At 37.2% G+C, this 72,089-nt stretch overlaps 3 protein-coding genes across 4 annotated transcripts in view; 1 reads left to right on the top strand and 2 right to left on the bottom strand.

Annotated features, from left to right (window-relative positions):
* LOC149813527 (metacaspase-1-like) overlaps window positions 1-4,608 on the top strand; it is a 28,876-nt gene extending 24,268 nt beyond the window's left edge. Inside the window, exons 4-5 of one of the 2 annotated variants that reach the window (XM_089992047.1) lie at window positions 354-560; window positions 4,111-4,608. In XM_089992047.1, coding sequence (XP_089848173.1) covers window positions 354-560; window positions 4,111-4,350 — 447 coding nt within the window. In that variant the 3' untranslated portion in view covers window positions 4,351-4,608. Of the gene's footprint in view, window positions 1-353; window positions 561-668; window positions 835-4,110 lie in introns of those variants that run through there. The other variant, XM_089992048.1, reaches the window with a different exon arrangement.
* A 13,187-nt stretch (window positions 4,609-17,795) lies between these two features.
* LOC149813526 (eukaryotic translation initiation factor 4G-like) lies at window positions 17,796-49,896 on the bottom strand. Its single transcript, XM_089992046.1, has 10 exons — window positions 49,751-49,896; window positions 49,325-49,559; window positions 47,897-48,030; window positions 47,600-47,740; window positions 32,033-32,100; window positions 31,833-31,889; window positions 30,201-31,748; window positions 26,773-30,089; window positions 18,998-19,192; window positions 17,796-18,388 (listed from the first exon to the last, which is right to left on the bottom strand). Exons 2-10 carry the CDS (start codon window positions 49,516-49,518, stop codon window positions 18,058-18,060), a joined length of 5,985 nt encoding a protein of 1,994 aa, XP_089848172.1. The 5' UTR covers window positions 49,519-49,559; window positions 49,751-49,896; the 3' UTR covers window positions 17,796-18,057.
* A 20,505-nt stretch (window positions 49,897-70,401) lies between these two features.
* LOC149813525 (SNF2 domain-containing protein CLASSY 3-like) lies at window positions 70,402-71,943 on the bottom strand. Its single transcript, XM_089991138.1, has one exon. It carries the CDS (start codon window positions 71,941-71,943, stop codon window positions 70,402-70,404), a length of 1,542 nt encoding a protein of 513 aa, XP_089847264.1.
* Window positions 71,944-72,089: the final 146 nt, after the last annotated feature.

Genomic DNA, 72,089 nt, shown 5'->3' with positions numbered 1-72,089 from the left:
AATTTGGTGCATAGTGCACCTCTATCCTTAGATGCTAACAAGGGGAAACAGGTCACAGATCTGGGATCAACTTTGTTGTGCTAATGAAGGATCTGTCCCTTGTTAGATGGCAGCTAAGCATGTTTTTGGAAATGAAAGGGAGGGGCGCAAATTGTCACTACAGTTTTGGTTTCTTATGTTTTGTCTTGCCAGTTACTGTTGCTTTTCCTGGATCTGTCATTTTTTTTTAGTGTATTCACCCCATTTATTCATCTGCTTTTTAACCAAATATGGTTGATCTGTCTTATGATGCATCCCTACTTACACGTCTGGCAAATCTTATACTTATCAAGGCATATCTTATATGGTACCAGGCTCTTTCCAGAATTACTTCTACAGGCGCCATGACGTTCTGTTTCATTCAAGCAATTGAGCATGGAGCTGGAACAACATATGGTAACCTACTGAATGCAATGCGAACTACAATACGCAACACAAACACAGGAACTAGTGGTGATTCTGTTTCAACCCTTCTAACAATGCTTGTAACTGGTGGAAGCGGAGCCGGTGGGCTGAAGCAGGTGATAAGCTAGCATAATATATATGATTGATTTTCAGTTTTTCTTACTAAGTTGTAGTTTTTGTTTTCTAAGCAGTCTAAGCTTGTATCCTCTCTTTTTCTGATTCAGGAGCCGCAGCTGACTTCCAATGAAACATTTGATGTGTACTCAAAGCCATTTTATCTGTGATTTAGATATTTAGTTTGCCTAGAGGATCCAATTTCGTGACATCCATGCCTTTTGTAGATTCGGTTTGAGTGCAAACTGTTTTCTTTTCTTGATCATGTCTTCAACTGAGTGCCTTGGCCAGTCTGTTTTAGTATTGCCCATTCTTATGTATATGTTTATTATGATTGTTGCTGTGGCAGGTTGTACTTTGGTATGTTGATGTTGTACAAGGAGATGGCCACCAGGGTTGATGAACCTTATATATATATATATATATATATATATATATATATATATATATATATATATATATATATATATATATATATATATAATTCCTTTATCATACTTGGCCTTCTGTCCAAGAATACGTTCTCTGTAAATTTGATATTTATACTGTTTAATTCCAGAGTTGTTTTTGACCATCATGTTCAGATGGGCATCACCCATTTTCATTTTGTTTTTTTATAATCCAATGAAAAAAAACCCATCACTGACCGTACATTGGCTGGCCTGCACTTGGTAAAACCCTCGAGGCCCACTGGGGAGTACACCCATCTTTGACTTGCGGCAAGGGACTCCACCTGTGGGTTTCGAACTTGTGGTGTCCCCGTCAACTTGGTGACATTCACAAGTCGCCCCTACCAGATGAGCGGAGCCCTTGTGGGCTTTAATTTGGTTATTAGACACGATTAAATCATGATAAAGGAGCTATGAGATTTTAGGTCTAAGTTTTGCATTGGTGGACCAACATTGCAATCTGGGAGAACGAAGCCCTTGTAAGCTATGTAATGTTCTATTCAGGGGTCTGTTTCTCTGCAAACTTCTTTGTCACATTAGTGTTATCAGATCGTTTTATAACTTGAAAATGTGTGGTTAGTGTTGGTAATTGGTGCTTAATGCAGGAATGAAAATCTGGTCCAGCCCTTTTTTAGGAATTGGGTTCTCAGGTTGTTTAGAAAGTCCGATGAACAATCAATGTTCAGTCACAACTTGATGGAAGTTTCTGGATGCTCTTTAACCAGATCATGGCCTTCTTGGTAACTCCACATGCAGTTGAGGTATCATGGATGTTTAAGTGCAAAAGCATTTTCATGCTGCCTGGTAATGGGATGGAAACTTTGTCAAGAGCATAGTGTTTATATATATATATATATATATATATATATATATATATATATATATATATATATATATATATTCTGTTAAGTAGGGATGGCAGTGGACCTGGGTGGGGATGGGGTACGTGATGAATTTTAACCTCCACCCCCATCTCCATCCCCGGTCCAAACGGGGGTGAGGCGGGGCGGGGCCCCATTTTCCCTTGGTCTATAGTCATCCCCTGAAGGATTGGGGACAGGGCGGAGACGGGGACGGGGTGGGGCGGGGATGAGGCGAGGTGGGGAAAAGCGTAAGTCCATCCCCGCACGAGGATAGATTTTAACCTTCATCCCCACCTCCATCCCCGTTTCATGCCCTTCATCCTCAGTCCAAACGGGGTGGGGCGGGGCAGGCCCTTGTTGTCCCCCGGTCCACTGCCATCCCTACTGTTAAGTGCAATGCTCTTCAAGGGTATTTTAGTCTTTGTAATAGACTGTTTATTAGAAATAGTTTTTTATTATTATTTTTGCCTTTTTTGTATTTTTATTTTTGCCTTTTTTGTATATTTTTATTTTGAGCATGGGCTCTATGGTCAAAAGACCATCCTCTCTATTGAGAGCTCCCCAAGGCCCATTACTTGTATAAATAAAGGTTTTTGCCCCTCTCTTGTAACCTATGTTTTTCTTAAACATTTTTATTCAACAAAGACAAAATTTTTACATTCTTGTGTTTTGTTTAGACTCTTTGAAGTCTTTGTTTGCACTTTGTGTTTGTGTAGTGCTTTAGTGCTTCTTGTATTGTCCTTTCTTAGACTTGTGTATGTGCTTGCACTTTGTTTTGTAATTCTACTTACTTCGTTACATGGTATCATAGCCATAGTGCTCTTGATATTGTGAAAAGTGGTCATCAAGTGTTCATGTTCGTGGGAAAGCATTCAAAAGTGTTTGTGTGATAATGGTGTTTGCAATGACTCAAGTGAATGTGTTCTTCCACACTTCTCTTTCTCTCTTTTTTCTTTCATTCAAAATGAAACATGATAACAAAATTGAATTTTCTTTCAAGCTTAATGGCTCCAACTACATTATGTGGGCATCTGCTGTGGAGAATAACATCAAAGAAAAGAAGCTTTGGGCATATCCTGAGCCTCAACTCAAGCTCACCAAACTAAAAGGAGGTCAAGAGAAGGCTCTAAAAGGAGATGTTTGAAATAAGGCTATTGAAGATCATCAATTTAAGGTAGAAGATTGAGAGTAATTATGTAAAAATTCTTATATAGTTTATGAAGAATATTGAGCTTAAAATATGTGACAATATTATAAAATTTCATATAGCTAATGAGGCATGATTCTTTATGATGGGTATGTATACTAAAAAAAATCTTATAAGACAATACTTTTTGCAAGAAAAGATTATGACTACTAAGCAAAGAGACTTGAGTATTCGAGAGTTTTTAGTGCTCTATCCTCTCTATGAGATGAATTGATACTTTTGGAGCTTAAGTAGGTTGTTATTGAAGATGTGAAACTTAGGCATCAACAAATAAAAAGAAAATAATTTTTTCAATTCTTATATAGATTTCATCCCGAATATATTCTCCATACATTTATAATTCTTCTCTTAGAAGATGCAGGTGTCGAAATATGCCAAGAAGAAACTCATCTTAGTATGATTGAAGGAGGAGATGAAGTGTTAGCGGTGTCTAAACTCGACAACCATGTTAAGTCTTACAAGACTTCACACTTTGGGAGCCATAATAACTATAGTGAAAGTAGAAAAGTAGAAAAGTCATTTATCACCCAGAGATACATAAAACCCAATTGTCGCAAGCTCAATGATACCTCTAAGTACAAGGTGGCTTTTATTGAAGAATCCACATCAAAGAGGAAAGAATCAATTAAAAGAATAGGAGATTCTAAAGACTCATTCACTCTTTCTCAACTATCAAAAGCACTTCAACAATTACTCAAATCTTCATCAACTTCAGTTGTCGCGATAGCTTCATTATCTCCTCCAAATATGTGTTATTGGATTATCGATTCAGAAGCTTTCTTTCATATGAAACCACATGAGAGTGTTCTATCTATTATATGCACTAATTCAAAATTATCTTATGTTGCTATCGCCAATTGAATATCTTTATAAATAAAAAATATTGAAGCCTTAGACTCTAAAAATTCTAAAAAATTATGTGTTTCAAAAGTTAGGGTGGTTCCAAAATTGAATTAAATTTTTTTTTTCAGTTTCTTAAATTTTTTACCATGAATGTGAAATCTCTTTCTCATCTAAGGGTTGCTTTGTGCAGGATCTCCGATCCAGGAAGCAAATTGGGCAAGGCCATAGGAGGGGATCTGCTCTACTTCATGGACTCTTTAAATCTTCTTTCAAAATTATTTTTGTAATTATATTCAAAATAAAGATATTGAAACTTGGCATAAAAAGACTTGGACATCCAAGTTATTCAAAGATGTTCTCTTCTCCTTTGAAAAAAATGTTTGTAATGAAAAAGATCTCATTTGCAAATATTTTATCCTTGAAAAGATGAAATATATTCTATTTTCTAATAGAACCTTTGTTTATAAGTAACATTTTGAATTAGTGTATTCAAATGTATGAGGACCTTCTTCGATCGTATCAAAAGGGGGTTACTCATATCATGTTACATTTATTGATGATTTCACTAGATATATGTGGGTTTACTTCCTTGATTTCAAATCCTATGTATTTTTCTGAAAGAATTTCATATGTTTGTCAAAAATCAATTTCAAAGCAATATTTTCATTCTTAGATCTGAGTGGGGTGGTGAATATGTGTTTAATAAATTTTAAAATTATTTAAAACAAAATAAAATTTATCATAAAAATCTTGCCCAAGAACTCTTCAACAAAATAGGCTAGCCGAAAAAAATATAAATATGTTATGGAAACTGCTAGGACCTTATTTCTAAAGATATTTGAAAGAATTTTTGGGCTGAGGTCATTCTAACATCAACCTATTTGATAAATATAATGCCCTCATCATCTTTACAAAATATGTCTCTATGTGAAAAACTATTTGAAAGAACACCTGATTTTAAGCATTTATGAGTTTTTTATTGTTAGTGTTTTGTTCTCTTACATAAAAAGGTAAGATATCCAAAAGCTATCGAATGTGTCTTCATTGGTTATGGAAAAAACAAAAAAGGTTATAAATGCTTTGATTTTAAGAATGACAAACTTTATGTTTTAAGGATGTGACCTTCTTAAAAAATAAAAATGGACTTTAGAAAATTAAGGAGAAAGGGGAAATAAATTATACTTTTTTTGTTTGATCTCTTACCAAGAGAAGTTAATTCTTGTGATATTTCTTTGAATGATAATGTAGAAAACTTGGTGAGGATAATGAGTATTCTAATGATGAGAATGTTGATTCACCATTTAAGTAATAATGACATTAAAAACCTATACAAATATATGTCTGGCATTAGGGGTGTCAACAGGTCAGGTTTGGTTTGAACCCAGGTGGAACCAAACTTCGACCATATTTTTGGATATGGTATCGGGTCCAGACCCGGGTCTAATCAAATATACTATAAGAGAAACCATACCCAAATCCAATAAGAACTACATAAACCAGGCTCAGACTATACCCAGTAAAAAAATAGTTTTTATCATTTTTACATTAAAAAATTATGTCTTAACCGAAACTCGGGTCGAGGCCGGGTCTGGTATAAAATTTCATAAACTATACCCGAATCCATGTATTAATCGGATCTTCGGGTCTGGATCTGGGTTTTTTTATTTGTCACCATACCTGAACCTTATAGGGTTTGGTCTGAATCGGGTCCGAGTTAACCCGACCCATTGACACCCCTACTTGGCGTGAGTGAAAAAATTATCCAAGTGCTTAGAAAAATACACATATAACTCTACTGTAGAAGAAACCTCACTTAGAAGATCCACTTGTGTCTCTATCCCACAAAGTAGGTTTGTATCTTATGATACTTTGACACCAAACTGTAAGGTATGTTTAATAGCTTTACATTTCTATTATGAACCATCATATTATAATGAAGCAAAAAATCTTTCACGTTAGGTTGAAATCATTAATGTAGAATTAAATGGTATTAAGAAAGCCAATACTTGAGAAATAGTTACATTACTTTTAGGAAAGAAAACCATAAGTTATAGATGAGTTTTTAATATCAAAACTAAGAGTGATAGAACCTTAAAAAATTATAAAATTAGGTTAGTAGCTAAAGGATATTCTCAAGAATATGAAATTGACTACGAGAAAACCTTTGCACCAATAGTTTGGATGACTAGTGTTAGAACACTTATAGTCACTGCATCTATCTAAAAATAGCCCATATATCAAATAAATATTAAAAATGTGTTTCTCAATAGAGAATTAAATGAGGAGATTTATATGAATTCTCTGCTCAAATTTGATATTGATAAAGGTAAAACTCTTAGATTTAAGAAGGCCTTGTATGGTCTTGAATAGGCCTAAGGTCTGGTATGATAGATTTAGTGATGTTATGACTCATCTGGGTTTTCACTCTTATTATATTGATACTACTCTTTTTGTTTCTAAGGTTGTTATACTTTTACTGTATGTAGATGATATGATAATAATTTGAAGTGATAAACAAGGAGTTTGTGATATTAAAAATATTTAAAAAAAAATTGATATATCTTATTTGGGTTGTTTAATATATTTTTTAGGTATTGAAGTTGCTTATTCTCTCAAAGGGTATTTTTTTTTCAAATGAAACTTGTTGCTAATATTTATGTTAAGTCTAGTGTTTCAAATAATAAGCAAGTGGAGACCCCTGAAATAATCAATGCAAAATTAAGGCTCAAAGATAAGACCCTTCTCGAAGATCCCACACCTTATCGGCAACTAATTAGGTCACTCACTTATCTATCACCAGACCGGATATAGCTCACGCAGTTCACTCTATTAGTCAGTTTTAGCATGCTTCAACCACTATGCATATGAGTGCTATGTTAAAGATTATCAGATATATAAAAACTCTATAACTAATAAACTTTTCTTATTATCATCTTCTTCCTTAGATTTACTTGCTTATACTGATGTTTATTGGAGATAAAATCTCAATGATAGCCTCAACTATGGGTTTTTTTTGTTTTCCTAGGAGATTCTTTAATTTTGTGGAGATGTAAAGCAACAAAAAGTATTTGTTCTCAACTAAAACTTAATATTGTGTGATGACTGCGACAACAATGAAGCTTTTGTGGCGGAGAAGTCTTCTCATAAACATTTGTGTAATCATCTCAAAACCTTCAAAAATGTATTGTGATAATAAGAGTGCAATTTACATTACAAGCAATCACGCATTTTATTAGTGAACCAAATACATTAAGATGAATTGTCATTATGTAAGTGATGAATATACGAGGAAAACTATTCAGTTGTTGCATGTTACATCATAGTGCCAACTTGCAGATTTCTTCACCAACGTTCTTCATGCCCCTTGGTTTACCTTTCTCCTTAACAAACTTTCGGTTACTTCATCGCAAGTTTGAGAGAGTTGTTACTATATATATATATATATATATATATATATATATATATATATATATATATATGTAGAGTCTTGTAATCAGTAATTCTATTCAGGGATATTTTAGTTTTTTTACATCTTATAATAGGGATTGTTAGTTATGAACAATTTTTTCCTTTATTATTATTATTATATATATATATATATATATATATATTATTTTGCACATGGGCTCTATGATCAAAAGACCATATTATGACTGTTGAGAGCTCTCAAGCTCCCTAAGGCCCGTTGTATAAATAGGGGTTGTTGCCCTCTCTTGTAAACTATGTTTTTCTTAAGAATTTCTATTCAACAAAGATAATATTTTTACATTCTTGCGTTCTTGTTTTAGACTCTTTGAAGTTTTTGTTTGCACTTTGTGCTTGTGTAGTGCCTTAGTCCTCTTGTATTGTTCTTTCTTGGACTTGTGTTTGTGCTTATACACTTTTTTTTTGTAATTATGCTTACTTAGTTACACAGTTGCCACAAACATGCACCTTACTAGATACTGTTATTGGTACATGAGGTCTTAAAAAGTTGTGAAAATATCAGGTCCAATATGATTTGCAAAAATATTCGTGCATTAAGCACCTGATCACCCTCCATCTTTGGGGGCATGCCTGTCAGTTGTGGGGCCCAAGGCCTGATGGAGGGCTATCAGATGCTTCATGCATAAATTTTGTGCCATGTGATTGCACTAGATCTAGAGTTTAAAAAGTTTCATGTACATTTTTATTTGAAATGCATATTGATACGATTCAGAGAATTATTGAAAATATTGATATGAGTTTCACATAAACATTGATACGGTTTTTAAAGAGAATTGATAGGAGATTCTGAAAAGTTGACACGAAGTATATATTTTTATAATGATACCTATAAACTAAAATAATTAAATACACATGTAATCAATCATTATTCTGTAATAATTTTTTATAAATTATAATAATTAAAATCTTAATAAAATAACCACTTTGTAAAATAAAACTGTTGTTCGTATGTAAAAATGTTAACAGAAATTAGGTTAATACTTCGTTTATAATGTAATAGGAAATGTGTTTCTACAAAGGATGATACACACTTTTCAAGTAATTGGGAGGAGTTTCTTGGACATTTGATACTTCAATTTATGGTTTTAGAGATGAGTTTAGTACCAACATCTATTACTGGTACGCCTGATACGCGATACATTAGGATTTAGTACCAATGCAACTATGGTCAAGAGTAATTTAATGGGTGTAAAAATGAATTGATCATATAACTTTCCTGTCGTGCTTAGAGAAGGTCGCACATGATGGTTCTCTCTCTCTCTCTCTCTCTCTCTCTCTCTCTCTCTCTCTCCTTTTTTATTTCACCATCGACTTTGTGCAATGTGACTGGTTTCTTTTTAGCATTATAAGTGGATACGCCTCACGACCCAAAACAGCAAATTTCATGTTTGCAATGTCATGTAAAGCTGTCAACTGGTCGGGTATCCGGCCCATCAAGGTGTACCCAAACCCACCCAAATAGCCAAATAGCTAGTTGTTGGATTCAGGTTTTGTCAGATTAAGAAAATGAAGTGCCAAAACCTGATCTGTGCAATTTAAAGAGCTTATATTTATTAAAAATACATATAAAGTACTTGGGTCAAGCCAGATTGGGACGGGTATCTAACAAAAACAATAACCCATTCTGGTAGGCTCAGGTTGACCTGAATGATATTCGGTTCAGCATTTTTTATGCCCATGTCTCCGAATTCGTGTTTGGGTCAGGTTGGATACCCGATACAAACCCGGCCCATTGACACCCCTAATGTCATGGTTAAAGTTCATGTCAGCCGGGAAATGGTTTTGCTATATGACTGACCAACTGCCACCACCAGTTTGAACCAGGCACCTTAATCGCCTTAAAGGATTTTTGGTTTACCAACCATGTACCTTATAAGAGTTCCATTATGCTAAACTAGTGATGTTTGTAAACATTGCTGCCTAAGGCACATAGGAAGCAGTCTTTGAAGTCAGTTTTTCCCGCATGATAAGAGTGCTCCGTTGACGGGCAGTCTAGGTTCAAATCTCATGGGTGTCACCCTCTTGCCTAAGTCGAAGCTTGGTGACTCCCTGAAGTTGAGGGATAAGCTCTCGAAGTTTTACGCAGACATGGACAGAGACAGTAAGTACGACAGGCAGACCCCTACCTGTTCATTGAACAAAATTAATAAAATAACCTGTATACAAAATCACCCTTCAATTAGTGGGTGCCGATATGGGGAGTGATCTTTCCATCATTCCACCTCCCACCCCTTCCTCCCTGCTCCCTAAACAAATTTAGCTAGATTCCCAACCAAAAATTAGATTTACAGTACTTGTAGCTAACCTGGGACGCCTCCCTTCCAAAATTCTTGTTATACTGCTAGCCAGATCCGCTCGGCCGGTCTCTATGATAACCATGCCTGCAATACCCACTTTTCTAATAGTGTCTATAGATGCACACCCGTCTGTCTTCCAGCTTACCTTCCCGGGCGAAGCAGCCTGCTCTCACAATGCCTCCACCATGATTGCCTACCGTGTAACCAACCTGCCACCCCTCAGGGGTGTTAGAGAAGATGATAGACTCGAATTTATTAGAGAATCCAATATTCAAAAGGAAGAAACAAAATCAGCATTCAACAATATTCAAAATAAAACAGAATTGGATATACATGGACTAAAGAAGGATAAGGCTAGCTTAGCGTTGATGAAATTCCCTGCAATCTTGCTTCATCATATCACACTTCAAGTCAAATTGACGAGAAAAATGGAAGACCACTCTGAGATCTCCAAAGATAATTCTTATCTTTCTAAAAATAGAAAATATCCTGTTGTAAACAAAATATCTCATATTATTAAAGAGACTCATCTCTCGTGAAAATGGTTAAGAGAGTGTTGAGATTTGTTCCTTGGATGTAGGCAAGCTCACAGTCGAACCACGTTAATTTCTTGAGCATTTTTACTTTCTCTTGTTGATATCAAAGTTCAATATGGTATAAGAGCCTGCATAAGTCGAGTTGTTGCTAATTTTCTTCAATCCATCTCTTTCATTGTTGGAAGGAGTCCCCTGCTCTCATGGCTTCAAAAAATCCAGTTGCTCTGCATAAAAGTGTTTCACCACAGAGTTTATTGTCTTTCCCATCCAATTTACAATACTTTCTGAATGTTAAACTCACGGTTGAGAATTATTTACTTTGAGAGTCACAATTTACTCTCATTTTAATGGCATATGATCTGATAGATGGATCAAAGCCATGTCCTAAGAAATTTAAGAAATCCTCAGACAGAAAAATTGAGGAACTCAACCTAGAATATACTTCTTGGATGAGGCAAGATCAGATGTTGTTGCGGTGGATCATTAGTTCTCTTTCTGAATCTGTGCATACACAGATTGTCGATCTGAAATCCTTCTTTGAGGTGTGGAATTGTCTCAAACAAATTTATGTTGCTAAGTCTAGATCCTGCATATTGCAGTTAAAAGAACAACTACAATCATTAAAGAAAGGTTCGAGCACTATAAGTGAGTTTTTTAAGAGGGCAAAGTCCCTCGCACATCAACTTGCCATGGCTTCAAAACCAATGGCAGATGATGATTTTGTGCTCTACATTCTTCGTGGTCTTCCAAGTTCCTATGTTGTGTTTTGAGCTTCTGTTACAACCAGAACCGATCCTGTCAATCTCAATGAATTACTTAGTTTATTACTGATACAGGAGGCTCAGATGCAGGCTATTGAGACCGATGATCAACATGATAACAATAATTTATCTGCAAATTTTGTGAACAATAACAATCAGCATAAGCAAAACTATAATCAAGGACGTTATTTCAAAGGGAACCATGGAAAATATAATGGAAATCAAGGTGGGCGACAAAATCATAACAAAGGGAGAATCGTATGTCAATATTGCAATAAACCTGGACACTCAGCTCGTACCTGCTATCAAATTACTCATCCCAATCACAGGTATGAATCTGGTGAAGCTCAGTCTCAAGCATATCTCACTGCAACAAAGTCTGAATCTGGTGAAGCTCAGTCTCAAATATCACGTTGCAGCCCAAGAAGCTGATGATGGGAGCTGGTACACAGATTCAGGTGCGATGCATCATGTGACCAATGACTTGAACAATTTATCAATTTATTCTCCCTATCAAGGCAATGACAATATCAAAACTACTGGAGAAACAGGTTTGCAAATATCTCACATAGAAAACTCTCAATTTCAGATTTCTAACTCAAGAGTTTTTTTAAAGATATTTTACATGCTCCACGGGTTACCAAAAACTTGTCAGTCAATAAATTTGCCAAAGATAATCATGTTTATTTTGAATTTCATCTTGACTTTGTTTGTATAAAGAATCAAATAACATGAGTTGAGATTGTGTGTGGGAAGATAAATAAAGGTCTTTATCAACTTCAGATAGAAAGATCGAACAAGGAGGTTTGCATTGGAGAAAGGGCATCAGTCGAGCAATGGCACCAACGGTTTGCACACCCAACCTTCAAGACCGTGCAACAGATTATTAATAAATTTGGGTTACCATAAGCTCAAAAATTAGATTTGAATAAAGTTTATGTTGCTTGTTCGCAGGGTAAAAGTCATACATTAATGTTTGATTCATCTGATCATGTTATTTCTCAGCCATTAATTTTCATATGTATGGGAACCGGCCTCGGTCATTAGCTTTGATAGATATAGATATTATGTTATATTTGTGGATGCTTTTTCTCGATATACATGGATTTATATGATTACTCATAAGTCTGACGTTGCTGACATTTTTTGTATGTTTAAGAGTTCAGTTGAAAATATTTTTGAAAAGAAAATCAAATATCTTCAAAGGGATGTGGGAGGTGAATATAAGGCTTTAGAGTCATTTTTACATGCCCAGGGAATTAGTCATTGAGTCTCGTGTCCTCATACACACGAGCAGAACGGGTCTGTCGAACGCAAACACTGCCATATCGTTGATTCAAGATTATGTTTGATGGCCCAATCAGGGGTTCCAACAAAATATTGGAGCTTTGCATTCAATATTATTGTCTACCTTATGAATTGCCTACCTACCACTGCAAACAAGGGAAAATCTTCTTTTGAAATCTTGTTTAAGCAGCGTCCAAATTATGAGTTTCTTAAGATTTTTTGTTGTGCATGTTTTTCTTGTCTCCGCCCTTATAGAGCTCATAAACTTGACTTCAAGATGTCATGCCACATCTTTTTAGGGTATAACTCTAAACATGAGGGGTAAATATACCTTAACAAGGATACATCAAAAATCATTATTTTTAAGAATGTTGTTTTTGATGAATCTTATTTCTCTTTCCAATCCAAAACCAAATCTTCATCTGTCTCAACTTCTGACAAAACTGGTACCCCTATCTTACCTGTGGTCATTCCTTGGCACCCTAATCACCACCTTGACTCACTTACATCAAAACCGGCAAACACATCCATGTCTGAAGATCCTCCAATGACCACTCCACCTAGTACTATCACCACCACTGACAATCAGACCATCCAAACACCCTCTGATATTCAAAATCAGCCTATTCAAGCTCCTCCATTTAGAACCCACTCCATGACTACTCGATCCCAAGATGAGACCCAAATTTCTAAAGTCTACACCGCTACTGCCTACCCAATTCCTATGGTTTATCTATCAAATCTTCTAGTTGACCAAGAACCTCTTAATTTCAAACAGGCCAGTCAAAGTTTTCAGTGGCGGCAGGCTATGGATAATGAAATGCAAGCTCTTTTTCAAAATGAAACATGGGATCTCGAGCCACCACAGACAGGGCAACATATCATTGGTTATAAGTAGGTATTTAAACTTAAGCGCATGTCAGATGGGGAAATAGAATGCTATAAATCTCATTTGGTGGCAAAGGGTTACAATAAAAAAAAGGAATTGATTATTTTAATACCTTTAGTCCTATGGTTAAACTCACTACTACACTGACAATCTTATCTATTGTTGTTAGCAAAAAATAGGAAGTGAGACAACTAGATGTCAACAATGCTTTTCTGCACGAAAATCTTCATGAAACTGTTTATATGGCTCAGCTCCAGGGATATGAAAGTAAAGAACATTCTCATTATGTTTGTTGCCTTTGTAAGGATCTTTATGGGTTGAAACAGGCACCTCATGCTTGGTATCAAAGACTTAGTTCCTCCCTTCAGAAACTGGGTTTTCATAATTCTATCACTTGGACTTCGTTATTCATTATGCATCATGGATCGGTGATTATGTACATTTTGGTCTATGTAGACGATATCCATGTTACTGACAATTCTCCTTTCCATGTTCAGCAGGTTATACAGAGATTGCACTCTGAGTTTGCCCTCAACGATCTTGGGCAACTACATTATTTCATGGGCATATCAGTTACTTCTCATTCCAATGGCATTATTTTGTCTCAACACAAGTATTTTATGAGCATTCTTCAACGGGCAATTATGCTTGGCGCAAACCTATATCCACCCCAATGTCCTGATCTACCTCCCTACGCACTGATATGGGAAATGCATTTCAGGATCCTACTTTATATAGACAAATTGTTGGATCTTTGCAATATGCTATCATCACCCGACCAGATCTGTCTTTCGCAGTACACAAGTATAGTCGATTTATGCAGAAGCCGACTGTCGAGCATTGGCAAGCTATCAAATGGGTGCTACGATACCTCAAGAATACCCTTCATTATGACCTCCTTGTTCAACGTTCTACTGACTTACAACTTTATGCATACAATGATGTTGATTGGGCCGACAACCTGAATGACAGAAAATCAACAAGTAGCTACGCAAATTCTCAGCCTCAATCTGCTCTCTTGGAGCTCAAAGAAACAAAGCATTGTCGCCCGCTCTAGTTTTGAGGCCAAATATCGAGCCATTGCAAATGCCTCTGTCGAGCTACTTTGGTTGCAATATTTACTTCAAGAAATCCATATTCCTTTCAAGTCTCCTTCCACCTTATGGTGTGATGATAACAGTGATATATACATGGCTGCTTACCCTATTTTTCATCAGCAGAGCAAGCATGTGGAAATCAATATCCATTTTGTTCGGGATCGAATTGGAAAGGGCCAACTCCAAGTTCATCATATTCCTTCCTCTAATCAACTTATTGATGTTCTCACTAAGCTCCTTCCAGTAGAGCGATTTGAGGTTCTTCAGACCCAACTCTGGATCTTTCTCGGATCCTTGCATTTGAGGGGGGATGTCAGAGAAGATGATAGACCGGAATCTATTAGAGGATCCAATATTCAAAAGGAAGAAACAAAATTAGCATTCAATGATATTCAAAAGAAAACAGAATTGACTACAAAATTAGTTACACCTGAACTAAAGAAGGATAAGGCCAACATAGCATTGATGGAATTTCCTACAATCTCGCCTCATTCTAATAAGAAAACAGATCACACTTCAAGTCAAATTGATGAGAAAAATGGAAGACCACTCGAGATCTCCAAAGATACTTATCTTTCTGAAAACAGAAAATATCAAGCTGTAAACAAAATATCTCATTGTAACAATAAGTATTATTAAAGAGACCCATCTCTCGTGAAAATGGTTAAAAGAGTGTTGGGATTTTCTCCGTGGATGTAGGCAGACTTACTGTCGAATCACGTTAATTTTCTGAGCATTTTTACTTCCTCTTGCTGATATCAAAGTTCAATAAGGGGTAGGGTCTCATGCATGTGTTTCCATTTCACTGCCACCGTTGTTTCAGAATTCTTGAGGATAGCCATTACCTACTCCCGATAACTGCAGCTGGGATTTGGATGTGGATTCAAATATACTTTCATTCCTTTTCCTCCGTAGCATCCATGTAATTACATGAAAAGTAATATCCCAGCTTAACCGAACCATATAATCATCGTCACACATCTAGAAGGTCACGAAAATATAAGATCCACCGTATGCTTTTGAAAGAACACACACAACCACGAGTATCTACGCACAAGGAAAACACAGTTAACGTGGTTTGGTTGGTCAGGCCTACGTCCTCTCTCTCTCTCTCTCTCTCTCTCTCTCTCTCTCAACGTTTTTTCAGATAGAGGAGGTTCCATTAAATAATTGTGAGATACATGGTTATCAAAGAGACTCCTTGTTTGAACTCTTTTCACATATGAACTTCTTTACATACAAAGACTCTACTTCCTTGATTTTCTTATCTTTTGGTTCTTGGAGAGAGGAGTCTTTCCTCAGGTTTTGCTGGAGTTCCTTGAAGAGAGGGACTCTTCCATCATGTGGACCCAATCCAGCTAGAGTTGGATTGGATCCAGATCCAGTTCCTCTACCAGCTTTCAATACTGCTCCTTTATTAAAAGGAAACAAAGCAGCACACGTGAATGAGACATCTTACCCCCTGGAGAGTGCTGCCATTCGTGTGGCCGATCATTTTTCTTTTACACTGTATAACACTCTTGAAGAAAGCAACAGCATTGCACACGTGCAAGATATGAAAAGCATGGGCACCAAAGGTATATAAACGCTAAGGATGTTTGTGTTAGCCAATGTTTACCACCCTGTTTGGAGGGGGCCACCATACAATTTTGAAAAGATTTGACACAGAAGAACAGGCTCTTCTACGGTTGGATGAAGCAACCACATAGGGTTGTAAGTTGTAACATCCCATAATGGTCATGATCTAGAGCACCACTTAAAATTCTTATTATGTAAACCAATGCAAATTATGCAAAGTCCAACCATGGATGGGAACATGTCACCCATCCTGACCATCTGATTCAATTATAGACTCAAGATTTAGAAATCCTCTAAAATCACTCCATTAACAAGAAGTGAAACGACAAAATTTGGGAAAAAGGTTTTGTGTTTCTAAACATGAATTGGGAAAAAAATTTAAAAATAGCAGTATTGTCCTCTAAAAATGGCAAGTTCTCACAAAACTCACAAATATGTCAAAAAAATTTGTATGTCCAAAATCATTGATTCTCGATTTATTTAACCATTCACAAGATTATGTATGCAAACCTCTTGATGATTGTACAAATTTTGCACAGATCGCCTAATGTTCACACAAATATGCTATGAACCTCATGACATTCGTGCAAATATGTTGCGAACCTTCAAATATATTTGTTCGGACCTTCCGACATTCTTACAAATATGTTGTAAACCTAAGAATATGGTTAAAATAACTTAGGAGATTCACAACATATTTACACAAACCTCTTGACGTTAGCACAAATATGTTGTGAACTTCCGAATATATTTAAAATTACATGAGAATCACAACATATTTGCACGGCACGAACCTCCTCACGTTCGCACAAATATGTTGTGATCCTCTGAATGTAGTTAAAATCGCTTAAAAGATTTGCATAATATCTATGTAGACCTCTTCACGTTCACACAAATATATTATGAACCTCCCAATATGCTTAAAATCACCGAGAAGATTCACAACACATTTGTATGGACATCATCACCGTTCACTCATATATGATGCAAACTTCCAAATATGATCAAAATCATTGAGGAGATCCACAATATATTTGTGCAAGCTTCCTCAGGTTAGTACAAATATGCTGTGAACCACTTAATATGATAAAAATTATCGAGAAGATTCATAATGTATTTGCACAGACCTCCTCGTGTTCGCACAAATATATTATGAACCTCTGAAAAGAAGATTTGCACTTGCTACAACCTTTCATATTCATTTATGCAAATCTCCTAACATTCACACAATTATCATGTGAACCTCCGATTAGGATTCTCTCGAGGGGCAAAGAGATTTGCAAAAAAATATATATATATAAAAATATTTATACGGATACGAAATCATGTGAATCTCTTTAGTTGTATGCATATAAGGAAGTTTGGAACATATTTGTGTGATCGTCAAAAGCTTTGCAACATATTTGTACAAACATTAAGAGATTCACAACATAATATTCACAAATACATATTTGTGTGAATGTTAGAAGGTATGCACAAATATGTTGCTAAGGGTAAACTTATGCTAAATAAGTCAAGAATCAATGATTTTGAAGAATTTTAGCATATTTGTGGATTTTTGCAAGGTGACATTTTAAACTGACATTACGGTCATTTTTCAAAAAAAAATGAGTAATTTTTATTACAAGAGGTAAAAAAGATAAAACATATATCAGACTTTTACATGAAAATTAAGTTTAGGCTACAAGTACAGGATTCAAATTTAAGACAATGTGATTCAATCGTGAAATCCACTCAAATTGGATCCATGAAAGAGTCTCCATCTCTCTCTCTCTCTCTCTCTCTCAAAAGAACACGTTTTCTGCACACTTCGAGACGCAAGGGTTCATTTGTTTTCTTGGTTTTCAAAGAAAGATGGGTTTGGTTAATTGAGACGCAGGATTCAACTTCCAACGTGCGCTAGATGAGCAAAAAAAGTATGATGCAGCTTCTTATTGCATGGTGTAGGAGTGAAATAGTAACCAATTAAATTACCCATATCAACTGTAATCACGGATTCAACTTCAAAAATAAAAAAATGCATTCAAGTCTGGCTGGCCTCAAAATCAGCTTACGAATGACCTCTTCTTGGAGTGAACAGAAGGGAGCGAACAGAACAAGACATGCCAAAAAGATTTTAATACATTAGAGCCACGAACAAGATGATCATCTGCAAATTGTAGTAACCTACCAAGTAGGCATCCACGAGTATACATAGCATATTCTTCTAAATAAAGGGAATGAGCTTAGTCTGTTTGTCGGGATCCGGAGGGAGGAAATCTTCCAGCGGAACATCAGAGCCTCGACAGATTTCATTCAACACAGCCTCACCTTTCTCCTTCTTTATGACCTCACAAATGGTACCAAGGACATCCGACGCAATTCCAGTTTCCGTAAGGCAACCAGGCTCCTCACCTCCTTCATGAATCAATCTTCCTACATCTCCCAAAGTAATAATTTTTTCCAAAATTACTTTAGCAAGAATACCACCAAGGAATTCAGCTGCTTTAGGTGCATCATATGTGGCATCAGGCAAGGTAGCAAAAACAGACTCGAACCTGGAAAGGGAAAAAATCATATTCAGATACAATTTCAACGCATTTAAAAATCCAGGAAATGCTAAAACATAAATACTTGACATGCAGGCTTCTCAGGTCCTGGATAGAGTAGGGGAGCTCAAGATTCAACAATGGTGTTACCATCAGCAGTGTGATGGATGCCGCTCATCTCACGATGAACAGCATTCAGACCACCACAGGTGGGATGCCATCATTTGGATGGGCCCCCACCTTTTTCCTCGATGTCGTCCATGTTCTGGGTGGGCGGCATTGGAGAATTTAATAAGGGCGGCTCACAAGGGACTATCAGTGTATCGCTTAGATGAACGACCACATCCAAGGTGCCCCTGACAGTGTCAATGACAGGGGCAACCTTGATCTGAACTGCCTTCATGCAACAAAATATGTTGATTTCAATAACAAAGGATTAGGCTCAAATGAAGTTCGGAAGGATTAGGTGTCACTCAGCAAAATCTGCCGTAATCAAGTAGCCAAACCCCATATGAAACCACCATAAAACTTGAATCAGGAAAGCTGCAAAAGTCATTAAATCACTAAATTCACCAACTGATATCTACTAGAGACACAGTTCTGGAGTAGACCACATACCCTTTGACAAGCAGACCTTGGCTGAGCAAGTTATTCCTTGATTTGCATAGAAAAATAAGAAGTTTTGTTAAACGGTCCCTCTCCATGTCCTTTCTTTCAAAAGAATCTGTCACCCAAAGTGACACCATAGTAGGGTAGAAATCTGGTGCATTTAATTCTTTGATGCATGAAGCAACTTCTTCCTCGTCATTTGCACTGCAGGTGAAAAACCAATTGCAGATTAGTAAAGATTCAAAAATTATCAAGGATGCTGCTTGAAGTTTAACATAAAAGGAGCTGCAGGATCAGTGAAAAAGGGAACCACCTTAACAACTACATTTCACAAAAAAATTTGTTGAATAAAAAAAACATATATGCACTTATCATCTTTAAGCATCAAAATTCGATGACATTTTTTTGTTGAAACAAATAGAATATAGTATACATAATCTGATCATCTTATCACAATTCAATAACATAAAAAACACAACGAAAACCCAAGTTGTAAAACTTTTTAAAAGTGCAGAGTCCAATAATTGTTCATCTGTCTAATGCCATATGTAAGTCAAAAGTGCTAGGCAGTGCCTAGGAGGTGCATCCCTAAAAAGACTAGGCGGGGGACTATGCCGAATAGTCGGTACACAATTAAAAAAATACATATACAAAATTTGCAAAATAAAATGCTAAAATTAATAACAAACATGTATGCAACATAAAAGCAATCAACAATAAATAATAGACAAAAAACAGCATGTAATCAAACACTGAAAAACTGTTATATATAACCTACTCAAAATCATGTAAAATCATTATATTATATAGAGAATGGTGATTATCCTGCCCCCTTTTTCATTAGGTCACCGTTAGTGTAATATCGCGTATTTTTACACTTAGTTAAAATTGAGATTTTTTAAAATTTGGCTAAGTATAGAAGAAAAAACGGTAGATTCTCAATTTTTGGCCCATGCTTTTGAGATCGGGCTTAGCCCAGGTCTCATTGTCAAGGTCTAAACGAGCCACTTAAAACGTGAGAAAGATTTTTATTTTTGACCTTTAAATTCAAGCAAAATTCGGATTATTTTCGGACAAATTTCAGAGGCGAAATTTGAGTTATATATTGTTGGATGTGTCTCAAAATTTTGAGCGTAATAGTATTTTACTTTTCCAAATTCGGGCTACGGTTGGCCCGAAAAACGCATTTTTTCGAAAAAAAACAGTTTGTCGGTTCAAATCTGGATTTGGTTCAGACTGGATACGATGGATTTGATCCAAATTAATATGGATTTGGACTCTATCCAAGACCCATATTAATCTGGTATTGATCTAGCTCAAGACCCATTTGGATTTTTGGAGATGAATTTAAATCTTGGATCCGGATCCAAATCCATGCCCAACGATTTTCCAACTTTAAATTCACCAAATAGCTTTAAATTTGGAGTTAATTAATGTTAAGAAGCCTCCCAAGTTAATTTGGAACTTTTTGAAAGCTTCTGGATCATTATTAATTAATTAATACTTATTAATTAATTTTAATTAATTCCAAAAAACTATTTTGATGTTTGTTTAGGACTCTTAGTGGAGACCTTAAACACACCTAAAAGAATCTAAGAAGGTTTTAGAAAGTCTATTAAAATAAAACTTTGAAAAGTCAACTTAGAGAATTTCAAAAAATTTGAAACTCTCTAGCGAGAAGAGAGCCCACATGGCGTCACCCTCTTCTTGGCCTATTTAAAAATAAAAAAAAAGGGAAAGAAAAAGAGAAAGGAAAAAAGAAAGAGGAGAGAGAAGGAGAGGAAGAAGAGGAGGAGGAGATCGATTTCTCCAGCCATCCACATTTTTCACCATTACTTTTTTGTTCTTTTTTTATCTACGATCAAGGTACGGGTTTCCTCTCTTGATTCAAGTGAGAAAATGAATATAGATTGAATTTCCGTGCAACATTTTTGTGAAAATCCATGGGAAAGAGGAAATCTATATGTTAAATCTAAAATACATGGATGGGGATTCATGGATCCTCTTCTATGGATGTGTTTTTTAATCCTATTCATCTTTTCAAAAATAAATTTTTTTATATGTTTCCCTCTATCGTAAAACATAATTTTTATCTATAATGGAAGTGCTTATTTAGAGCTTGCTCTTGATGCATATCAATTTCCATGGATGGTCCGTGTTATAGACTTAGAGATGCATGTTAATATGTGACAAAACAATTTGGCATGCATGCATTCTTCATTAAAGTTTGTGTATTGATATTTGTAGTTAATGAATCTTAACATTTGTTTTGATGCCTATGCTTACATATTAGTTTTGGAACATGTACATACGTATGCTTGAAGGCACCCATGCAAATAAAAACATACAAAGATTTCTAAGCCTGAATATGTTAGAAAGAAGAAAAGGAAAAAAATTTATTTGGAAGGATTGGGGGCTTTATGGTCTGACCAGCACAGACCTGGCCGGATTGCCTAGCATCGTCAGGCATGTTCTGACAGGCCTGACTTGGTGTTGCAGGGCCCAGCCGAGTGGGCTCAACCGGGTAGCAGGCGGTTACAAAAAAAATTATATAGCTTGTTTTCTTTTTTTTGGCCCAACGGTCTGGACAGCAGACCAACCGAGCTTGGCTCGGCTGGCCAGACCCGGCCAGCAGGCTGACAGGCCTAGCTTGCCAGGCCTGCCGAGTGGGCTCGACTGGGTACAGACTCTTAAAAAAAAAGATTTAAAGTATTTTTTAAACTCTCCTTGGAGCTAACTATTGTCGTTAGAATATACGTTCTGAGATATCCTATCGTTAGAATTGGACTCTTAGAGTTGCGGTTTTGGAGAATCGTAAGGATACAAAAACTCTGTGTGCATTTTGCTACCCCTAAACCCGATATTGAGGTTATTCTCCTACCCACGGTTTTAGAGATAATCTGTCACTTTACCTGAGGGTGGTATGTAGACACAATTGTTGTTTTGGTATACCAAGAAAGTGACACTTATTGATGTGGAGGTCTTTGGTGTCCCGATATTAGAAGTGAAGGTGTAATGTTCCGAAGGCTATTTTGATCGAGAGCTAAGTTTGGAACTCAGTAATAAAATACAACTAGTGTGCTAAGTTACCCTGAGAACCTTACTTGACCTCAAAAATTCTTACCCATTTGGAGTATCCACGGGCAACGATAATAAAAAGAGGAACTTAAATTGTGTGCATTTGACAGGGACATGCATATGAAAAGAAAACTTTGATAAAATATAATAATTTATTCATACTTGTGCATAAAAATCATGCATATTCCTACTATAAATTAGATCATGTATATTTACTTGTTCTCTTACTCGTGTTATATGGGTATTGGAATGATATGTATTTTCTATTGCATGATTACATGTCTTTATTGCATAAGTGATGTTCCCTATTAATAATAATTATTCTTTGTTGCTTAAATGAATACTTGAATTATGAAATTGTCATAACTGCATCCCTCTAAAATATTGTATGAATCTTATTTATATTTTTTTTACTTATTTGTTTCATTAGAGGGATTTATACACAGAATTATTTGGATTCTGACACTCTTACTTGTACGTTTTTCACAGCCTCAGAAGCCCAACGAAGCGACTTGCTTTCGAGGAAGCTACGACACCACACGACTTCTTTGCAGACTTTTCTTGGGACAGTGTGGCTCTTTTTTTTTTGCTTTATTTATATTTTAATTGATTATGTCTCAGACTCTATGCACTTTAATAAATAAAATTTGTGTATGTTTAAATGATGGGTATAAGATCATTTGTGGTGGTGGTTGTGTTTAAACTGTAAGAGCCCTGGGTTTCTGGGAATGTTTCCGCACTTGAAAAAAAAAATGCCACCTTTTCACGGGTACGAGTTGGGATCGTTATAATTAGGACCCTCCAAAAATCATAGTTTTAGGTGTTTTATGCTCATTCCAAACCATTAAACATGTTTATCGTTGTTAACTCTGTAGAGAACATGTATTTGACGAAGCATCTTTATGCTTATTAAGAAGGTACAAAAATTAATGGTTCATATTGTACTAAAATTTGATGATGAAATAGTCACACTTTTACACCAAATCAATTTGAAACAAAGCTTGCTTCTTAATAAATAAGCAATGATAAAAACATTTAGCTGTTTGGATCAAGCATAAAACACCTAAAACTATGATTTTTGGAGGGTCCTAGAAGAACCTAACGAAAAAAGGGCAGGATAATCCCCATTCTCTATTGCATAACCTACTCAAATTCATGTATAGATCAACTAAGTAAGCATGCTTTCAGAATCATGACATATAATAACAAAAAACCATGCATTCAAGGAAACATTTTATCTATCTATCCATCTATATATATATATATATGCTTTCAGCCAAACACATATTTTTAATCAGAACAATATATGTATATAACTATATATATATTCTCTGTTTTTTTCTTTCTATTGCTCAGCTGAACAGGAAGAGGGAAAAAGAAGAGGAAAGAGAGAGAGAGAGAAGGGAGTGGGTTAGAATTTTTAACACCCCCCCCTTCTCCTCGTATCTTTTCTTTAAACAAAAAGAAATTACTAGGCTGTCCCCACACCTAGTCACGACTAGGCAACCTAAGCAGCATCTAGTCAGCGAAAAAAGGACCTATGCAGGTCCAACGCCTACATGCAGTAGACAAGGCATTGGACCTGCACCTAGGGAGCGCCTAGTTACCACTTTTGACTACATAGCCAATGTCATTAAATTACTACCAGGATTTGCATGTAAAACTTGTGCAAGATTCAAAATGGGATAGCACATTATTCAATAGCATAGATTGTATAATCCACCACATATCAAATAATAAGCCTGCTTCGGCTAGTGAATAGACTAAATGTTTGTTGTCTCTCACAGTTATGACCTTCGTTTAAAATAAATAATCAACTAGATCTCTACAGAGTTGATATTCAACCAAAAAAAGTTAAAAAAGGAACGCACCCAGTGGAGCAGTGTTATCAGTATCGTATCGTATCGTATCATACGATACGATATGGCGCATCGCAATATTGCTGGTCGATGTGATATGATATACCTGTTAAAATGTAACATATACATAATATAATAATAATAATATGATATATTATTATTATATTGTATATATATTTTTCTATTTTCTATTTTTATTTCCTTTTATTTTTTTATGTTAAGTGAACTAGATAATGGGCTTTGGTCAAGTTCCAGTTGGAACTTATCCAAGCAATCTAGTCATTGGAACCAATCCAACGGCTAGATTCCAACGACTAGAAGGGAGAGCTCCCATTGCTTCCCTATAAATAGGGGTTCAGCCCCCTCTTGTAAAATCACTTCTTGTACTGCTTTTTAAGCATTTTCTTACATAAATAAAAGTGTGTTATTTATGTGTGTTTTTTCCATTGTTACCCTTTTGTGGGCTTTGCTTAAAGTGTCTTTTAGACACTTCCTTTTGAGTGATCCAAGTGCATTCGTGGAAGATCACCATTTCATTACATGGTATCAGAGCCGCGGGATTATTAGATCTTGAAGAAAGGCTGCCTCAGTTTTCGTGCCCCTTGTGCAAAAGGCGTGTTATCACCCTATTCTTGCAAAGTGTTATGTCACTTGGAGAAAAGTGTTTTATCACTTCATTATTGGCCGAAGAACGCATCATTTGAAGGGCTTCAACATCTTTTGTATTGTATCTATTTCCCTTCGCACATTTTTTTCATTTCTTTTATTTTATCTTTTCCCTTTCTCTTCTTGTAAACGATGGATGACAATGATAAAGTCACCATCATCCCTATAAAATTAAGTGACACAAATTATGTAACATGGGTTTCACTCATGAAGCACCATATATGGGGTAAAGGCTTATGGGAAATTGTGGATGGTTCTAATTCGGAACCTAAACTATCCCTTACTAAGAAAGAGGGAGATAAAGAGGTCCCATTATTAGAAGAGAAGAAAATCAAAGCTCTAGCCTCCTATGAAAAAAAGTGAAAAGGAGAATGGGACGTGAAAATAATGTCATGGCTAAGTAAAACGCCTAGGCTTTGAAATTCCTAGGTGGGTACCTTAAAAGGTACCAATTTTGCCAACTAAGGCGCCTAGTCAGCGACTAAGCTGCCTCCGCCTAGGCACGAGGGCAGTTTTGTTATTTATTATTCATATATATTGTTATTTTTTTGTATATATATGTATATATATACATATATTTATATGTATGTGTGTGTGTTTGTGTGATTTGTCCTGTGAAATCATGAAAACATGCTTAGTTATTATATTTATATATGTGTGTGATACTTTGCTTTTAGGATTTTTTCTGTGAAACATTAAAAGCATGCACAACTAATTTTAATTGAATATGTTTCTTATATATGTGTGTATTACTTTGTTTCTGATGAATTTTTCTATAAAAGCCTGAAAGCATGTTTAGCATTATGAATTATGTAATATGTTATTTATATATGTATGTGTTATTGTGCTTCTATGAAAGGTTGAAAGCATATTTTGTTGATTATACTGAATATGTTATGAATAATTGAATATATATATATATATATATTTGTGTGTGTACAATTATATATATGTATATTCTGGTTATGTATATTAATATATTTTATGAAAGCATGTGTAATATTGTACTTGTGTAATGAAATCATACAACAACTACGCCTTCATCCCAAAACAATTGAGGTCGGCGATATGAACCAAAAAATAAAATCATTCTGGGTCTTCCACATGAATCCTTCTCCTCCAATCATTTCTATCCAATGCTATGTCCTCGGTGAGGTTCAAAGCATTCATATCCTTTCCTATCATCTCCATCCAAGTCTTCTTAGGCCTACCCCGACCTCTTTTAACTAATATGTTTTTCCATTTCTACATCCTTCTAACTGAAGCATCATTAGGCCTTCGCCGAATATGTCCAAACCACCGTAAACGATTCTCTCTCATCTTATTTTCAATGGATGCAACGCCTACCTTCTATCGTATCTCCTCGTTTTGAATCTTATCTTTTATTGTATTTCCACACATCCATCTAAGCATACGCATCTCAGTTACACTCATTTTTAGTAAAAGAATTAAACATATTTTTATGTATATTTTGTGTACTTTTTATATTTAATTTGGGTACCGACTAGTCCTGCCTAGCCCTCGACTAGTCTTTTTAGGGGTCTACTGACTAGGTACCGCCTAGCACTTTTGACAAAATAGGTGATATTTTCTTTGCTCATAAAATTGTTTCTTTTTTTTGTCGAAAAAACATGATCCAAGAAATGGTTCCTAGCATTTAAACCATGTTGAATCCACATATGAGGTCCACAATCATGTCGACATGACCAAATGATACCCCCCCCCCACACACACACACACATATATATATATATATGCTACAGTTTTTGTACATACAACCTCGTAGAGAACACCAATTTTTCCAACCTTTTTTCCAATTTTTTGTGGATCTAACCTTATAGATGTGATCTACACAGTTTGTTTAGTATAAAATATGTTTTGGATAATGTATTTGCAACATGAAAGCAAGTTTTTCAATGGATTAAAAAAATCAATGACCCACAATGAGCTAAAATTTCAATGAAAGATAAAAAAAATTGTGTTTTTGCTCCCATATGTTCTTCTGCATGCATATATGGTCAATGCGTACCTAAACTAGGCATCAAGAAGCCTTGTACTCCCACAGTAACTAATGCATTGTACTCCCACAGAAATTCATTAATTTGATGAATAAATTGAGCATACAACTAATATTTAAAAGCAATTGACTTCACTAAAAATAAAAGGTGAAAAAAATGGTACCTATAAAATTCCTTGACTGCAGAGATTGATTTTTCTCTTAGGCGTTCTTCCGACAACTTCTCTGATGAGTTATGTGAACCAGTTGAAGAGCTTTGAATGTTTCTTGCATCCCTGCTTATATGATCTTGATGATTTGATTGATTGTAAGCAAGCACAGACATGGGCTTATCAGGCAGAAGACCCCTGGAATTGACCTCCTCCCGTGATCTATAAGACGTCCAATCTGCTATAGAAGCAGTACTGGAACCATTTAGACTTGTTACTGTTCTTCTGGTATCCCCAGTGCTCATTGCAATATCATTTGTGGACCCACTTGACACTGATGGCTGCCCTCGCATAGACATCCCCTTAGCAAGACCACCCTGGGGTCCAAGGGTGATGGAATCATCATCAGTGGACCTCTGGGGCAAGGGAACTGACATACTCTTGCTTTCAGGAATATGACTATCCTCCAAGCGCACATCTTGGGTACCAAAGCGAACAGACATTGGCACCCCTCGGAGGGGGCCCATCTGCTGTCCCCCTGGAGAAGGCAATCCAGTGGACCCTCGAGGGCCATAATCAATAGCATGTCCTCTCCTTGCTGAAGAGCCACGAGATGCTCTTCCTGCCTGGATTTGGCGCTCCTGAGCTGCATCACGATGCACCTCCTCAATTTTCTTAGGCCCCTCAACTTTCCTCCTTTGCTGCCATTTGTTCTTTCTGAGATCAATAGTGTCCCTCAACATGAACCGCATCCTAGAAGATAGCTTTTGATTAGTTGATAGATTCTGCATTCTATCAAAATATACGTCCATGTGCTCTTTGGCTATGGGATGATCAATTATAGCTCCGATTGTGCTCATTAACTTGCACAAAGCTTCAACATCTTCTTCATCAGGATTCACACATTGACCCAGCAGTTTCTTGATGCATTCATGCATTATTCTCTCAGTCAACATCCTTTTCTTGTAAAGCTCACCAATCAGCCGAATATTACCCAGCATCCGCCTGCGGGCCTTAATCCTCTTTTGTTCTCTTTCCTCTTCAGATTGTTTGACCTCACCTTCCTCCCCAACTTTATCAGCTTCTGCTTGCTCCCTTTCCCCCCTCTCAAATTCCTCTTGGCATTTATTCAAAAGCAATCTTCTGAATGTTACCTTTTCATTATCCTCAACCAGATCAGGTAATGCTCCAGCAAGATGGAAACAGAAATGAGCATACATCTCGCAGAATGTTGGTTCCGTCAAAGCTTTATCAAAAATTTGGGAGATAACACCAGTAAGAGTAACAACATTGTCAATGTTAACTTCTTTGACTTGCTCAAATAGCTTTTCAAAATTTTGAGGAGTCAGCTTGTTAAGAATGGCCTTCAGTTGTCTCTGCTTAGCTTCCTCTTTGTCAGAGACTTTGCCAACCTCATATTTTTTTTCAGCCTTGTGCATGACTACCAATTGAGCATGAGGGGGAGGAATCAAGCCCCTCTGAACTGGAGCAGCACGCTGCCACCTATCAGCATCAGCATTTAGCCTTGGTAGCCCACCTGGAGAAGGAAGAGATTGCATGGGCCCAGAAAGGATTCCACTTACATACTGGCCTGCTGGTTGCCCACGTGGATTCTTCAAGACCCCCATGTTTGCCCCTTGTCCTGGACGAAATCCACCAACTGCAACACCATATGCAAGGTCCGTACGTGCAGGTACAAAAGGAACAGTTAATTTGTTCCTTCTATCCTCCTCCATGTTTCCACTCCCACGACGGTCCAGTCTAGAAGACCCACTTGGTTGCCTATCAAATATTCTTCCACCCATATGATATGGATCACGATCAACTAGTGAGGAAACATTAATTTGAATGTTCATTACCAGATCTGCTATATCTGCTCCAATCTCAAATCCTGGAGGAAGATCTTTATATTGCTCCGAAAAAGTCACTAGGAAATCTCTGGTGTATTTTTTTTTACCTACAGATCCACTATCCTGGTCCTCATTCTTATTGTGCATCTGTTCCGTTTTTTCCAATGTTTTTAATCTAGGGCTAGAGATTTCAGCTGCTTCTTCCCAATCATCTAGTTCAGATTTGCTCTGACCATCTTCCTCTTTTGCAGGAGTATGCTTCTCTACATCAGTTGCAGGCATCTGCTTATCATTAATGCGCGGGGAGGGGGCATCCACATTTTCTGATATAGCAACATCTCGTTTGTCTTCTTGTGTCTTATATGCCATGTAAAGATCAGCAGTTGCCCCAGCAGCATCCGCTTTAGAAAGAAGTTCCCTCTTCTTCTTTTTTCCAGAAACGTTCTTTGCCTTGCTCTGTTCCAATGATGTCTTATCCTTGGGGTTTGACAAAGTATTCAAATTTGCACCGCCACTTATGTGTTCTGTGCCTCTAGCTTCAATTTTCCGTGCCACTTGAGAGGAACCCGGAAGCATGATAGAAGCTAACCCTCGATTTGAATTAGTGGATTCTGCTGATGATGTGATTTCTTCACCAGACATCTTGGCCTCCCTTTCTATTTTCCTTTCATATTCAACTACAGACGAATGAGGAACAGAGGACGAGTCAGCTTCTAGAGAATCTGAAAATGTTCGTGACATAGTTGCAGAATCATCCAAGCTCTCTCCCTGCCCCATAACTTCAATGGAATGAGTAGAGGAAGATGTCAATGCCTCTTCAACAGTATTTTCTGCTTCAATTTCTAAATGGTTTGAAAGAACCTTTTCATCCACTTTGTCAACCACTGGTTCCTGGTGCTTGATTGCATCTATGCTCTGGCTGCTATCAGAACATACTGTAGAAAGCATGCTTATCGATTCTTGACTTTCCAATTCACAACAATTAGGTGTTTTGCTTGTGCTGTCCTCCAATAGTGTTGTCCCATTGACTTCTTTTCTCATCACAGAATCATGCTGTCCATAATCCTCTTCCTTTACAGAAGAAGAAACCAAATTTTCTGGAATAATTTTCACAGCTTCAGAATCAACATAACCAGATGGCTCCCCAGGACTTCTCTCCCCTATACCAGCAATAGTTGGTACTGAATCAGATGCAATAGAGCTGGCAGTCCCAGAATCTTTTGATGCTTCTGTCACAACTTCCAATTTTATGACAGAGTTTCCCAATGAAGCAGATAGCATTTTACCATCTTTTACTTCAACCTCTGAGGAACTGCTATTCTCCGACTTGAAAGATGGAGAAGGAGGTGGAGTGGAGGTCAGAATCCCATCTGATGCAACTTGCATGGACTCAGCAATTCTGGCACCATTCCCTAAATTCGTATCACCATTCTTTGATGCTACCAAGGCAGCAGACTTCAGGTTACTAGCAAAATCACAAGCCTGCAGAACAAATACCCATGAGTAATGAAAATCCAAAAGCCATAACATGAAACCCTTAATGGCTCTTGAGGAAGAAAGAATAGAACATTGTAAACATTAAAATACATGTACCTGATCCTGTGACTCGGAATGGCGCTGCTCCTTTCTGTTCGGCTTCCTCTGATCCTTAAAGGAATCTGACCTTTTAAGAGGATCCCACTTGTGTCCTTCAACATTAGTTGAGACATGTGCTGCTGGTTCCTCAGCTAAAACATCAGGATTAGGTGAAGAGACACTGCAGGACTGCCTCTGCTCTCCAGTAACAGCAGAAGGTGCAACATGTTTAACCATAGCATGTAATGAATTGGAAAAAGATGGTGTTCCAGAAACAGTTGGCTGTTGAACATGACTCTCTGGCCCAACATCACTAGGCACTGCTGAGGAAACAGTTGTAGGTGGAAGTTGTGCTAATATTTCCCCCATTGCAGAAGAGATCAGTCTTGCCCCATCAGTGCCCCTTTGCAAATGTGAGGGGCCAGAATCATCATGATGCCTTGAAAGCTTAACTGGTTTGCTTTGAAGAACAGCACCTTTATTGGCAGAAGAAGAATCAACGGATAATGCAGAAGTGGATCTCCCAACCTTTCCTGAAATTGAAGCTGTAGGTGGCTTCACTGTTACTTGAACAGATGCAACTGGAGCAATAATTGCCTCTAAGTTAATCTGCCCTGAAGTGGCTTGCATTGATGACCCAGACTTAGTCAGAGGTAAGGAAGTGTTCTGTGCAGTAGGATTTGCAACAGATACAGTAGGGTTACCATGGCTAATTGGGTATCTTGGGGCTGAAGACCCAGGCGTAATCTGAGCATTAGTTAAAGGGTGGGTAGCCTGACCACCATAAAAGATAGAATGAGTATATGGGTTAGGTTGCATTGCCGGATAATAACCAATCTGATGAGCAGGTGGGAATGAAGGAATGGGCTGCTGTGACTGAGGGGGAACAGGTGCATGTGACCTAGCAAGTTGCACTGTCTGCCCCGAGGATGATGCATCCACAAAAGAATCGGTCCTTTTGTCCAGTCTCAATTCTTCATGGGTTTTAGGGTCAGTTATCTTAACTGTCTTGCGTGGTACACCAAAATTGTTGACTGTCTGCTGAGGAAATTGAGGGGCTCTGCCCATCTGAGGCGCAAGTTGATGGTTCATCTGGGGTGCATAGCTCAGTCCTTGACTCTGATGAATCATCCCTTGTGGCTGCAGTGGATGGGATTGCAAACTGGGAACAAATACTTGCTGCTGAACCTGCACAGTATTACCAACAGGAAGGGGCAACTGCATTTGAAGTGATCCAGCAGAAACAATCTGTGACTGTTGTGGATTTGGATTACTAAATTGTGCTGGTACTTGAGGTTGTTGAAAAGGCATTGACATAGACCCGCCGACAGGAGGAAGAACACAAGGCTTTGCTGCAGAAGTTTGAGGTGGTACTGGAATCTGGAGTGCACTGGCATCCCTTCTTGGCTGGGAAGATTGGTGAGTCTCAGCAACATTAGCAAGTTTAGCACCTAAATCTTTTCTAAGCTGCTGTTGTTGTTGCTGTTGCTGCTGCACTTGGTGTTGCTGCTGCTGTTTAGCAGCAAGTACTGTGGGCACAAAGCTAGGCCGACTATCATGGCGTGCCTATACAGCAGTAACGGATGGAGCTAAGGAAAGGAAATCACACACACACACACAATATATATATATATAGAGAGAGAGAGAGACCTGATCACGCTTTTGCTCATCCAAATTTGGCGGTGCAGAACTGGTCCGTGCAGGTATCTGCACTAGAAAATTGCATACATGAAATGGCTAAAAATAACAGTAAAAAATAAGTGTACAAAACTAAAGAACAATAATGTAGATGACCATATCCAAAAAACACTGATATAAATCTGTAACAAAAACAAAGTGTAAATAAAGACCTGCATCCCATTCATAAAACCTGAACTTATGGTCCCAAATTGAAGTGGAAACATTTTCGAGTCATCTCCTGTCACAACCCAATAAACAATCACCAGCAGTTAGCAAAAAATTCAAGACACATGAAAATAGCATGCAACATAGTTGCAAGACAAGAAGTTGCATAGATAAAGCCAGCATAGTTCTAATAGGAAAAATCTGCAGAACTTTTTCTATTCTGAAAATGAAAATATTTCAAAACTTTCAAAGGGGAAAAAAGAAAAATGAAGCAAAAAGTTGCAATTATATAGAAAACAAACATAGACACAGCATGAACAGTCATAAGTTGTAACATGATGGAACTAAAGAAGCAGACACGCTCGCATGCCCACACAGCCACAAACATATAAATGCACTGATGCACATGCCCAACGGGGACACACATCAGTGTGTGCATCGGTATGTGCACTCAGACTGCCACATGCATGCCAGAACACATCCAATCCATTAGATGTTGATGCTCACCCATGAGTCACTTGATTGTTGTTGATAATTTTAACATGCATAAATTATTAGGTAGAGGACAGGTAAGAATGGTAGATAATGCATAAATCAAGTGATCTGTGTCACTGACCAAAAATTTGACTAACCAACTTCTCAATGTTGAATAAAATCAAGGAGTCAAGAATTTCCAACGAAGATGCTCAAGCAAAGCCCTCAAGGATTTTCGTCTTTTGGTTGTTACTTTTTAAACTAAATATCACTGTACCTTCAAGAACTTGACAATATAGACATCGAGATAAACCACTTAACCAATCAACACAATGCAATATACAAATTTACTAACAGTATAAGGCAATTTATATGGAATGATAGGTAAGCATCAGGCCAAGTGGCATGCCGCTGTTTGCCTCTCATATGTAAGATCAAAATCATATTGTATCACATGATACGAAAGAATGTACCTAACATAGTTTTGTCTGTTAAAGCAGAGTCAAAGTCGGTAATAGTTATGATGGTCAAACAAGTACAGATTAGTATGCTTTAGTCATTGATGTGTTTATTTATGTTGTTAGGGGTATTTCAGTCAAGTAAAAAGTTGTAAGGAGGGAGTCAATTCCATATGGCGTATTTTACCCTAATGAATGAAAATATGATATTTTCTTCTTCTCTCCTTGCTTTATTCTTGCACTAATAGATATGATATTGTTAAGACAAGTCGACCTCTTAAAGTTTAATTATACTCAAGGCTGGTTTTGGTATTACCTAAATAATGAGGGACCCATATGTAAATTCATTCTTTTGGCTAATCTCTATTTAACCAAGTGGAGATTAGACCTAATACAATTAAGACGTCTCTCTCTCTCTCTCTCTCTCTCTCTCTCTCTCTCTCTCTCTCTCTCAATGGTATCAAAGCCATCGACCTTGGGAGCGTGACTTCGGGGTCTGCGTCAAAGCGTGTGTGAAGGGTACCAGATCGCGTGAAAGGGACTCAACCTAAGGTGTGTTCGGTATTTGTTTTGGAACCGAGTGGCATAGATCTGATAACAGATCTGCAGTCTGACAAAAGTCATGACTCAGATCTGTAATCAGATCTAAAACTCGAGGTGAAATATGGGTTTCAGTCGACCAAATCTGATGGATACAGGTACGGGTACAGTAATGTCGTCGTGAAGTTGGTGACGGCCAGATGTGTCGTGGGTCAGTTTTTTTTTTGAGAAAAAAAAAACAGGAATTTTTATATCGTCGTGGATCTGCATTTTTTTTTGGATCTGATCGTATGTTCAGGTTGTTGTGAAGCTTATATCATCGTTTTTTTTTTGGATCTGCATATGGTCTTTATCTTATGTCCTGGCTGGTTCAGATCTGATTCAGATCTGATCACAGATTTGCTTATATCGCCATTCCTTTTTAATGTTCTGGTTGTCGAGAACAAAAAAATATAGGGATTCTTATATAGTCATGGACCTGTATATTCCTTTGGATCTGATCATATGTTCAGGGTGCTGTGAAGCTTATATCGTCATTTTTTTTAAGATCCTGGTTTATTCAGATCTGTTCACAGATCTGGGTGTCGCGGTGAAGGCAAAGCACCATTGTGAATCTGTACATTGTGGAGCAGATCATTTACAACAACAACTACGCCTTCATCCCAAAACAATTGGGGTCGGCAATATGAACCAACAAAGAAAATCATTATGGGTCTTCCACATGAATCCTTCTCCTCCATTCATTTCTATCCAATGCCATGTCCTCGGTGAGGTTCAAAGCATTCATATCCTTTCTTATCACCTCCATCGATGTCTTCCAAGGCCTACCCCGACCTCTTTTAACTAATATATTTTCCCATTTCTCCATCCTTCTAACTGGAGCATCATTAGTCCTTCGTCGAATATGTCCAAACCACCGTAAACGATTCTCTCTCATCTTATTTTCAATGGGTGCAACGCCTACCTTCTTACGTATCTCCTCGTTCCGAATCTTAGCTTTTATTGTATTTCCACACATCCATCTCAGCATACGCATCTCAGCTACACTCATTTTTTGAATATGATGTCTCTTGGCAGCCCAACATTCCGTACTATATAGTAAAGCGGGCCTAATAGTCGTCCTATAAAACTTTCCCTTCAACCGTAATGGCATTCTACGATCGCACAACACTCCAGTTGCACTCTTCCATTTCATCCACCCAACCTTTATCCTATGATTTACATCTCCATCAATTTCTCCATACTTTTGAATGATAGATCCCAAATATTTGAAAGAATCATCCACCGGTATTTCGTGCTCACCAAGCTTCACTACACTCCCATCACTACTTCGTTGCTTACTAAATCGACATTCCATGTATTTTGTCTTACTCTTACTCAACTTAAAACCTCTTGCTTCCAATGTCTGTCTCCATAATTCTAACTTAGCATTAACCCCAGCTCTAGACTCATCAATCAAAACAATATCATCAGCAAACAACATACACCACGGCACATTTTCTTGAATTGATCTCGTAAGCTCATCCATCACTATAGCAAATAGGAAAGGGCTTAAAGCAGATCCTTGATGTAACCCAACCGTTATAGGAAAATTGGTTGTCACCCCTCCACAAGTGCGGACATTGGTTACTACTCCTTCATACATATCTTTAATTATACTAATGTACTTGAGAGAAACACCTTTCTTCATCATTGTCCACCAGAGAACGTCCCTAGGTACTCTATCGTAAGCCTTCTCCAAATCAATAAAAACCATATGCAAATCTTTGTTCCTCTCTCTATTTCTCTCAATAAGTTGTCTAAGAAGATGTATAGCTTCCATAGTTGATCTTCCAGGCATAAAACCAAATTGATTCTCCGATATCATGACAATCTTCCTCAACCTAGACTCAATCACCCTCTCCCAAAGTTTCATAGTATGACTCATGGACCAGATCATTTACGAACTGAAAATTTATTTTTTTTGTGCACGTGGTCATCTATTGCAACAGCAATATTGGTTGTGGCTTCTTAGTTCGTGTTATTCATTATGGGTAAAGTTCAAAAATTTGATTATAAGAATGAAGCTATTGGGGAATATAAAGCCTTCGTCAATTCTTTCTCATATGGTTCTTCAGTGAAATTAAATGAAACAAACTATGCAAGGTGGTCCAGAACTTGTATGATGTTCGTGTGTCTGGACATCGTAGAAAACATATTCTGTTGGAATCTGAACCAAATGACAAAACAGGAAAATATAATACTTGAGAAGAAGATAATGACATTGTTATGTCATGGATCATGAATATCATTGAATCTCATATTGCAGATGGCTTAATTTATTACAATACGGCTAAACAGATGTGGAACACTCTTCGAGATACGTACTCTCAAGAGACTAATGTGAGTCATATTCTCCAAGGTGATCAATCATTGGCCCAGCAGTATGACTCTGTTAAGGCAGCCTTTGAAAAACTGAATTCTCATAGGCCTCTGTGTTGCTCAAAACAAAAGGATCATCAAGAACAGACTATGGTTGCTCGGTTCCTTACAAGTCTATCATCAAAATTCTTAGTTGCAAAAGTTCAAATATTGACTGGGTCTGATGTTTCTACTCTTGCTGATGCATACAATCGATTGAGTAGACTTGCCATCTCTCTTCCACAATCTCAACCTGCATCTCAGTCATATGCTTTAGCTGTATCATCTAGTTATGGACGAGGAAATACTATGAATGTTAGAGGCAGAAGTCGTGGACGAGGTATGAGAGGTAGAGGTAAACTCCAATGTACCTATTGTGAAAAATTAGGACATTTAGAAGATCGTTGTTGGGATAAACATGGACGGCCTGCATTTTCTCCATTGAAGCCAAATATTGCAAAAGCTAATGCTACAAAACTTGAGGTGGAACATGAAACCAATTCTCGTATTAAATCTATCACTCTTAGCCGTGCAGAACAGTGTTGTGAGAGGCGTACGCCTCATTACCTGAAGCGTACGCCTCAGAGGCGAGGCGCACGCTCAAGGTACTGAGGCGTGCTGTGATGCGCAAACTGGCCCTCATCAACCTCCAGAACCCCCTCCTTCATCCCCAAGTCTTCCTCCTCCACCCGATTAGTCGGCTGTGCTAACCCCAAGTGCCGGTGGATCCACCGCCACTTGCCGACCAACTGCTCCTCCGCCGCTCCCTGCCTCCCCTCCCACCGCTTCACTTCCATACCAGTTGTGAGAGGCGTACGCCTCAGAGGCGAAGCGCAGGCTCAACGCCTCGCTTCGCCTCATCGCATTTAACAACCTTGGTGCAGAATATGAGGAGCCGGTTTCTCATCGTCCTTCAAGTTCCTCTTCTTCTGTAGCTGGTGTGGCCTACTCTACTGGAGATCATCTTTCTTCCCATGATAGTAAGTGGATTATTGACTCTGGTGCATCTAGACATCTATGTGGAAACTCTAAAAAAATTTCAGATCTAAAGGCTATCACTGCACATCGGGGAGTCTCGTTAGCTTATGGGAGTTCCTCCCCGATTATTGGTCAGGGAAATGTTTCTATATCCTATTCCTTGCAGTTGAAAAATGCCCTTCATGCTCCTTCATTTCCTCAAAGTTTATTATCTGTGAGTTGCCTTACAAAAGAGCTAAATTGTAGAGTAATATTTGATCATGTGTGCTGTCATTTTCAGGATTTGCTGACGGGGAAGAAGATTGGTGGAGGCTATGAAGAAAATGGAGTCTACTATCTACATCACACTGTGGAAAACATTTATTCTGCAGTCGATTCTTCTTCGAGTCTTGTTCAGTGGCATCGTCGGCTCGGACATCCTTCATTGTCGAAGTTTCGTCGTGTCATTCCTCAAATTCCGTCTACTACATCATTCCAGTGTGAAGCATGTCAGTTGGGCAAGCATCATCGGAGTTCGTTTCCTTCTAGTCAGAGTCAGTCCAGTCATAAGGTCTTTGAACTTCTTCATGCGGATGTATGGGGTCCCAATAAGATTCCTACCAGGACCCAATGTCGTTATTACCTTGTTATTGTCGATGATTTTTCTAAGTTGTCTTGGGTGTTCTTAATAAAAGAAAGATCTGCAGTTTCTAGTATCCTCAAATCATTAGTAATTGAAATAAAAACTCAGTTTGAATCTGTTGTCAAAATTATTCGCAATGATAATGCCCTTGAGTTTAAAACCAAAGCATTATTGCAATTTTATCAAGACCATGGCATTCAACCCCAAACCACTTGTGCCTATACTTCCCAACAAAATGGGGGTGGCTGAGCGAAAACACAGACACCTCCTTGATGTAGCCCGCACCCTTATGATTCAATCCAATGTTCTTGCTTTATATTGGGGTGATGCGGTTATCACAGCTTGTTATTTGATCGACAAACATGCCTTCATCATCCGTGGAAGACCAAATTCCTTTGCAAATCCTATATCATAATGTACCTATCTTCTGTCTTTCGCCCAAGGTATTTGGGTACATTTGTTTTGGGCACAAACTCAGACCTGACCATGATAAGTTAGCCACACTCAAGCAACTAAGTGTATGTTTGTAGGCTATCCTAAGAATCAAAAGGGGTATCGATGTTATGATCCGATTTCCCGTCGGGAGTATGTCAGTGCGGATGTATCTTTCTTGGAGTCTACTCCATATTATTCCAGTACTGGTGTTCAGTTGCAAACTGATCAAGATGACTCATTTCCTCTTCCTGTTCCTCCTTTTCCGTTGGAATCGGTGCCCCCGTTACCGAATCCAACTACCTCACGATTTCACAATCCAACATTAGTGTATGTGCGTAGAGCTCCACCTCCTACAGTGTCTCCATCTTCTTCTTCTCCTGAGGTAAGTGCTCCTGATAGCAATGACATGCATGTTGATGATAACAGGCCAATAGCTCTACGAAAGGGGACACGACAATGTACCTTATATCCTATGTCTCAGTTTGTGTCAGATGTCAGAATTGGTAATCAGATGAAAGCATTTATCTCAACCTTAACTGTTGAAACTATTCCTCTAAGTTATCAAACGGCAATACTCGATAGCAGGTGGAAGCAGGCCATGCAAGATGAAATGGATGCTTTACTATCTCAACAGACATGGGACCTTGTTGATCACCCAGTGGATGCGGACATTGTTGGATGCAAATGGGTATATACCATTAAGTACAATTCAGATGGTTCAATTAAAAGATACAAGGACAGGTTAGTAGCAAAAGGTTATACTCAAACATATGTGTTAGTTTTTCACCTGTAAAGAGAAAAAGGGAAAGAGAAAGACGGAGAAGGAACCAAAAAAAAAAACTTTGGCTGTCATGATTTTCTTTTTCATATCTAAAATCATGACCTAAACAGTGCTTTTATAATGTTACAACACAGAAATATGGATCCGGGTCTAGTGTATCCAGACCCGGCAGTCTAGGTGTGTTACATTACAAGGCTGTACACAATCCATGGATCAACGTGGATCGGGTCGGATCCTTTTGCACCTTTTTCACCCCCCCCCCCTCAAGTTGATCATGGTTTTGAACCATGAACAACTTGCCTTTAAGCATCCAAAAACGATCCTTTGTTAACCCTTTGGTAAATAGGTCAGCAACTTGTCTTTCAGTATTGACGAACTCAGGCTCAATCTCTTTTTCTTCAACCTTCTGTCTCACAAAGTGTTGGTCGATCTCAATGTGCTTAGCACGACTGTGATGTAATAGATTGAATGACATGTTGATAGCACTTTGGTTGTCATGTAGCAAGGTAGTGTGGGAGATCTTTTCTCCTACTTCAGTTAGTAGATGCATGATCCATGTGGCTTCGGCAGTAGCAGCAGCCATAGATCTATACTCAGCCTCAGTGCTTGATCCAGCGATGGCCTTTTGTTTTCTACTGCTCCAAGAGACTAATTTTTTTTCAATGAAGACACAATATCCTGATGTAGATCTTCGTTCATCAGGATCTCCTGCCCAGTCTGCATCACAATATACAGTGAGTCCGTGCTCATCTTTGCCATATGATTGTGGTGAATATATATCAATTCATCCCCAATAGTCCCTTTCAGATATCTAAGGATCCTCTTGATCGCTTACATATGTCCAGTACGTGGCGCATGCATAAATTGAGACACTTGATTGACTGAATAAACAATATCAGGTCTAGTGAATGTGAGATACTGTAACATTCCTATTATGCTTCGATACCTGGTGAGGTCATCACATAGATCTTCATCATGAACGCTAAGTTTTTGATGAAGCACACTCGGAGTTCCCAGAGGTTTGCAGTCTTTCATGTCTGCCTTGTTGAGAACGTCTACAGTGTACTTGTGCTGAGTGAGTGTCAAGTCATGAGTCTGGTTATCAACTTCTACACCAAGAAAATAACGTAGAACTCCAAGATCTTTCATTTTGAACCTCTGACCTAGTAAGTCTTTTACTTCTTTTACTTCATGCAAGGCTTGCATTTCATCATTCATGGCTTTTACCCACTTGGTAAAAGTGGTTGTCTGATAGTACATGATGGGCTCATCTTCCTTATTGAGAGCAGTTAAGAAGAGTTGAAGATCCAAGGAGAAGTTGTTATAGCTAACCCACCTGTCAATGGGATGTCGTATGCGGTTTGATTTTCTAACCTAGAGTATGAGAAGGAGTCAGATTGCCAACTGAGACATGATCTGAATGGCTTGATGTTGTCGGTCTCTGTCTAGAATCGACAATGCCTTTGTATCTGCCCGGTACTTTTGCATTTTGTGGTCCCGACGTTCCAGTGTTCTTAAACATCTTTTCTTCTTGCTGCACGCAATCTGAGGAACATGCTTCATTGGAGTCAGCAAAAAGTTCTGAACTCAACTAAGGATAGTAAACTTCAGTTGGCATATTCGTTGTATCAGCTCCGTCATCAAAATTTTGTTCATCAAAGACAACATTTCTTGAGATTCTGATACGTTTGTTGGTGGGATCATAACACCTATATCCTTTATAATCATCTGCATATCCCACAAACCTACATTTCCGAGCCTTGTCCTGAAACTTGTTCCTCAGAGACTGATCAATATGCACATAGCAAACACAACCAAAGACACGCAAATCATGATAACTAGGATGAGCTCCAAAAAAGACAGTGATAAGGAGACTTATTTTCCAGAACAACCATGGACAGTCTATTTATCACATGCACGGCAGAATGAAAGGCTTTTGTCCATAGGTTGATAGGAAGATTACTGTCATGAAGCATACTCATGGCACTTTCAACGATACGTCTATGTTTTCGTTCAGCAATCCCATTTTGTTGAGGAGTGTGAGGACAGGACACCCTTCTTCCTATTCCGTTATTTCGTAAAAAAAAATAAAATCACGGGATGAGAATTCCCCACCTCCATCACATTGGAAAAATTGAATGGACTCGGAAAATTGATTTTTGACCAAGGAAAGAAAATTTTGAAACAAAGAGAAGACTTCTGGCCTATTCTTTATGAAATATATTCATGTGTATCGAGAATAACTATCAACAAAGATTATATAGTATCTGCTCCCAGATCTAGAGACAATTGGGGCGGGTCCCCATACATCAGAACAAATAATCTCAAAAGGTTTTGAAGCTCTCTTATTAATGGAATGGAAAGGCAATACATGACTCTTGCATGAAAGACAACTGAAACACTTATGACTGCTCTCATTCCCATTGAGACTTTCTTTTGGAATGAGATTATTAGAGACAAGTTTCTCAATAAAATGACTCCCACAATGTCCTAACCGACTATGCCATAAGAATGGCTTATTACATTCAGAGATACTAAAAACACTAGCAGAAGAGGATGAACACGACTCTAATGAAGGCTTCGAATTCAGATGAGCAGGGCGGACAGCATCACATGGAGCTTCTTCAAAGACATACATATCGCCTCGTCCTTTTCCTTCAGCGAATGTTTCCCTCGTGCGTAGGTCCTTGACCTGCACAGAGAAGGGAGTAAATTCAACTGAAGCATTATTATCAATAAGTTTGGAGACAAAGACAATATTTTTTTTAATGTCAGGAGCATGAAGAACGTCAGAAAGAGTAAGAGTGGAATGTGACATGGGAATGACAGTTTTTTCAACATGAGAAACATGATGGTGGGATCCATCTCCAGTGACAATCTTACTTTTTCCGAAATAAGGAATAGGATTAGAAATTTTACCTGCATCGCCTGTCACATGAGTCGTTGCTCCTGAGTCGACAAACCAAGTGCCTTGATCGCTCTGCTTCAATTTCAACTTTGACAAGGCAGATATCAGCAAATCTTTGATCTCTCAACTGTCTATGATATTTGTGAAATTTCTTTTTGTTTCTGTCTGTGGACCCTTTCCTTTATTCTCTGGATTATGCCAACAATTCGCCTTGATATGCCACTTTTTGTTACAAAAGAAGCAAGTGGGGATAGATCTTGATCCCTGCGCATGAACAGACATATTTGGAGTGGGAAGCATGTCACGCCCTCCGTGTCCACTTCGCCCTTGTCCTCCTTATCCTCGTCCTCTACCATAAGTCACTCATGTGGCAAAAACTTCTTGAGAATTTGTGCGAATGTGAGTTTCTTCAGAGAATCCCTTCAGAGTCATTTCATACTGGATCAATTTGGCTCGTAACGCATCAAAGGAAGGAAGGGCAGGAAGGCACAATAGTGAAGTGACTATCATATCGTAGTCAGATCCCAATCCACTCAGAGTTTGTTGCACCATATCATTGTCGCTAACGGCACATCCTATAACTGCAAGCTGATCTGTGATGGTCTTTATCTTGTTCAAATATTCCATGATGGTCGTGGAATCTTTTCTTAGCAACTGAAATTCTCTTTTTAGGAAAACCATCCTTGCTTGAGAAACCTGTGAATACGTCTGAGCCAGTCGCTCCCAGAGTTGTAGCGTTGTACAATTGTCGGGAATGGCAACTAGAACTTCTTGAGACAGAGTTGAGGTGATGTATGCAACAACTGATTGATCTTTCTTTTCCCAATTGAGAAATTCTACATTTTTAACATACACGATCGAACTCGCCCCTTGATCATCTTTCTCTTCTCTCGGGACAAATTCTGGTGGAACGGGAGTGGTTCCATACAGGTGACCTAAGAGACCTTGACTCCTTATAAAAGGGATAATTTGTCTCTTCCAAATCAAGAAATTTGAGGTATTCAACTTTTTATAAATGAGTTGGTTGAGAAAACTTGAAGAAAGATTTGATTGAGAGAGATAAGGGTCCATTTGAGAATGAAAACCAACGAGAATGTCAACCAGAGTGTTCACAAAATGTTCAGCCCGCTATCCCTTTTTTTTTAAGGATAGAGAATCGCAGGCTGTCGGATTCAGGGAACTCAGTATCTGAACCTTTTCTATACAATCCAGAAACTGAGATTGGCGTGATGAAGAATACCTTCACTCGTTAAATATACCCCCTTTTTAACAAGAATAGAAATGGATAATCAAGAAATAAATTTCACAGCATAGCAGTAAGGAATCAAAAAAAATCAAATATGCAAAGACAGACTTAGAGAAGATTGGGTAAAAGAAGGTCAAGAAAAAATAAAGAAAGATTCGGTGATCCACGTGAAATACAGTCACCCACAGTCTGGGTTCACGTAAATAGGGTTCACGTGAATCACAGATTCACCAAAAATAAAACCCACGTGAATAGGGTTCACGTGGATCACGGTTTCACAAAGAAATAAAACCCACGTGAGGTGTGGGTACACAGGGGATTTTAGAAAGAGGGGACGAACGAGCAAAGAGGGGAGAGAATGGAGAGGAACAGAAAGAAAGGGAGAGGGGAACGAAAAAACTCGATTTTCTGAATGTCGCCCTTGCCGGAATCCTTTTCAGCCTTTAGACGAATCTTTGCTATGATACCATGTTAGTTTTTCACCTGTATAGAGAAAAGAGAAAAAGGGAGAGAGAGACGGAGAAGGAACCAAAAAAAAAACTTTGGCTGTCACGATTTTCTTTTTCATATCTAAAATCGCGACCTAAACAGTGCTTTTATAATGTTACAACATAGAAATATGGATCCGGGTCTGGTGTATCCAGACCAGGCAGTTTAGGTGTGTTACATTACAAGGTTGTACACAATCCATGGATCGACGTGGATCGGGTCGGATCCTTTTGCACCTTTTTCAATATGGTGTTGATTTCTTTGAGACATTTTCTCCCGTCGCACGGATGGGCACCAATTGTCTTGTTCTCTCAGTAGTTGTTCACCATGGATGGAGTTTGCGTCAACTAGATGTAAAAAATGCATTCCAATATGGGGATCTGTCTGAGAGAGTATACATGCAACAACCTCCTGCGTTCGAGGTTGAAGGGGAATGCCAGAAGGTGTGCAGATTAAGAAAAGCGATATATGGTCTGAAGCAAAGTCCTCATGCATGGTTTCAAAAGTTGTTTGATGTGATGTCAAAGTTTGGTTTTAATAGGTCAGGGTCAGACCACACATTATTTATTAAGAAAACTAACTCATGTCTAGTCGTTATGGTGGTATATGTAGATGACATCATCCTTACAGGAGATAACATGAAAGATATTGCAGCTACAAAGGCTCATCTTCAAAAACATTTTGTTACCAAAGATCTTGGTCCACTTAGATACTTTCTGGGCATAGAAGTAACCAGCAAGAGTGAGGGAGTGGTTTTGTCTCAACGGAAGTATGTTCTTAATTTATTAAAAGAGACAGGAATGTTGGGAGCTAAACCAACAAATATTCTCATGGATCACAAAGTTCATTTATTGGATGAGGGGTCAAAACCTGTTGCTTACTCTGATGTTGATTATGCTGGGTATGTAGAGGATAGAAAATCTACCACGGGATTCTGTGTATTTGTGGGAGGTAACTTAATCTCTTGAAGAAGCAAGAAGCAAACCGTGGTTGCTAGGTCGAGTGTCGAATCAGAATATAGGGCTATGGCCCAAACGGCAGCTAAATTCATGTGGGTTCGAACTGTGTTGACTGATCTTCAGGTGAAGGTTTCATCTCCTATGGTGATGATGTGTGATAACAAGACGGCTACATATATAGCAAATAATCCAGTATTTCATGAGAGGACAAAACATATTGAAGTTGACTGCCACTACATAAGAGATATGGTTCAAGCTTGACATATCTCTACCAAGCATGTAATCTCTGAAGATCAAGTTGCAGATATTTTTACAAAGCCTCTTGCCAGGTCCAGTTTCTCAAAATGCTGCGACAAGCTGAGCATGATTGATATCTATGCTCCAGCTTGAGAGGGAGTGTTAAGATAAGTCGACCTCTTAAAGTTTAATTATACTTAAGGCTGGTTTTGGTATTACCTAAATAATGAGGGACCCATATGTAAATTCATTCTTTTGGCTAATCTCTATTTAACCAAGTGGAGATTAGACCTAATACAATTAAGACGTCTCTCTCTCTCTCTCTCTCTCTCTCTCTCTCTCTCTCTCTCTCTCTATATATATATATATATATATATATATATATATATATATATATATGATTTAGCATAGTATCAATACCCCACACGATAGAATGTTTAACCAAAAGTTGTAAAAAAGTGACTATTAGATAGTATCGAACTGTCTCATATGATACAAGGGTGTATTATATTGTATCATTCACATAGTCCATATCATACAAGTCAACTCTTGCCAGAAAATGTATGCTTCTAGCGAGGTTTTTATCTCATTCAGCCAGTTTTGGTCAGGCCTTTTAGCACAAGGGATCGCCTTGAACACATTTACACTTCTCGAATAAAAAAAACATTTATTCCACAGATTTGAGATCACTTTGGCCCAAAATTTTGAAGATTTTCATGGTTTTGCCTTAAACCGGCCCCAAAAGTCATTTTTCTGCAAGACATGCCCTAATCTGCTCCTAAGGTGCTAATTTTGTGCAGGATCTTCCCTAAATCGATCCATGGGTGCCTCATTTGATATGAAGAAGATTAGATCTATGCAAATAAAGGCATGATCTTCGTTTTTTAAGGTACAAGAGGATCTGAAGGCTCCAAACCACAAGAAAATAAGTTGGATGACTCTCGCTCTCTCTTCCTTCTCCTACCACCTATATAGGTCTTTTTTTAGGAGTTTATTCTATTTATTTGTTTCTTCACCTCAATGAATCACAATATTAAAAAGGCAAAAAACTAATATGAGCTTATAGCTAGGCTTCTTAACATAGCTTTTCTCCAATAATTTTGACCTTTTTCAACCTCGTTCTTTTATAGACCAACACACAGTCAAGAGGGAAGCCATTCCCCAAAGGCACAATTTGAAGTTTTGGCCTCTCCAAGGGCATGTTTTTCGTGTGGCTCGTCTCCATAAATAGGACAAATGTCCAAGAAAACCTAAAATAAAAGGGAAGTACTTTGTGAGTATCTACCACCTTTGTGTGGCTGACGAGGAATCAACCAACCATCCATTCTGATCTTGCGCTTCTAAAAAAAATTTAAATTTGCAATGCTGGATATCAGTATTTCACTATTAAGGGCCACTTGAATTTGTGATCTCCTGATGGGTTCATCAATCTAAGGAAGAGCAAAAAGTGGAGGTTAATTTGGAAATAGTGGATATTATCAGCATCATTGTTAATTTGGCATCAAAGTAACGATTAAGTGTTTGGAGGGAAGTGCTCCGAAAAGAGATCAATGAGAAGTAATTTTTTATGTAATCATAATTCATGATGAAATACATAGATTCAAGTGTCATGTTGCAAGTCATGACAACTCTATAAAGCGATGTAACCTAATATTCCAGTCAATGTTCCTACAGAAATGACAGATAGCTTACAATAAATGAATAGAAGCGGGCAGCCACTGCCAGAATTCATACCAAATTTTGAAGAAGAAATGTTTGATAAAGATACCAACTTCAAAAATCAGAAAAACGTTCACGAGGATAAGAAAAAACAAGGAATAGAACCAACAATGAAATGTTAAAGATTTAGCTTTAGGCATTTTTGGAAGCAGTCTATCAGCTATCAAATCCAAATATGGTTTATGTACAAATGAACTATAATCTATGATTGTGTAAATATTTTTGTTTTAATTCTTTATAATTGTGTATCTTTTATTTATTTATTCATGTTGAGTTCTTTGGCTAATTTAACATGTTCTAGTAGTTTACAACTAGGTTTAGTTGATGTTCTAGTAGTTTAATGTTCACATATATTTTTCCTAATTTTTCTTTTTTTTGGTGTCATGTATTTTGATACAGCACAATACACCTGCATCTTAGACCCTTCTGTTATGCCCTCCAGTATGATTTTTTTCCAGTATGATTTTTGCAACATTGTTACAACCATGTCTGCCAATTAAGCTAAATACTCCTGTTTCTTCAAAAGAAAAATAGACTTAAATTAAATTAAATATTTGCACTTCTTCAAAAGATAAATATATTGAATTTGAAATAGTAAAATAAAGTGGTGATCATCAACATGCTTAAGGTGTCAAGCAAACCTTAATCCAACTAAGTGAACCCAACCTACAACCAGCCCAACTTCCTGTTTTATAGCCTGAACTAGAGACTGATGAAGTTGTACGATAGTAAAATGATTCACCTGAGCCATTTCAGCCTATCAAAAGAATAGCAAAACTCCACGGAGTCCATCAAAGTACAAAAAAGTTATGTGGTTTCCCAAAAAAGATTAAAAGAGTCAGGCATCAAACTTGCAAAACCTGACAAATTGACCCACCAAATTGAGAAAAACAAAAATAAGGCAAACATGATAAAAAACACCAGTTTCATGTCAGCATAGTCTGTCTGATTGAGGTAGTTAGTGCTATGATCCTCAAATCAGACCTGAACCTGCTTCCTAGCCTGGGTTGAACAAACAAAACTGGTGATGAAGTTGAGACCCAGATATTTATGACTCACTTCATATGAGTCTCATCAAGAAATAGTTCTTCAATGTGCTGGACAATAATCTGCCACCTAGAAATGATAGCATACAAACGTGTCCTGATCCACTATTCTAAAGGAATATACCATAAAAACAATTGTATGTGTGTGAATGCATTATGCCCGTGTGTACAGAGAGAGAGAGAGAGAGAGAGAGACATGGCATAGAACATCCATACAAAATCAACTGAAAATATTGATACCACAAAAAAAAACAATTCAATGCCTTAAAATGAGCAACACCTGATGGAGCAGCCACTGATGCAGATTCCGGTATTCCAGCACTAGAGTAAGATGAAGGAACCTGAGGTAAGGGTTGTGCACTTTTTGGAACAGAATGATCAATCTGCCTAGTAACACCTGGGCTTGCTGTTCCAGAGGATCCTGCAAGGACACTTCATGATGGTCAATCACATAAGACTTTTGCAAATGATAATAAATGGAATATAGAAGATTCTGCATTAAGCTCATAAAACCAACTTCCATGAAAAAATGTTTCCTTCCAACCAAAACTTGAAGAGTGGACGTCAAGAGAAATACCAGGCAAAGGAGCCGCAGCCTTCTGGTTATGTGGGAGTATGCCATTCTGCAGTCCACGACTTACATTGGCTTCAGGATTTGTTGCTACATTGCTCACCCTCGGTTGCCCTCCTTGTCCATTATTCTTCGTGAAACTAACCAAGACACATAGATAAATAAATAAGTAGGTTTTCAAGATCATCACTGAATCCCAGAGCATTAATCCATCTAGACCAGAACATTGTGCCACTGTTTCCAGTAAAGAAATGAAGCACACACACTAATAAGAACGCAAACAAAGGCCAAGAAAAAGGGGCTACATTTTTCCACCAAGCATTTTCTGATTCATACAGATGATAGCATACATACTTCCACACATACGTGTAGAGTGCAAGTCAACAGGCAAAAAAGAAAACTGAATAACTCAAAATAAATTTGATTTAAAACTCGAACCAGTATTCAACAATTTTAGGTATGTCAAGAAAGATAATGCACGAGTACCCTACAAAAGAGGAGCTCAAATATGGACCGCCTTAAGATCCAGTGAGTTAAGGAAATCAAATTGGAGTATCTTGGCAAGAATAAGGAATACAAGAAACTGAGAGAAACATATATAATAATGCTAATTGAAAGAGGTAATAAGTTAGTGTTACAATTACCCAACAAATTTTGTCAAGTCATCCGGGATACTGAACAAAAGTAATCAAATTAACCTGAAGAAACAGATATTCCACTTCAACTGTGCTACAAACTCATGCCCACCTACAATAAATTAAGTAGAGCTTACAGTATCGATGATCACAATCCTAGATTTCAATATTTCAGTTCCATGATAGCAAATTCGTAAATACAACTGGGATTAAAAAAACTTTGCAAATTCATACAGATAATCATTCACTGTAAAATCCAGTCCCTTCCACCGTCCCATTCAAACCACCTTTCTAACATCCAAAATATTAAGAAAAGACAGATGATAAACCAATTGAATTAATCCTAAAAACCAACCAGACCAACTTCAACATAATACACTAATAACAGTAAAATTAGAGCAACAAAAAGACCTATCGCAATGTTACATTCAAGAGGCCATGAAAACTTTCCATCGCCAACCACCAAGCTCAACCGAAAATTAGATCACTGAGAAACAACGACGAACAACAACAAGCGTCTGCAAAACCCTAGAATACGAATTGCACAAGGGAACGAAGGCGTATTCGAAGGACTATAATCTCAATAACCAATGAAACTATCCACCAAACCCTAAAAGCAAATCTTTACATTACCAACGGAACAAACAAGAGAAAAAATCACATACGAAGGTTTTGAAACGAACTAATCCACAGACCGCCCCAGCTAACCCTAGAAAAAACAGACCCAAATTCCTATCAAATCCAAATACTCAAACGATTGAAAAGAAGGTGGGAGAAGGAATAGGAGAAAGAGAAGAACCTCCTATTGGCGCTCGCGGACGGCAACGAAGAATTGGAGGAAGACGGAGGGGGGACGGACGAGCCCGCGCCGAAGGCGCTGCCCTTTACGCTGTTCGCGTTGTGAAAACCCCTCTGGTGCCCAGGGCCACCGGATCTTCCAGATTTTCGGGTGTGCGGCTCGCCTTTTTCAACCCTGGATTGATTGAGGGACATAAATCCGAATTCTTCACCTCCCTCCTTTAGATTCTTCGCTTCTGCAACCAGAAAAAACAGATGGGTACCCTCAATTCCAACCAAACGAGAGACAACCAAGCACGAAACAGCAGAAGGGAGGGGAAACCCTAGAACCGTGATCTGGGTGTTCCGGGTAAGATGGGAAATCGTTTGCATTAGATGAGAAAAGTTGGGAAATCCAACAATGCAGATAGATTTCGATTGTCCTCACCTGGGAGAGAGAGAGGGAGGTGACTAATAGGCGGGAATCGTGACGTGGATGAATCAGGCGGTCGAAGACGAAGGCATTGTGGAGAGAGAGAGAGAGAGAGAGAGAGAGAGGAGAAGGTTCTCAGTTAAGAAAACAGCAGTAGGTCAAAAAGTTAGGTTTTCAAGGGGAAAACAAAAAGTTTGGGAGTTCCCTTCCTCTATTTATATCACAGGGTTGCCCCTGACCTTTTTCTCTTATTTACTGATTTGTCCCTTTTACAGTTTTACTATTTCATTTTTCTTCAAAAAATTTATTTAATTTTTTTTTTCTTATTATGTTTAGACTTTATAGCAAGCAGACATTTACAGCAACTCAGCAAGTACCCCTGGTTCACAGCATATGCACTAAACCTGCCAAAGACCATATTCTATATTTCACAAGGATACGGGATTCGCCATTTTGTGTAATATTTTGTTCAAGGTAGTGTACAAGAGGACACGACACACGACACGTGGGTATGTTCAAGTATTCCTGTGAAAAACATAATGTACTGGGTCACATATCCCGGTATTTGGGGGTGACAGTAACAGTTCACCTGTGTACCAAACAGTAAGAAGCCACCATTCCATTAGCAATCACCAAAAACACCAAAGCTCTCATGTCTGTGAGCCTAGCTGGCCCTTTTCAATGGTGAGAATCTGCCTAACTTGGGTATCAGTCCCTACAAGAGCAGCCACAAGTACCCCTAGTCCACATATCACACACCTGAGAACAAGTTCTGTAATCTTCAATCTTCTCTCAACCAACTTCAAGCCATGAGGGTTGCAGACAGCAACACTCCTGGACTACCTGCATCTCTATACCTCATTTTTTGACCCCAACTCAACACCCCAGATCACCACTAGTCCCCAATCATGAATAAATGGATTTCCTCACCCTCAAAACACACACACACACACACAGTTCACCCGTCCAAGTCCCAAACTGAGTCCAAGATTTGAAAGCTTGGCAAATGAGAACAAATTGGAGTTCTAGCAAGCTGTGACACAATTCTCCTTCTTGGGAAGATCTCGTCATATTTGCAAATTTTAGTTTCTTTCAAGAAATATCAGCATCTGAGAACATAATATATATTAATAATATTAAATAATGTGAAAATATTATAAAATGTTATTATCGTTTTAAAATGGCTATGTTTTTTAATTTAATGATATTTTAAAAAAACTGTGAAATTTTTGGCATTTTATTGGCTTTTTAAAATATCATGATAAAATTGCAATATTTTCAATATATCAACCATGTTTATGACATAGCTAGCAAACACCATGCATTGATTTTCATGCAATAGCTAGCAAAAACGTTACTAGCTGTATGACAAGTATCAGCATTTCTTTTCATGCAAAACAATGTGATAATAAAAAACACAAACATCAGCAGAAATTATTTACTGAGTTTTTTATTTAAAAAAAAACAGTTTTTCTATTTTTTTGTTAATTTTTTGGTGATATTTTGCCAATAAAATTGCAAGAAAATAAAAAAACTCAATTTCTTTTGAAAAAAAGAAAAAAGATTGCCGTTATTTTAAGAGTTTGTTTCGCTTCACTAGGCATGGGACGAGAAGAGAGATCCGTGCGCTTAGGTTTGGACCACACAATTGAATGTGAGATTGTGGCTTGATTAGCAAAACAAAAATACTTGACCATGTGGGTAATCTTCACTTTACTGATCCGACCAAGTTTCTTGCTGTTCTTCCTCAACCACTTCATAGTTATAGTTAGTAGTCTTTTTTTTAATAACCATGTAAAACCCATCTCATTCACTTGGAAGTTTTTAAAGTGATACTTAATGAAAAATTAGTATGGTTTTTTCGATCCTGCCAAATGAGCGAGACTTTTTCTCCGAGAGAGTTTTCTAAATGTAGACTTTTTGATAGGAAACATTATTATAAGAAAAAGGTGAAAAAATGTTTCCTACCAAAAAAAAATGGTGAGATCCGCTTATCACCACCCATTTCACCATCACCACCACCATCCATTTCATCACCACCCACCACCATCCATCTCACTACCACCACCACCGCCTCCTCAAGTTCGCCCTACCGCCGCTGCAGTCCCGAGGGCCCAATCCGGCTCGCTGAAGATCACCATCCACACCTATCACCCAATCAAAAATCCTATCCTCGCCCTTCTCTAAAATTTTGCCCAATCAAAGGTGCAGCCAGAATTTTATGGAGAAAGTCCTCTTTTTGCTGTTTGATCACCGCCATCACTTTGATCATTCATCTTCCTTAACCTTGACAACGGTCATCTTCGAAGCCGATTTCTGGCCGGACTGAGTTAATTGGTGTAAAACCTTCGGTTCTCATTTCCCACCAAGGAGTACACCCAAAGCCTTGTAGGCGAAGGACACATATACCTGTGGGTTTCGAAAGCTTGACATCCCAGGGGGGAAAACCATCTCACTCACTGAGTTCATTGGCTTTACCGTGTAAACCCCGTGTTATCCTTTCCCATCCATGAGTACACCCAACCTCAGTCTTGCAGTAAAGGACACGTCTCACATTAGGACCAAAAGCCAGAACGGTTTCACATTAGATATGGTCAGATTTTATTTTTTTGATTAAGAAATAAACCTAATTGTTTATCTTAACAAAACAATCATCCGTTAAATTTCAACCCTTTTTTTTTTTTTTTTTGCAAATCGAACCATGTGGATGTGCTTGACATGGTGAATTTGCTAGGGGGATTCAACCATTGGATAGTTAATTTTTCAATGAAAAATACAATTATTGGATGCTTGAATATTTATAGAGATTATGAGCCATTGGTTTTAAAGCCTTAAAAAAATCTCATTTATGCATCAAAATCGTGTGATTAGGGTTCTTATAAAACCAAACGTGAGATCACATCCGTATAATTAAATTCAAGAGTAAAGAATAAAAAATTCAAAAAAATCACCAGTTCTCATATTCTAGTGACTGATGTCCTTGTACAAAATATGGGCAGAGTGGTTAGAGCCAATGGGGCTTCGTTGCCGTGCCACAATGGCATGTTAGGGATAAGGTGAACTCTATCCAAGGCCTTGCTAATTGTATAGAGAGCTATGCCACAGGGTCCATTTCAAGGGGTACCGCAGCACATGGACAATTTTTAATAAAATTTTCATCATTTTTTAATAATATTGTTATAAAAATATCTTTTAAATTATTAAAATATCAAAACACATTTATTATTAAATAAAAAAACTAAAATAGATGCACCCTCCTGTCTAATAATTCAAATAATTTGAGATTGATGTCTCATAACTCTGACAACCTCCCCATGACTTGACCAACTACCTCAGATGCCTTATTAAAAGGGACTTGATCAAATGCCAGTGCATTAACATTAACAATACATGCTTTATTTTGTTTGAGCAATTTTTGGTAAAAAAATAGCTCAGATTGGCAGCCCAGAATGTGTGCTCTCATATACCCAATTTGTTTGGCGTAGTGGGATGGGGGCTAAACTGTTTGATGGCAGTCTCATAGGCATCACCCCTTGCGTGAGCCGAAGCTTAGAGACTGCCTGATCAGGTCGGGGGGGGGTAAGCTCTTGGAGTTTTACGCTGACATGGACTGAGACCGAGCCAGCACGGCTAGGTCGCTACGCCTGGGGCGGTTTATTCGAGTAAAAAAAATGTGTGCTTGTCAGATAAAATGGCTTGTTTGGTGGTCACTCACTATGTTGGTTTGAAGTGGTCAATGTGGAAGTTCAAAGTGACAAATGGTAGTTGGGAAATGGGGGGGCACTTGGGTCATCTAAATTGAGTTGAGCTCAAGCCGGAGTCAGTTATAGGTTGGTAGTGCTGGTGCATGGACACGGTAGCCTCTCACCCGCTTCTCACTCATGCATCAATTATCTAGATATCATCAATTTTTTTCTTATTTCAAGGACAAAGAGACCTTAGGGGTAGCATAGTTGGAGCCGGCCTCGGCTGTTAGATGGGCAACCAGGGTTTGATTCTCGCGGGCGCTACTCCCCTTGAATGTAAGTCGAAGCCAGTGTCTCCCTGAAGTCAAGGGCCGGGTGCGCCCGGGTTTACACCCCTCTGAAGTGGTTTTATTGTTCCTATATAAAAAAAAAGGACAAAGAGCAAATAGAATCCTGATTTTTGAGGAAAGATCAAGAGTCTCTTTTTTTAGTTTCGAGTTTAAATCCTATTGCTTACAAGATTCAAACAGTTACTTATTTTGCAAATAAGCTACGTACTTCAAGCTTGGCTTAGTAGGTTTAGGTCCAAATTCTATTATTTTCATCTCTGACTAAATTTGTTTCTTTTGTAAATGAGTCAGATCGTGCCAGCTCACTTAGCTCGGTTTCTTTGTGTGCTCAAGTTCAGCTCAGCTCTACACAAGAAACGATCCAAACTTGAATACTCTCTGTTTGGTTCATTAGGCTAGTTTATCAGCCCTACTAGGGATCTTGCTGCATTTACCTTAAGACAAGGGATTAGGGGTGTCAACAGGCTTGGTTTACCCTGACCTGAACCAAACCCTGTAGAGTTCAGGTATGGTGATAAATAAGAAGACTCGATTAAGACCTGGATCTGCACTCGAAGGTCTGATTAATACATGGACTCGGGTATAGTTTGTGAAATTTTATACCAGACCCGGACCTGACCCGAGTTCTAATTAAGACCCACAATTTTTCATTGTAAAATTGATAAAAAAATATATAGTTTTATCGGGTATATGGTCCGGTTTTGATTAATGTAGTTCTTATCGGGTCCAGGTATGATTTTTCTTATAGTGAACCCGATTAGACCCGAGTCTGAACCCGATACCGTACCCGAAAATCTGGTGCAAGTCTGATTCCACCCGGGTCCGAACCAAACTTGACCCGTTGACACCCCTACAAGAGACGCAATGTGTACCCTAGGTATCATATTCTTGACATCCTTCAATTTGATTAAGCCATCTCACCTAACCAGGTGAATGAAGCCTTGTGGGCACGGTCTGTTTGAGAGGTGCCATTTGTAAGAAACAGATGACAATGACATGAAAGAAATTCAAAAGAATAGACATGGAAGGAACTAAGAGGTTTCATCTTATTTGAAAGCACCTTGCCGGTGGTCTTAAAAAAGAGCATCAGAAAGAACAATTTGCCAATTATGTATTTTTTTTTTGAAAGGCAAGCTGGTGTTAGGCAGATCCCTACCAGTTCTACAACTATACCATTGGGTTTTGAACCTACAATGTCTCAACACAAGGTGACATGCACTAGCTGCCCCTACCAGACAAGCTGAGCCTCCCATTGGTAAAAATTATGTATCTTCTATATGAAGGAAACCCTAAAAAAAAAGGTGTTGTACATTATTTCTCTACTTTTATGATTCCACCGATTACTTTATCCCAAACAACCTAATGTAGAACTCAGAAACCTTACTCCATAACCGTGTTTTTCTTCAAACCCTCTCCAAACATATACTAAAAGCATTTGAGATTGAGATAATATCCAGGTTCCGATGGAATTGCAAGCAGAAGTTGGAACTAAGAAAACCAAGTTCTGGTTTTGCTTTTATCATCTTATCCTGAAACACATTCAGGTATAGCTATGATGAAGGCATCAGATCAAACCCCACTGGCGCATGGGTGTATCTATAGCTTTAAGAAGTAGTTCACGTAAGGCAGGGTAGCCCTGGGGCCTCACTCGGGATTTTCCTTGTTTGGGGGGGAGGGTTTCTCAAAAAAAAAAAAAAAACACATTCAGATTCTTTGATAACAACATTTCTAATAAAATAATCAATGAGGGCAGAGCTTTTTTTGAAAGAAAAATAATTTCATTGAGAATGCAGATTACATAGCCATACAGATGAAAGTGGGAGTGATGAGAAATCACCCACCACTGGTTATGCAATCTTGATTAAAAAAAGGACAAGAGAATAAGCCATAACATAAAGCCACACCAAGTAAACAGAAATGAAAGCATATTCAACAAAACAGCTCTACCATACAAAACCTGCAACATGAATAAATGTTTGCTCTCCATTATCGATATACACCTTAAGGAAGTTGCAGAAAGTAGCAATTACTTCAACCCATTCCTTCCAAATGCCTGAACCTTTTCGCCACCTATAATTATACACTCAATTCCAAGGTCATTCCAAAAATCCATATTTTTTGTAAATAGACACCTTACTTTCCCTCTTGCATATCACCCAAAGTCATTTAGCAAGAAGTGCCAAGTTAAATTTATGCAAGTCCTGAATGCCCAACCCTCCTCATGCAATTTTCATCCAAGAATGAAAGCACTTTGTGAAGAGGAAATAAGCAAGTTTATATGCACCTTCAACCTAGACAGCAATGTCTTAGATATGATTTTGAAACATGTGACAATCAAGAAAATATGTATGCATTTTCTTCATTAGGAATAAGAATGATAGACGACCTTCCATAATGATCACATTCTCAATTTTCTTTTAAAACCTCAATTGGAAAACCATCCAACCTCGGAGTTTTACCATTAGGAAATGATCACACCACTTTTTTTATTTCCTCCAAACTGAAAGTAGCCTCCAAACCAGCCTGACCCACTTCTCCCAAATGAGTGAAACTTAAGTTTGTAATGTCATAAGTTACCGAAACCGAATTGGAGAAGCGGTTTTTGAAGTATTTGGTTGCTTTAACAAGCACATTCAGCCCTTTCCAATGTTGGCTCTCAATATTCAAAGCCAATATATTATTAACCCTCCTCCTCATGGAAGCTCACATGTGAAAAAAATTGGTATTAATTGGCCTCTTTCGCATTCAGCACACAAAGCTCGTCACCCTAAACCCTACACCCTACACCCTAACCCTAAACCCTACACCCTAAACCCTAAACCTTACAACCTAAACCCTAAAACACTAAACCTAAATCCTAAAACCTAGCCCTAAACCCTAAACCCTAAACCCTACTACCTAAATCCTAAACCGTAAACCCTAAAACCTGAATCATGTCGATTTATAGTTATGAAGTTACCATGACCTCTAACGTTGTGGCCTAATAATAGTGAAATCGATTTGCAATTGTTATTAAATCGGTATCAAGTTGTAAATCGATTTCTAGTTTACCAATAAACATCGTAGCGATTCATTTTTCCTTCCTCTTTTTCGTCTTTTATCAGTCATTCTGTAAATCGTGATACAAATCTTTTTCGCTTTATGTTTGTGGTTGTACAAATCGTTATAGTGAAATCGATTTGCAACTGTTACTTAAACCAGTATCAAGTTGTAAATCGATTTGTAGTTTACCAATAAACATTGTGGCAATTCATTTTTCCTTCCTCTTTTTCGTTTTTTACGAGTCATTGTATAAATCGTGATATAAATCTTTTCTGCTTTATGTCCATGGTTGTACAAATCGTTACAGTGAAATCGATTTGCAACTGTTACTTAAATAGGTATCAAGTTGTAAATCAATTTGTAGTTTACAAATAAACATCGTGGCGATTCATTTTTCCTTCCTTTTTTTCATCTTTTATCAGTCATTGTGTAAATCACTATATAACATGTCGTTGACATAGATAAATCCTGTAAAAGCAAATCGTGATAGGACAAAAGTGTTTCAGCCTTTTATCAATGTTTGTACAAATCATTTTAGCATTTTATCAATCATTGTGTAAACTGCGATGGTACAAATCGTTTCGCACATAAAAAGAAGAATAAAGAAGTAGGATAAGAAAACAAAACAACATAAGAAAAAGAAGAAGATGAGGTACATGTGCGTAATATAAGAAAAAAAGTATGACATAATGTTTGTGCAAATCGCGACAAGAAGACCGTAAAATCAATCACGAACATTTCAACTATTTGTTCACTGGACACAACGCTAATCACTTTTAGGATTTTCATTTGCGAAGGGTGAACATTACAATGATTTGTTCACTGTACACAACGCTAATCGCTTTTACGATTTTCATTTACGAAGGGTGAATATTACAACGCTAGTGCTTTAAATGTATAAATCGTTGTTGCTTCAAACTTACAAATTGTTGTATAAGTTGCAACATTCATAAGTACATATCATTGTAATGTTTGGCTTCATACATAAATATTGTTGTATGATTTATCAAACTTAAGTATAAATTATGGTAGTTTCATTAAATCGTTATTGTTTCAAACGTATAAATCTTTGTTGCATCGAACGTACAAATCACTACTGATTTAAATATATAAATCATTCAAATTTCAAACATACAAATCGTTATAGAAATTTAGCCTTCGTAAGTACATATCGTTGAAATGTTTGGCCTTCATAAGAACAAATCATGCTAACTATTTTTCGACGCCCAGAAGGTGGATAGGTACAAATCGATTTGTTGTAGTATGAAAATAAGTATTTTTTAGCATGAAGACGACTACCCACTTGTAAGATTTAGCATTCAGATTTACAAATCGATTTGTTTGCATAACGAAACCTTGGTAATCTGACAGTGAAGGAGAAACACCCAGAAGATAGATGCAGCCGATGGTGGCAATGATGCTGCCACTACGCAGACGATGACAAATGATGCTCCAGTACAGATGACGACAAAGGATGCTCCGACGGCAGCAGGCGACAACAAAGGAGGACGATGGCAAATTGTGCATCGTCAAAGGGAGCTCCTGTTACAACAGATGGTGCAAAAGTTTACTGCTTAAGGCGAAAACAGAATGTTTGGACTTTGAAGAGTTAACATCATTCTCGAACTAGCGTTTTACTTTTCTAGATAGAGGATCTTGAACCGTTGTTTCCCTTTTTTGAATGGAGAACATTTTTTATCTTTTCTCGAACCATCATTTCATGGCAAGAATGGCTCGAACCGACGTTTCACTTTTCTAGATGAAGGATCTCGCACCGTCGTTTCAATTTTCTAGATGGAGAACATTTTTGTCCTTTTTCTCAAACTGTCATGACAAGAATGGTGGGAAATGGTACTTAAGTCTTTGCAACCGCACCGGATTTCGGTGCTAAGTGATGCTGATACACGCGGGGATACGAGCCCCATGAGCTCTTATACGTGGCGCTCATTGGGACCCCCAAACACGCCCTGTAGCTAACAGCCGTCTTGTGGGGGGGGATATAACCTGCTTCATGGATTTAGGCATGGGCCCCATGCCACATCAATATCTTCTCATGTCATGTCAGATCCTCGGATCTGTCTTAAACGCCTGAAATGTCATTGCACACTTTTAGTGTGCTGCTGCACCTGATTACCACCCATCTTTGAGCTGTGAGGCCCCAACAGCAGATGGTGTGTGATCAGGTGCAGCCGCACTCTTAAAAGTGTGCAATCACATCACACCTGATCTCCATTCGCGAAACATCTATCATTATTTGGGATGTGGGCGGCTCAGATTTCAGTTGGATATTCAACCGAATTCAATCTGTTGTAATAATCAGATTTACCCCCACTCAAAGGAGCACACGTTATTACACGAGTAGCATAACCAAAGATTTGAACATGGGTCAGGTTTGTGTTGGATCAGGGTTTACCCAAACCCATCCAAATAACAGCTCGTCGGGTTAGGGTACCAACCCAAATCCCAAACCAGGTCCGTATAATTTAAAGGATATTTAAAACTTATATATCTACACTAAAAAGTTACATACAAAATGCCTATGTCAGCTGGGTTGGGTGGGTCGGATACCTAGCCAAAATTATATCCCAAATTCAACCCACATGTAACTTGTGTACGATTCAGGTCTACCCATGTAATGTCCGGGTCAGAATTATTTATGCAGATACCCTGGTATTCGGATTGCTGTCCAACAAAACCCAAACAAATGTTCCTTTGATAACAATGCCTCAGCAAGTAGGACGAAAAAAAAAAAACTATATCATTCTCTTTAAGTGGATATGGATCGGGTCAGGTCAACCCAAACCATATTCTACGGATCACCTAGACCAAAGATTTGAACCCAAATTTCATTCTTCCTAGGGCATGACAAGTTGAAGAGGAACTTGAACCCGACACAAGCACCTCAAGGTTGGATCTATTTCCAAACTGACCGGATCAAACATAGGTCAGACCTCTTGAAACCATATAACCCAAACAACGTTATAGTAGCTACATGATCTTGGCACACCTCAATGTCACGAATCTTGCTCATAGGAAATTCTTGGCAAGGAAACTGTCATGATACAATTTAAAAACTCTCAGGAAAATATCGGTACATATAAAAAATACAAAATAACTAAAAATGTATAGAAATGTGTAAAGAATAGTATATTAAAAGCGTTTTTATCACGATAATATCATAACAAAAATGCAATTATTTGAAAAGGTATTTTGCAATTATCGTGCTTTCAGACTTTTATAATCTTGTGAAAATATCATGATAAAATAGTGATATTTTCAAAATATCACCAATATTTGTCCATATTTATAGTAATCTTGGGTCTTGACATAACCCATGCCTTATCAATGCATAAAAATTTCAATTCTTAATTGGATCTGGAAACATACTCAAGTCTAGTTTTATTTTTTTATCAATTCGAACCAAACCAAATCTGAGCCTAGCAACTATTCAATTGCCAATTTCCCATAGACGTGGGGTGAAGATCCAATTGTTTCCCATAGACGTGGGGTGAAGATCCAATCGTTATCATGTTGCAAAACCCTACTCCTTGATAAGGATGCAAACGGATCGTGATATGGATGGCATCTTTGTTTATTTCAATCCATGTCTAGTTTTTCAAGCAGCTCATTTGAATCCAGATCTGGATCCGATTTAGATTTGACAAAGCCTGAGTCTGGATCTGAAGTTTATACAGTAATACTGATCCTCTAAAAATTGATGAAAACGTAGGTTTTACATCTAAAAGAATACACATATGAATTTGATCCAGATACAAACGTAGTACCAAGAGAAAATATCGATCAGAATCCAAAGAAATCAGATCATTTGAGTTCCAATCCGGTCTAGGAAGTCATTTGAATCTTATGGAAAGATCTATATTAGAAAAAAGAAAACAGAAAAAGTGCCTGATTTTATGTGCCATTCTAAAAGTTGGTCTAAAATTTTATAATAAACACATCCAAGACCAGACCAGGTGGGTCTCTAGGGCCAGATCAGCACCTAGAATCCCTTGTCCAAGAATTTTACAAGCACCAAAATAAAACCCAAACACCAATTCCAAATATTCCATAATAACCTCTTTAATAGTATCAAAGTTCTCATTCCCAATTCTCTGTTTTGCTAAAAACTACAATTTACATCACGGAAGATTGGCACCTCAAATATCAGCAAAGATACTGGCTAGAGAATAGGGAACTTAAACCACGACCAAAAATGCAAATATCACCCACATCAAACAGCAATGACCTTTTTAAGAGACTCCAACTTCTTATCAACAAGTTCAAACTGCATACTTTTATTGTCTCTACCAAATCCTATGTACTCTTTAAATCATGCTTGCAGGTCTTCAGAAAGATTAGTACTACGCTACTAACTTGACGTCCCTTGTCCATAGAAGAACCTGAATTTCACTTTCTGTAGCTTGTACGCACAGTTTGGCCAATACATCAAAGTTGCATCATGATTGGTTACCAAGTTGAAGAAATTGCCACTTGCAGCAACTGGGTCTTCAATCACCAAAGTCAGCATGATGGACAAGTCTCTAACATGCAAAATATGTACGAGGTAAGATTCCATGTCTAGGACTTGAGATAGTCCATATTGAACTATACTGAGAGGAGTAAATAAGAATAAATGCAATGCTGGCTTTAAGGTGCATATAGCTAAAATACATGGAACATGAAACCTATCTGATTTCAACATTTAGATTCATATTGGGCAGAGTCACTTCTCCAAAAAATAATAGTAATAAAGGTTATTTACCATATTAAAGATATCGGAAACAACCAAAGTGACGAAGATGACGAGGAAGGTGGCTGCATGTGAAGAGAAGAAGGATTTTGAATATGTCCACATTTTGAATATGTCCACCATCAAATAAAATTGAAAAAGGCCCCAGAATAAAAGAACATGCATGAACAACACCGACAGAACCCAACAAGCAAAAACAGAAGTCAAGAGGCAAAACCTTGTGCAATTTTTTTTTTAAATTATTATAGTAGGAGACATTTTCTTATTCTTTATTTCCCAGATTTAGTCTGTCTTTTTATTTTTATGTCATAACATGTTGCATATATAATGGGTTCATGCATCTCTTAGCTTGGTATAAAGACAATAGCCTCCTCTCCCAACATTAAGCTCTAACAATAAGGAACTATAGGAAGAACAAAGAATTCTTTATTTCCCAGGGCCAGTTGAGACTAACTTTTTACTTTGTCATAACATGTTGCATATATATAATGGGTTCATGAATCTCTTAACTCAGTATTTGAAAGACAATAGCTTCCTCTCCCAACATGAAGCTCTAAGAACAAATAGGAGCAAAAACTTTAGGAATAGCAAATAGTCTGGGGAAGCTTGCCATGCCGAACATGCATCCCTGATAACAATAAATAAAATGCTATGTCACAGGGACTCTCCAACTAGGTGCCGCATCCGCACCCGCACCCGGTGCGGTCAACCTGACCCTGGGTGCAGTCAATGCACCCAGGGTCATTTATATCCAACTTTTGGACTTTATATATATATAATTTTTTATATTTTTGCCGTACCCCCGCACCCAAGTTTTTTGAAAGTGCCGCACCCCCGCACCCGCACCTGCACCCATGTGACATAGGTAAAATGTCACTTAAGATCAATGACCTTGGGATTTAAAGTATACTGAGAAGAAAAACAAGTAAGCATATTAGTGCTCATCATTTTGTAGAAAAACCGAGGGATAATAAACTGTATCTACAAAAGGCATACAGGAAACAAATCAAATATGAATAGACCAATAAAAGAGACAAGTGGAGTAGTCAAACAACATTCCTTTCCTCGAAAACACTTCACAATCTCTTAATCCCATTTAGAACAAGAAAGCTAACACCCAGAAACGAGGGAAGTTATTGAGAGTAATCACTTAGTCAGAAATAGAAATAAGCCTTACCCCAAACATCTGAAAGCAAGACATACTTCAACAGCAAATGCATTGAACTAGTAACAAGAGCAAGCCACCATAAGACAGTAGTCCAATCCCACAATGTCCCAATTAGTTCAGTATAGAGCCTCTTCTCTGATGGGCTATTGTGATTCCGAAGAGGTCATTTCCCTAAGTAATCAACTGCAAAGCTATTCTTATTCATTCTTCTACATGGAACCTACTCAGCCAACCCTAGGATCTGAATAATGCACTTTTGCAAGGAAACCTATCATAGGATTTCTCTTATTCATACTAAATGTGAGGTTCCTTGGCTGCTGCAAATTTTCCTTTTCAAATCCTACTATACCTATATAAAACTATGCACGGTTTACAGTCACCAAGCAAATAAATTACCTGCTCTGTGCCTGAGAGCGTCTATTGATTCTAGAATCAGAATGTATCATATCCAATAAATATTCATAGAAATTTCAAAACCAACTTTCTGTTCCCTTATAACTAGATTATTAGTGCTAGGAATGCTGGTTAAGAGCCGGACATACTATTGTATTTAGTGTGATGATCCTTGTCAACAATCATTTAGACTGATCAAAATCTATAGGCCTATCAGAAGAAAAGAGAACTAACATTGAGTAGACATTAGAAACAGGACACAATCTATGATGAAAAAGTAAAGGATACAAAAACCAATGACATACACAAGTAGGTATGAGCAGGAAACCTTAATAGTGAAAATAAAATACCATGAACATGGAACTGTTCTTTAAGGCATAATGTAGCTGGAAAGCAGATGTGATCATTTTTTTAAGAACAAGTTATCAAGTTGAAGATGAGAACAGAGAAATTTTAAGACGTCTAGAACTATTAACAACTACAAGTTCAAGCCATTTCAGAAACAAAACTGCTGAGTCTGCAAAGGTTTTCTGACATGACCTTTTCTTTTTATACAGTTGAATCACATACTCTTAGAGAATTACAGGAAAAGGGAACAAATGCTCCAGAAGGAAAAATAAAACCATATAATGAAACACACACACACACACACACACAAAACCTTCAAAATTATGACATCAGTGCCTGAAAACTAACCTTTCCCAAATGCTTGCACATGAAACGCATGTGCCTGATTAATGGAGATTTGCCTCCTCTTTTATTTGGCAGCTGGAGAGCCCTAACATGCAAAAACAATTGAAGGTACGGGAAAAAACTAATCATTCAAATTCAACTCAAGAAATGCAATACTTAAAGTTGGCTGAGTGATTTGGTCCCATTTCAATCATCAATATAAATAGTCAATACTTCAAAAAGCAAGAACATGCACCATCAGCATGAAAGAAACCATACTTGTGTGGCCATTGTATGTCCTAAACTTTGACATGCACCTCATCCCGATAAATATGAACAGAACAAAAGTTAATACTTAACAGGTTGAAGCCAGTTCGAGTTAGCAACCACACCAAAATGAAAAACAATGAAACCTTTTGGAAATCCATCAATAAGATTTAGGAGGTGAACTAAAAAAATTGGCCTAAGAAGAGACCATTATACATTGAGCCATCTAAAATTTAAAAATTCAAGTGCCCAGATACATCTACAAACCTAATTTAGCTTGAGCTACTCCCAAATTAAGCAAACCATAAACTTTTTTTTTGGTTTCTTGTCAAACAAAATAAATTCAACTATTGGTAAGCATCTGGTTGATAAAGCTGTTCTTGTTCATCCTACTTTAGCACTTGTTCAAAATATTGATGTTGATTCCACGAAGCTTCATATGGAACAAATTGCAACCTTCTTGGAGTTAGGTAGGCAATGTTAAATCATCTATCATCAAACTTATGCAAGTTTATTTCCATTCAAGAATAGTCAAATCTCATCCTGAAGATGAATGGTTTTGGTTTTCATTTACCAAGTATACACATTCCATTGAAAATTAGTGAGGAGTTCCTACATGAACCAGAAATTAGGATTATCAAATACAGGGCTTGCTCATACTTAGATTGCTTTGACAATTATAAAAATAAAACTATGAACATAGAGAAATAATACTTTTTGGTATATAAAAAGTAGAGTTCTTTATGATAAGGAAAATAGAAATTCTGAAAAATAAAAACTAAAAGACCAAACCCCCAAAATCCATCCAATCAAGGAAAATTTCACTTTATAGAGTGAATTGCTATCCTAGAGATTCTTCTACAAACTAATTATCCTGATATAAGCAAAAAACTCCACCAGGGCCACAAGCACCCAACACCCCCATCCCTCACCCTTGCAAATAAATAACGAGAAAAAGAAGTGGACAGAATTACAGGAACTACCCTAACTAGATATTGTTGGATGAATTTGAAACCACATGCCTAGCATAGACAACAATAACTTGTGTAATGAAATATGTGAAAATACAAAACAAGGGCCTCTAAGGGCTTATAAGATCATAAACACAAAGTACACATGCATGTACACAAGTCCAACTAAGGGACAATAGAAGAGCACAAAGGCAGTACACAAGCACTAAGTGCATTCAAGACATCGAAAAACTAAAGAGAAGAACACAAAAATATATAAAATATTCATCTTATTGAACATGAATGCTTTAGATAATCATTATCTTACAAAGAGGAGAAAAGCTCTATATATAGAGCCAAGATAGGCATTTAAGAGAGGCATTTACTATTCCAACAATCATATTTATGACTGTTACTGTTGGAACAGTCCTATAAGCAGTCACTGTTCCAACAATCATACAGACCCTATACACTGTACAATAAAGACAAAAATGCAACATTGTATCTAGTGGACAGTCGCTATTTACATGAAAATAACAAGACAAAAATGGCCCTAGAGAGCATTACCTATTACATAACATAATATATATATATATATATATATATATATATATATTATATGTTAACCCCCCCCCTCAAACTTATACTGTGATAACCAAAAGTTTAAATACAAGTCTTCAAAAGTCTTCATTAAATACAAGTCTTCAAAATATTTTCATTAGTAGTCTCCATCTTTATAATGCAACAGAGAATTTTGCAAATACAAATATTTGAATGTCTCCATTGGTGATCATCCTCAAATGCCTTCATCGGCTATCTCTAACTTCATGATATAATTCATCAAAGATATTCCTTTCTCAATCCATCGCATTTTTAAGAGAGAACAAAACAAAGGTTCCAAGTACACAAAAGAAAATATCCTAACCCAATAGTTTTAAAACAAATATATTTTTGAACAAGAAAAACATTAGATAATCATTAAGAAAGATAAAATGAGCATACCTCAAAGATAAATTTTTATGAAATCAAATCATAAACCCAAAATCAACATGTTTTTAAAGAAAACAAAAATATTGATCATAAAAGAATTTGATCACTAAAGAACATATAAATCATCAAGAAGAGATAAACATTTATGCATAAATAATATCCCAAGGATTGTTAGAAAATCATTTCAAATGAAATAACACATCATCAACAACAACATGTATATATAAAATATAGCAATTCAAACAAAGCCTTCAAGAAAAAAGGAGATAATTAAATTCATGCATACAATAATGTGAAGAAAATAATCAATATGAAATACATATATATCCAATATGCGATTAAAGCATATTTAATGTACGTAATAATGAAAGAGAGCAACCTCACAAATTACAACCCATTAGGATTTATTCACACAACCTAGAATGGGGGTTTAAGCACAAAGGACCAAACATCAGTTTAATATATATATATATATATATATGAAATACACATAAGATGCATGCAATTTTATCAATAAACATTTTTTCATACAAGTAGAAAAAAAATAGAAATTTTATGAAGAGATTTAAAAAAAACCCAAATAACAAAAGAAATGATATTTGTAAATCTCAACAATAGTTTGACCACCACAAGCAATCACCTCACTAGACCTCCAAACTTCAAAATTCAAGTGTATTAGCGACTAGTAAAATCACAATGTCACTAATGAGTTAAAAAACATACAAAAAGTATGAATAATCAACAATATCTTTTGTCTACATAAAATAACACTTAAAACAAGTGTATCAACTACTAGAACAAGAGCATAACCAATGAGTGCATATAACTCACCACATTAAAAACATATCTAATCTACATATAATGACACTCAAAATAAGTGAATCAACTGCCAGAACAAAAGTATAATTACAATGCCACTTATAGGCTAAACAAACACACAAAAGTGTGAGTAAGCATCTCTTGTCTACATATAATGACACTTTGATATAAGGCATAACAGGAGAAAACACAAGAGGTAAGAGAGCTTGTAATGAAAACAAACTAATGCCATCAAGAAGAATAAGAATAACGATTTTAACAATCTTTCGAAACTCTATAGTTCCAAAAACATAATTACCATCACAGGAAAAACAAGATATCAAACATTCAATACTATAACAATGGTCACACAAACAAATGAGTGATAAAACACACTCATAGAAACTGAGGTTAATCACCTACCAGTTAGATACATACCTATACTGACAAGATAACATGAGGTGCACACACAACTCACCCCAATGACTAACTCAGATTTTCAACAACAATGAGTTCAGATGCCAATCAACCATCAATCAAACCCAAGCCAAATGACAATACGTCACTCATAACCCCTGAGAATCTAGACTGATAAGATGACATGAGGACACTCATAGAACTAGAGGTCAATCAACCGTCAGTCAAAGCCAAATCATTTGACAATCTATACTAATAAGAAGACAGTTGCACATATAAAACTCATGTGGGGTATTATGATGCTAATAAGTTTTATTAAAAATATGCAATCATACGACAAGATAAAATTTCCACCAATAAGAGTCTTCAATTCTGAAGCATATCCACCAATAATGGATAATTACTAAAGTGAACCATGAGGAAAACACTTATAACACCCACAAAGGGAAAACACAAAGAAGGTTCTCATAATTCTCAAATTAATATTTTATTAAAACTAAGTATGCAAAAAAGCATAATATTTAAATCTCATGCAAAACATGTAAGATAATGTTCATTAAAGAGTCATGAGACTAAGAAAATAACACAATCACAAGGACCACAAAAGGGACAATAAGAGAAACACCCAATAACATAACTATATTTAAAAGGCATTTATAAAAATGAATGGTTCCCATAAGAAATCATGTGAATAGATAATCTCATTCATTATGTAAGACAATCACAAGTGCACAAGAATTATATATTAATATAAAAATTATTTATTCAAAATTCAAAAATAGCAAGGTATCCATGATCACTAAGATCCTAGCCACATATAATTTTTAATACTTTATAATCTATTTTAGCCTTTTAGGTTTCATATAAGAATACATCAAGAGTAAAGAAAAAAAAATTCAAACACAAAAGCAAAATCTCATAAGATCATACTTGTGAATGCCACACAATACCATTTCAAATTATTTTAAAATATTTGACAATTTTTCAAAAAGAAACAAAATAAAGTTCAATAATAAATGCGAACATGATTTGACATTTATAACCATGAAGTGTTCAAATAAAGCATCTAAATGCCAACAATACATGCTCAAGAATACTAGATCATATACGTACATATTAAATAAAGCAAGTTCGAAAAACTAAGATTCAAACTAGATCTCATAAAAGCATGCACATATATAATTTCACAAGATCAAACAAATATTATAAACCTTTTAAAACATTTAATAAAAATAAATCCAATAATAATTTTTAAAAATTTAAAGATTTTAATTTTTAACAAAAATAAAAGTTAAAGATAAGAAAAATGAGTACTATCTCATGCATAATGCATGAGATAGATAGCCCAAGTAACACTAAAGATATAAGATACACTAAGTCAAGATTTTCCTTAAATCCAAGCCACATGATGATCACAAATCCTTCTTGAAACACGAACTCGAACCAAAGAATCCCAATAGCCAAAAATAGCAAAATACCAAAGATATCTTGGCTCTGATACCATGTAATGAAATATGCAGAACTACAAAACTAGGGCCTCTAAGGGCTTATAAGATCATAAACACAAAGTGCACGTGCACATACACAAGTCCAACTAAGGAACAATAGAAGAGCACAAAGGCACTACACAAGTACTAAGTGCATTCAAGACATCAAAGAACTAAAGAGAGGAACACAAAAATATATAAAATATCCATCTTATTGAGCATGAATGCTTAAGATAATCATTATCTTACAAAGAGGAGAAAAACTCTATATATAGAGCCAAGATGAGCATTTAAGAGAGGCATTCACTGTTCCAACAGTCATAAACAGTCCCATAGGCAATCACTGTTCAAACAGTCGTACCATATGACTGTTGGAACAGTCCTAACAGTCCACTGTTGGAACAGTCCCAACAGTCATATAGACCCCATACACTGCACAATAAAGACAAAAATACAATACTGTCCCTAGTGGACAGTCACTATTTACATGAAAATAACAAGACAAAAATGCCCCTAGAGAGCATTACCTATTACATAACAGACAATATATATGATTATATATCTTCATGGATATATATATATATATATATATATATATATATATTAACAACTTGCAGATGTCTTTTCATAGGCAAAAGACAAGTTCATATTCTAGAAAAAAATAATAGACCATGATTCTTCCATTACGTGTAACACAAATCATAACTTTGTGGGTGGAGAAACACTATTAATCAAAATAATAGAACAATTAGAAATAACTTCTTTATTATGTTATGAGCATAACTGTTAAGAAGTCCAAACAAATATAAAAAGGAAAAAAGAAACTTGAGATATTCTTTGATAGAAAACATCGACTACTACATAGATCAAAGCTCATAAACTCTGAACCAAAAGGTCAGCCTAATTGAAACAAAGAATTCACCATGAAAAGAGAATTTGGTGAATTAAAAGTGATTCTCAAAATAGTTTCACACTCTTAACATAGAATTGGTGGCATCCCTACAGTGTATCAGGGAAAAAAGGCAACTTTTTTTTAAACACTTCAAAAAGTTATTACAAGAAACCTTGATATGAGATTCCACACACTAACTGAAAAAGAATCAATGTCGCCCATCAGGATTACACAGTTGAACTGGATAAAATGTTCATCATATTAAACAAATTTTAGGAAAAAAAACCATAAGAATAGTAAATTAGTAGCAGTGAAAACAAAAATTGATGATAGAGTGATAGATTCCCAGCATATACTATGGACTCTTAGAGTTTTTTTTTTTGCAATTTCCACCCAGTTCACAAATTTGTTAGTTTGTGTTCTTGACTCAAAAAATTCAAGAAACAAGACACTGACCTTGGAATATTGAATTCCTTGCTTGCAGTTCCTTCCACAACCAGCAGGACATAAGCATGAAAAACAAAAAACAGATAAGAGAAAAAGAAAGATCATAGGAGAAAAAACAAAGGAAAAATAATCAATTTGGAAAGAGGAAGAGTAGGGAAAACCTGTATGAGTAATTTGGCCCCATCAAGAGGAAGGCAGGCATCCTGGAGGCAGCACCCACAATCTTGAAGGCAGAGAAGAAATTAATAGTTTTTGCTACAACGTAGCAACTTCAATTGGCATTTGAGAAAACTATACTAAAGCTGAGCAATACTTAAAACCTAAAGCAGAGGAAAAAGCAACATCCATTGATACAGTTCAATGCTCCTGACCAAACTGAAGTTCAAAAACTCTTTGAAATAAACATGCAGACTTGTCCCGCTCAATCAGTTCACACAGAACCTTATCTTTGCAGTCCTTCAGTGTATCTATTAGTGTATCATTCTTTGTAGCTGTTGAAAACACCAGTTGGGAGAACTTATCCTTTATATCCTGTATGTTGTACTTCTTTTCCTCCAAAGTAGACGATGTAATTAGATTATAAGCATACACAACCTTCTGCTGTCCAATCCTATAAGCTCGACTGATTGCTTGTCTTCGCACAGAAGGATTCCAAACAAGATCAAGCAAAACCACTCTTGAAGCCCCAGTCAGATCAATCCCTTCAGCACACACTTTTGTTGAAACAAGCAGTACCTTTACTTCATTTGATATATCATTAAAAGTACGAATCAAAGACTGGCGCCGCTTCTGATCAGTAATACTTCCATCAAGATGCAACACCTCCAGCCCATCAGTCCAACCAAAGAAAGAAATCAGATGAGTTTTGATAATGGAAAGAGGGAGGACAAATTGACTAAAAACCAAGACTTTCTCGTTCATAGCTTCACAAAGCTGAACAAGCTCAATGACAAATCTTACTTTAACTCCATCACTGAGTTGTCCATTTGACAGATCTGACTTATGCTCTTGGATGATGGCTTGATCTTTTTCATCACCAATTTCCAGGAGAAGGGATGGATGAACAGAAATGCAAGACACTTTATGGTCATAATCAAAGTTGCTCCGCTCAGGTAACTTATCAAGAATGCATCTTTGCAGAGTGGATGGATATAGATAAACAAAAAAATCTCTTAATCCAGGAAGCTCATGGATAGTTCCTTCATGGACATGGATGAAAGGATCAATTATTAATCTAAGCTCTTTTAGCTTTGAACTATTTTCTTGTGGTTCAATGCCTTCTGAAAATGTTGCAAAAGTACGCCTAAGTATTGTCTCATTTATTTCCTGTAAGAGGCCCTCTTTCTCATTCTGGTCAACATCTAAAGAACATCGATGGTCCTTAAATTTCTCAAAAATGCCTTCTGCAAAGTTTGGCCTAATTAAATAAAAAGTGTTAAAGAGCTGATCAAAGTTATTTTGGAAAGGTGTCCCAGATAGCATGATACGGCGCTGGGTCTTAACACGTTTAAGGCATTGCCAGAGTTTGCTAAACTTGTTTCTAGCAATATGCCCTTCATCAAGAACTAGCAAACCTGGGTACTCCAGAAGTAGCTTCCTTATTGCTTGACCTTCTCCGTCAGCATGTTTCTTTTCCACAACGAGCTTTGAAAACAGACTATAACTTACTCCTAGAATGCTCTTCTTATTGATCCATGAAAAAATTTTTATTAGACGTTGCAAATTCTTCTTTCTATCATGCCCTAATTTCAATTGTTTTCTTGAAAATAACTCCAAGGCAGAACCATTTTCCTTCCCTGAGAAATCATTATGGTTAAGAATATGAAATGGCACCGCAATTCCCCATTTTTTGAACTCTCCTTCCCAAGTGGAGAGTAAAGTGACTGGAGCAACAATCATTGGTCTACAATCATCAAAAAAATGAAGGAATGACTGGAGAAATGCCATAGTTAGAAGTGTCTTTCCAGTACCTGGAGCATGTGAAATCAAACAACCACCTATATCATCTGAATCACTGGACTTCAAATTTTCAGAGACAATGCCAC

This window comes from Nuphar pumila, chromosome 16 (assembly GCF_984573655.1).
Source record: "Nuphar pumila chromosome 16, dmNupPumi1.hap1.1, whole genome shotgun sequence".
Taxonomy (NCBI): domain Eukaryota; kingdom Viridiplantae; phylum Streptophyta; class Magnoliopsida; order Nymphaeales; family Nymphaeaceae; genus Nuphar; species Nuphar pumila.
This window is presented reverse-complemented; position numbering and strand designations above follow the sequence as displayed.

Bases quoted from the DNA above. Each gene is read 5' to 3' on its own strand.
- LOC149813526 (XM_089992046.1), bottom strand. From the start codon at position 49,518: ATGTCCCTCAATCAATCCAGGGTTGAAAAAGGCGAGCCGCACACCCGA. The intron at 31,749-31,832 runs GTCTCTCTCTCT...ACTGCTGTATAG, and splicing joins ATGAGCAAAAGCGTGATCAG to GCACGCCATGATAGTCGGCC. The intron at 30,090-30,200 runs GTACATGTATTT...TTTGTTCTGCAG, and splicing joins ATTCCGAGTCACAGGATCAG to GCTTGTGATTTTGCTAGTAA.
- LOC149813525 (XM_089991138.1), bottom strand. From the start codon at position 71,943: ATGATTGTTGCTCCAGTCACTTTACTCTCCACTTGGGAAGGAGAGTTC.